Consider the following 59,017-nt stretch of genomic DNA (forward strand, 5'->3'; position numbering starts at 1 on the left):
CAACCCCGATTCATGGTGATCCTATCAATAAGACATCTCTGTGATCCCTTGTTCTCAACCTCTCTGCTCAGATTTTGCAGGTTCAGGCCTATTTCCTCATTATCGAGGCTGATTTTATGTAGATCCTCCATGGTAGTTATTTTTCTTTATGTTCAGCAGTAAGCCTGTCCTTGCACTTTCTTCCTTGGCCTTCATGAGTAATTGTTCCAAGTCTGTTATGTTTTCTGCTAGTAGTATGGTGTCATCTGCATATCTTAGGTTCATCTTCATTCCATGTGTCATTAATTTTTATTTCTCTTTTATATAGCTCTTCTATTGCTTCTGTCATTTTTTTAATTTCTTCTTGATCTTGTAGAATGCTCTTCTTCTGATTATATAGCATCCCCGCTTTTGGTTTGAACTTTCCTTTGAATTCATGGCTCTTGAGGAAGAGGTTCTTCATTCTTCCTTTTTTGTTGTTGTCTTCAGTTTCTCTATATTGGTTATTACAGTAGCTTTCTTTAACCTTGCACACTAAATATTGGACGTTGCATTCATGGTTCTGGTCTTCTTTCCTTTACTACTTGAAGCATTTCCTCTGTTATCCATTGTTTCTTCTCTTCTTTTTTTGGCCACTATTAGTGTCTTTCTGCATTCTTCCTTGACTGTGTGCTTGACTTCAAACCATAGTTCTTCAGGTTTGATTACACTTGATTATGCTTAATAGGGCAAATCTATTTCTTACATCAGTCAAAAATTCTATTGATATATTGTTCAGATCATATTTTTGTCAGCAACTCATCTGAGCCATATAGCCAATGCTGGCATATAGCAGAGTATAACTGGCAAATTCAGGTATGATGACTGCTTTTGTTTTCTTCCTTAGCTTTACTCTAATACATATATATCCATGCTTATCTTCACTGTTGTAATTCAATCAATCATGTAAGATGGACTGAATCCAGAATATGGAGACAAGTATTGGCAAAGGAGAAGAGACAAACAAATTAATACATTGCTAAGCCACTTTCTATTTTGTAAAATCTCATGCTTAGTCTGTCAAAAGTACAAGCGATCAAGACAATGTGTAATGTTGGCTATGCCTACAGACTCAGATACAGTGCATCCTTTAGTGCAATAAAATACTCCTTTAAACTGATTCTGCTCTTTCTCAGCTTTTAAATGGAACTGAAAAGTAATGCAGAGAATGAGTGAATGAAACTGAAGGTGCTATAGGTACACCTTTTGAAAGAAAGTTAGAATCATAGAGTTGGATGAGACCAACAGTCAGAGCATTCTGGACAAATGGCATCCAATCTTTGTTTAAAAATCTTCAAAGAAGGAGACTCCAGCACACTTGGAAGCAGCATATTCCACTGTCAATCAGTTCTTACCATCAGGAAGTTCTTCCTAATGTTTAGGTGGAATCTCTTTCCCTGTAGTTTTGAATCCATTGCTCCACATCCTAGTCTCCGGAGCAGCAGAAACAAGCTTGCTCCATCCTCAATATGACATCCCTTCAAGCATTTAAACATGGGTGTCATGCCCCTCTTGATCTTATCTTCCCCTGCCTAAACATACCCAACTGCTCTTCACGGCTTGTCATAAGTAAGAAATGACTTGGAAGGCATAGAGCACCCTCATCCTCTAAACTTCTGGAAGAGTGCTTGCTGAAGATGAGAACACTGACGTGGGTTTTCCAGAAAAGAGAAAATGGTTTTGTCTGATTTAACAGATTAAATGGTATATTCAAACACATTCAAAGTGTTTAGTGAAAATTATTTTACTGGAATATTTGTAATGTAGACAGTGTGGTGTAGTGGTTTGAGTGTTGGATTTGTACTTTTTGGTTCAAATCCACACTTGGGCATGGAAACCCACTGGGTGACCTTGAGCAATACTCAACCTCGGAAGAAGGCTATGTATGACTCCTCTGAACAAAGTATCCCAAGAAACAACAGCATCACTAGGCTTGGTGTTGTCCATTGCAATAACTCATAGTGTCACTCCAATGGACCTTCTGGGATTGGAGCACGGATAGGGAGAGTCTCACCCTGGGCATCCTGCCACCACTGTAACCCCCAACTGAGACAGCAAAGAAGCAATGCTCCCCTCCGCCCAACAAGAAGTTTTTGAATTGCAAATAGGAAGTTACAGAAAACAAACCCTGCCCCATTTTGCTTCCAGTTTTCACTTTGCAATCTTCATATAGTCTCCTTGCCCTGTTTCTTTCTGGAAAAGATAATATGCACACCCCCTCTGTGAACTGAAGGTTTGGAAGGAGAATGACCAAACAGACAGAAAGAGTAGAAATATCTGGCTTTGATAAACATATACATCAACAGAACAGTTACAGTTTAGTTTACTGCTTTTGCCCTGTATCTCTTGAGGAACTTAAAGAAAAATTGTGATGCAATATTGGGAAGGAAACAGGAGACCAAATGTGGATTGCAGTACATCTGTGGGTGTAATGAGGTTGGGCATATCCACATCTAAAACTGTAAGCCGTGTCATAAGCAACATTTTTCATCTTTCTATTTCAACATTTTATTTTAAAATGATGTCAAACTACATTAATTCTGAGGTGGCAGCAGCCTTAAACCTTTTTGTGCATGATCATGGTTTTAGGAAATTTGGTTGTAAATCACTCTAAGGAAGCCAATGTTAAAACTTATCCTCTTGCCCAATTTCCTTTAGGCAGTATTTCTAATATTTGCCCTCAGCCTATGTTAATGGATGCTATTATAAACCGGTTAGTCTTTAAGCTAACAGAGTAAAGAAATTGCTGTGGGGTTTTTTCTTAATTATATTTTAATATTTTTTTTCATAACAAAGTAAGCAAAGAGAAAAGAACAAACAAAGGAACAACAGGTTTGGGGTGCCAGTCAACACACTTCTATGGGTACTCATAGTCTGCAGTACATAAAGTGATCAAGAAGATATACTCATTTTTAATTAGTATTTTTTAACAAACTTTACCTTTGTATTGATACCTTCTGTATTGATCCCAAGGGCCAAGACTGCTCCTGCAGCAAAATGTGATAGTCATTGTGCTGTGGCCTGTGTTGGAATAGTTCTGGATTTTACTAAGGATTTCAATCAGTCTCTCTTTATTGCTTTTGACCAATGGCCATTGCAAAAAATCAAAGTAATAATACAAATATACATAAAACTTCTGTAAAAACAATGTACAACAAATTGTATCAAATAGCAAAAGTTTAACATTAACAATTGTGGATAACTCAGATAACATAAATATGTTAAAATTCACAGTTGGACCCTTTTAGATCAAATTATCCCCATTACAGGAAACAGCAATCTCTGCTATGTATTTCTAAGGATTTTATTATTGAAACTATTGTAATTAATATTTTCTCACAACTTGATTTCTCAGTAATAATTTCCTTTGATAGAAGAAGATTTGACTGGACCAAGCAGAAGACTCAGAATGTAAATAACGACGGCATATATTTCTCAATTGAAATGAGCACACCATAGTAGTTTTCATGCTACGTAGGTCAATACCTCCAGATGTGCATGCTTTCTTCTCCCTGGATTTTGTTCCTGAAAAATAAGAGCATTTGAGTTAGCTTAGCTGTATTATTCTAGTTTAGCAATATCGTTTGAAATGTTGCCTTTAACTTAATAAAACACTTGCGTATAAAGCTCTTTACACGATCTCTGTATATATAGTAATTGATCTCTTTTCACTGCAGAATGAAGTATCTTAATTGGAATGACACATCATGCTGTTCTGTTATACTGTCTTCTAGCCTCTTGTCCTTTACTGTTTCTTCCCATTGCTTTCACAGCTGACAAGCTGCTTCTCTGCCGTATGATTCACTTGGAAGTTAACTCAGGGCCTGGGACTCCGTCTAATTAACTAATCTTCTCCTTTGACCCTTAAAAGGCCATAAGCAGCTTTTCCCAGGAAAGCAGGTGAACCCTTGAGCAGTTACAGTTCCACTGTAAAATGTCTGTCTTTTTAGAACAGTGCACATATAATTCTTTATGGTGGTTGTACAGCGTCACATTTATTTTTAGCAAGGGTTGCTATGTATCTTTTTAATGTTTTGAGAAATTGTCATGTTACCGCATACTGTCTACTACATAAAAGGCAAGTGAGTACCTTCCCAAACTCAAGGACCTAATAAAACAAGAGGAATCCCATTCCAGGGAAAGTGCTTGTGGGCGTAGGAACTCTTCAGTCAACTGTAGTTCTGTATATTATAAACCTAATTGTGAATTCACAAATCTTATCTCCTAAAACGCCATGTACATTTGCGTTGTTTACAGACGTATTCATCCTAATTGTGAATTCACAAACCTTATCTTCTAAAACGCTATGTACATTTGCATTGTTTACAGATGTATTCATCCTGCAAACTCAGAAAAAAAACCAAGCCTCTTATTAACTATTCCTGGCTTTGTTTAAATAAAACTCAGTATTTGTAAGAATGTACAGCAGAGAAGAAAACAAATGGAAACAGGAACTACTGTATTTGAAAATTGCTCTTCATTGGGGACAGAGAAAGTATGATGCCTTGCATCCAGGGCAAAATTGCAAAAGGAGAGGGGCACTTCCAGGCATCTGTCACTGAGGAATGAAGAGAAAAGATGACCCCACAGTATATCCTGGGTCCCTAGCTGCTGTGGAAACATATCAGTACTGTTTTCCTGCATAATCTATGCCAGTTCAGAGCAAGGTAGCAAGCTTGCTGAATCTATTCTTTCTCCAGGCAGCAGGATGCATGCAAGGACCCAGGTTACTGAATGCTTTGCTTGTGGGCGAGGGTGATTTGAATGCAGTAGGGAAACTGTTTTCTTTGCTTTCTGCATCTGATAGCTTATACACTTACAGTTGGGGTTTCAATTTGAATTAATGTAACTTCAAAGCTCTTGCAATTAACTAGGGAGTGGATTGTTTTTGCTGTTCTCCCCCACCACCTTGAAGCAATGTGTGGGCATGGCATCTCAAGAACAGATGCATATGTAAGTTCCATAGATAGTATCAAAAAGTCGGGGGGGGGGGGGAACATATTTGGTAGAATCTGGGGGGGGGGAATATTGGCACAGATGAACCTTCGTTTTTAATAGTATATTGTTGCAGATCATTCTAGGAGGCAAACAGTCTAAAATAATTGGGTAAAATAATTAGTATTGAAAATCCGACAATAAGAATACATTTGTCTTTTCAGCTTGGGTTTAAACTAATTTAAAAATTGTTTCTCCCCATACTGACCTGCCAGAATTGGTGATCTTCAGGGGGAAGAGATCTTTCTCTGAATCCCACAGTCCTCACAGGGCATGAACTTCCTTCCATGAAATGCTAGGCTGTCCCCTCTCTTCCACTACCAAATAAGCGCCTTTTTATTCAAACAGATTATGGGTCATTGACTAGTTGCTGTGGAAAGGCTTTTTTTTAACATGGAGTGTTATACCTCCCCCCACCCACCAACTTCTCTATCTATTGTAAAATGCTTTTGATTAATGGTTTGATTTTAATGTAACCTTTTTTAATTGTTTTGTTGTTATTATTGGGGTTTAGCTCTACTCCATTTTAATTTGTGTTGTAAACTACCTTGGTCTTGTACTGAGAGAAGTACATAACCTAAATAAAACATGGATAAAAATGGTGGAATATGAGTTTCAGGAATTTAGTGGTCCCCTTTGTTAACAGTTGGAGCAAGGCCATGGGAGTTTATCACACTATGAAAAAAGACGGGAGCATAGCGGGATGTTCCCATCTGCACAATTTGGCAAAGATTTTCACATGATGTCGTGCAACGTTGCAAATATCCTGTGATTATCCTGTGAATAAAGAGGAGTAAAATCCTGTGAATAAAAAGTGCTGCTATAATTCTTCTTTATTCATGAGATAATCACAGGATAATTGCAGTATCGCATGACATCACGTGATAATCCTTGCCAAATCGTGCGATATTGACCTGAGCATCCAGCTATGCTCCCATCTTTTTTCCAAGTGTGATGATAATAATAATAATAATAATAATAATAATAATGGTATCTTTGTGAAGAATAAGACTAGACAAATAAAAGGAGACCTCATCAATAAAAATGCAGATGCAGGAAAAAAACAAAGATGCTACTAATTAAAGTTTTATGGGTCCACTGATGAATGAAGCAGACTTATGAATAAATGCTATGGTAGGATCTTGTCTAAGAGGATAGGCATAGTTTGGTAACATAGCCCTACATTAAGCACCACATGGAACCATAAGTTTAATTCTACTTCTAGCTGATTGGAATGCCTCAGAAGCAGTGAAGAGCTTTTATGTGCAAGCAAACAATGTGACAAATCCCAGCCAGAGCATCTGGTATTTATTAAAGCTTTCAAGCACGTGAGCACTCTGAACCTCTCCGTGAAACAGTCTTCTGTTGATATACAGAAAACTAAATGAAATAGCACACATGATATGGATCTTAAGTTGATAAGCATTGAGAATAAAATCCTAAAAAGGGTCACCAAAAATATCTTCTGTAAAATAGATTTTCCTCCCTATAGGGTGGGGAAATAATAACTTAATAAATGCATTAGTCCAAGAACTGCAATCAGGTCAAAGTATAACCGGACCCCTGGTTTTTGGAATTGTTAAAAAAAATTGTTTAATTATGTTATTTTTAACGTTCTACATTTGTCCTTAAATTTAAAAGAGATAACTATATTCAGTATATTTTTAGTGTGTGATCCAAAAAGCATAATCAAAGTAATGACTGAAACTGATTCCAAAATGATGGCTGGCTATCTGTAGTTAATTGGTTTTAAAAGTGAAAGAATAAACGTTGCTGCAGCCTGGTTGTAGTATGGACTGTTTGTGCCTGTTGTATAATTGTTACCCATAATTTGTGGACATATAGCATACATAGAGAACTCAAGTTTGATTTTGTTCATAGGAGAACATTTATCAAATACAGGAAACTTGGCATATATGGTGTTTCCCAACAGTCAGCATCGCTTTAGTATTTTGGGAGGGGGGGATTATTAGCTCAAAAAGAAGTGTGCAAGAGGTGGGTAACTTAAGTCCAGTACAGATGGGCCTTTTAACACGTAATGAATACATACTAGGGTTGCCTCGGGGCATCGCTTCCAGGCGCCCCGCAACCCTAGCACATATTTCGTACGTCAAAATGGCGGCGCCCTGTACAGATGGACACCGCCATTTTGATGCAATGGACGCTTACCGTCCACACGTCTCAGTGCCATTGTGACGTCACAAGTGTGCCAATGGCGCCGCAAAAATAACCTGCTTTTTGCGGATTCTTTTTGCTGCGCGAGGAAGCCGCGCAGCTTGTCCGCTGCAGTTTCCTTGCGCAGCAAAACAGGGCGCGGGCAGACTGCCCTGTTTAGGTAGTCTGTACCCCGCCTTAGAGGATCTTTTCACTTATGTATACCAGTACTAACTGCAGAGAGACTCTGGTTTCAGTGAGTATAAAGGTTTCATTTAAAAAATTGCAAAAGTGCATGTAAACAGACAAAACCACTGCAACCTTAAGAACCTCACAAAGCTAACAAGAAAGAGTGGTCGGTTGGATAGTGAGAAGTTGGGATTTAGAGGAGATGATAATTACCAGTCCTGAAGATAAGTCCACAGAAAATGGTCTCTGACCATATCTGACACTGACACGGGGAGTGAGAGGAACCCTTTGTGCACACATGAGGCTAGAATTGTAGCCAGAAGAACTCTGAACCAAAGCCACAAACATTGGAGGAATGCAAAAAGACACTGTAGCTAAAAAGAAAGAAGTCTCAATGGAAACTCCTAAAGTTGTTAAGTAATGATGGAGGGGGAAGGGAGACTGGAGTGTGGCTTCCGGCCTCTTAAGAGACAACATGCATCATTTAAACAGCATACCTCCAAAGTGACCTGAAGCAGCTTTATTTTGGCCTGTCTGTTCAGGCCCAGAGTGACATTTTTGTTACCCTTCCCATATAAGCCCTCAGCCAGGGATACCAAAGCTCATTTTATACTGAAATCACATGGAAACCAATCTAGAAAATCACCTGCATTCAGAACACATAGTAAGAATGCCTGGGACTGCATAGCAACCACCTGGATTCTTGGATACCTTGCCCAGGAGGAAATAATAGGACTGAAGTTGATGTTAGCTTTTTAAAGCTTTCCCTCCAGCAAAGTCTCTTGACTGCTCAGTTACCTAGTTCTTCATAGCCAGCTCTTTCTCCAGTTTCTTTCCATTTGAGATAAGGCTTCCAATAAGTACTAGAATATCATGTAATCTTCCTTAAGAGAAATATGATCATCTTATTTTGGTCCCTTTCATGGTGCTTTTACTTTGAATCTTGTTTGGCCATAAGCTCACCCAGAAATTGATGGTGGGTCTGAAGTATTCTAGCATTCGCAGTGTATTATAGCAATATTGATAGTGACCATGGTTGTGCTCATCGTTCAAAAGACACTTTATTGGGCTATTATAGCCTTTTAACAGGAAATAGAGAAATTAATACAGTATATAAAATCTCAGCACAGTATAGGTGTTTTGAATCTACAAGATTAATTTTGGGACACTTCTTAAGAGCTGATGTGGAAATGTCAGTACGACATTGAAGAAAGCTTGATGTATCCATCTCCCAATGGTTTTTTTCAGCAGCCAGATGAGACTGTGGAAACCTGAGCTCAACTACATTTACATCTTGTTGCCTTTGGCTGCATTTACATAATAACCTCTAGATTGGACTTCTGCAATGCGCTCTACATGGGGCAACCCTTGTATCATACTCGGAAGCTACAGCTGGTACAGAATATGGCGGCCAGGCTGGTCACTAGTACTTCCAGGACCAGCCATATTACACCGGTGCTTAAAGATCTGCACTGGCTGCCTATTCGCTTCCGGGCACAGTACAAGGTGTTGGTGATTACCTATAAAGCCCTACATGGCTTGGGCCCAGGATACCTGAAGGACCGCCTCTCCCCATACATTCCTCCCCGCACCCTCAGAACTTCTGGGCAGCAATTACTCAGGGTTCCAGGGGCCAAACTCTCCTCTACAATGAGGAGGACGTACTCCATCGTTGCCCCGACCCTTTGGAACACGCTGCCCACAGAGCTCCGCTCGGCCACCTCCCTGGCCCAGTTTAGAAGGGATTTAAAAACCCTTCTATTTCAAACTGCATTCCCCGAGTGAAGTCCTAGACGGCCTCCCTCTCTCTGCTGACGGCAAGACGGATGGCTGACCGGGGGTTTTTATATTGTTTTTAACCTGTTTTTATGTATGTATTGTTTTCATTATGTTGTTCACCGCCCTGATCGATGGAAGGGCGGTATATAAATAAAAGTTTTATTATTATTATTATTAATGCAGTTTGCCACTGCTTTAACTGCAGTGTTCCCACCCTGTGGACCTCTGGGATTTGTAATTTTTGTGGCACTAGAGCTCTCTGACAGAGAAGGCTAAATACCTCACAAAACTAGAAATCCCAGAACTCATTATTATTATTATTATTATTATTATTAATATCCCACCCTTCTCCCAAGACTGGGACTCAGGGTAGCTTACAACATTAAAAAAACAATACAGTTAAAGCCACACAAAATAGTACATTAAAATAGAATTAAATTACTTACAATAACTAAAACAAATTACACATTAAAATATCCTATACTTTAAAAAGATAAAAATGTTTAAAATACCTTAAAGCAATATAGCATCCCAGGCCATTCTTTAAAAGCTTTCTGTTTTGAAAGCCTGTCTGAAGAGGAAGGCCAGTTTGTAGAAGGCCATCAAGGAAGGGGCCATTCTGATCTCCTTGGGCAGGGAGTTCCAGAGTCTAAGGACAGCCGCAGAAAAGGCCCTTTCGCATGTCCCAACCGATCATCCTTGTGATGGTGGTGGGATAGAGAGAAGAGCCTCCCCTGAGGATCTCCAAGGCCAGACCAGCTCATAGAAGGAGATATGGTCTGCCAAATAGCCTGGGTCTGAGCCATATTGGGCTTTATTGGTCATCACAAGCACTTTGAATTGTGCTTGGAAACAAACTGGCAGCCAGTGGAGCTGTTTCAACAGGGGCATTGTATGATCTTTATAACCTGCCCCCGTTAGCAGCCTGCAGCTCTTTGGACCGGCTGAAGTTTCTGAACACTCTTCAAAGGCAGTCCCAAGTAGAGCACGTTACAGATTTAAATTAAATTCAAATGCAAACAAAACTTGCAAATTCGGAGAGTTTATCACACCGAATTGCTTCCAAAACGAAATAACGTAGAATCATAGAATAATAGAGTTGGAAGAGACCACAAGGGCCATCCAGTCCAACCCCCTGCCATGCAGGAAATCCAGATCAAAGCATCCCCGACAGATGGCCATCCAGCTTCCGTTTGAAGACCTCCAAGGAGGGAGACTCCACTACACTCTGAGGGAGTGTGTTCCACTGTCGAACAGCCCTTACTGTCAGGAAGTTCCTCCTAATGTTAAGCTGGAATCTCTTTTCCTGCAGCTTGCATCCATTGCTAACGTGAAGTTAAACTGGAGTTAAAGCGGAGAAAACCGGCAGCTTTTTATTTTCGGGATGTTCTGAAAGTTTAACTTCGGTTTAACTTCACGTTATTTCACGTTAACTGAGACGCCGTGTGTTAAACATTGGGCATTTCCAGGGTTTCTTAGCATTAAATCGTGTTTAAAGCCCATTTGCCCACGGGATCTCGCTAGTGTGGTCCAAAATTATAGCTGGAAATTGGACTTGATCTTCTACAAGCCTGATGTTACACATATATAATGGCTGACCGGCCACAAGGATCACAGTCCAGTGTCAGTCATGCTTAGGCCCAATGGCTTGCAGTGAATTGTCTCTTAAACCTGTAATTTAGTGTGAATAGATTGCATTGAATAACATGGGACATACATTCAATGGACGTTACATAATTAGACTGGAGGAGTCCTAACACTGAAAGAGTTCTGCAAATTTTACTTCTTTATTTTTTAAAGTTGTATCTGCTTGTTTCTACAGGTGCATATATTAACAGAAGTTGAGCAGAAATGGCAGCTTAATGTTCCTTTTAAATCATCTGTTAATTAACCATTAGCTTTGGGCACTTAAATTAATTGCTAGGTTGGGTTCTTAAAATCTACACTGGAACACAAAGTCCTCCCTTACTACAAAATTTTATGGGTTCATCAGGTTATTATGTTTCCTTGATTACATTTCCTTGCTACCATTCTTTCAATTTGTGTGAAGTGCTTCTAGTTCAGGTCAATGCCTCTTCAGTGACTTTGTAGGATGGATGTTTTTGGCATCTCTGATTTCTCATCATTACATGGGTAAGACAGAACTGCATATCTCTGCCAGCCATATGATTATGGATATAGGAGACCAAAGATAAACACTTGAAGCAGAGCCCTTCTGGCTGAACAGTGACTTAAGAAGGGGAAATATCCTGCTCTAAACCCCCGAGTAATGAAATATTTTCAATCTCTGCAACAAGAGTGACAAGTCAGTGTGAAGGATAAATTGGACAACCAAACAATACACAGCTGTTTCTACTCCCTCTGGGGCCCATTAAATGCTACACAAACAAGCTACCTCATCTAGGTTTCTACATCTTGACTAGTATGCTTTCCTTGTCCCATGTTCTTACCTTTGTTTTGTTTTTACACCTTTTCAGAAGTTCATAAATGGTTTTCAGTTCCTGTAGTGTCTTGTGACACTAAACTGTGGAGGATAGAGAAATTCTTGATCATTACCTCAATTATTCTTTGTTCGCATTTCTTGTAAGTGTATATCTACCTTCAAAATGGGTTCTAAATAAATCTTTCACTGTTTCATGTTTTTCATCATATGAAACACACATACCGGTATTTCCAGACACTGTAAAAAAAGCATGTTGGAAATGTCTTAAAAATCAGAATTTGGTTTTCTCTCCATTGTCATGAGCTTTATTGCTCACTCCACATTTTTGCATGGATGTATTGCTGTGCTGCCTTGACTTCTGCATACTGCAGGCAATTAACCCAGCTAGTACGTTTTCTGGAGTCTGGTTCCAATTCTTCATGTGTGAATCTGAGGCATTCACACAATGATTACTTAAATGAAATAAAATTGTGTTTGATGGTACTTCTGTCAGCTAGTATACTTTTCCCTGTGAAGCAGTAAAGCATAACAGTCTTTGTACTAGATGCCACTCTGCTGCAGTTAGTTCTAGTGTATCAGCTAAATCACTGGATTCAGTTGATGAATGCTATTCAGGAGTGGCATCATGATTTGAACTATGGCCAACAAAGTAATTGCAACATTGTTTTTATGGGGGAGGGAGTTGTATATAAAAACCAAAATAGACAGGAAAGGGAAACTATAGGCCCGAACGGACAGGCCAAAATAAAGCTGCTTCAGGTCACTTTGGAGATATCCTGTTTAAATAACACACACATCTTAAGAGGCCAGAAGTTGCAACAAAGCTGTGCTCCAGTCCTTAGGAATGGAGTGTGGCTTTGGCATGGCTTCAGGCCTCTTAGGACGCATGCATCATTTAAACAGCATACCTCCAAAGTGATTTGAAGCAGCTTTATTTTGGCCTCCTTCTCAGGCCCTATGTTTCTTCTTCACATAAATAAGGGGCTGGAAGCCTAGGGTGGTACCCAGTTACGTTTTCTTATTAGTGTCACAGCTTCTGTCAGTAGAATGGAAAGGAGACTGTTCTTCCTTGCTTCTGCAGCGCCTTGGATGGCCTCAAAATCTGTTCCAGAAGGTTAGGAAACCCACAAAGCAAACTGGGGCTGGAGCTGGGGGCTGCAGGAGCCGTGGAGAAGTCCTGTTGCATGAGGAGACTTCTGTTTGGTCACCATTGGTGGTCACCGCTAGTATGAGATGTATCTGAAGCAACAGATCATGCTGAAGAAGGATTTGGCTTCCTTTCCCCTTTTCCCCTCTAGGTGCATTAAAAATCATGCCTGCCTTTACCATTGCCTTTTACGCTGTGTGCAGTTAATTCTTGGGAATTCATTTTATTAGACAGACTAGGTTGCTTTGCAAGAACCAGTTCTCAATGTTTAATAATTAATATTTATGTATTAACCTTACAAGTACAGTTTCTTTGGAACTCCATTTTCTGACATCAGAAGAGCAAACTGTTCTTTGTGGTAAATATATTAGTGCTCACAGTACTTCTGAATTAATTGCTCCTTTCTAATTCATAGCTTTATAACTCACAACAAAACATGTTTTTCTTTTAATGGACGAGGACACAATCCCACACATGCTTGTGTGTGCTTGTCTACAGAGGAGCTAATTCTCTGGAATAATGAATGCTGCTGTGTGCCTTTCAGTCATTTCTGATTTATGGCGACCCTAAGGTGAACCTATTGCAGGGTTTTCTGGGGCTGGGTGCCTGTGACTCCCCCAAGATCACCCAGTGGGTTTCTATGGCTGAGCAGAGAATAAAACTCTTATCTCCAGAGTCATAGTCCAATGCTCAAACCGCTATCCCATGTTCGCTCTCTGGTATAATGAATATCTCATGCAAAATATGTTTACTAGGGTGCTGTATCGTTATTGCTGCTTGAAATCCCAGGTGTGTAGCTTCCCAGTTGTGCAATTCCCATTACTAAGAGTTTAACCAGAACTATCAAGAGAAGTACATAATAGAAACCATACCAAAGGGAATGTGTAAGGCTCCAGTTAATAGATGATTAGAACAATGGAGCTCAACCTGAATTCTCCCTGGGCTACACAGCACTGAGATCTGAGATACAAAGAGAAAGAGCGGTTCACGGCCAGGGACAGCACTCAAAGCAGCTACTATGGATATTTCTACACCAGAGGTTTATTAGTATTCCAATTAAGCAAATGGTAGGATTGGCAACTGCACTTCCAGCTGAGCTTGCATATACAACAGTTTTCTCGGTCTTAAAGCTGAGCTCTATTTAAAGTGACGCTGGCAATTACATAATGAAAGGAAGCTTTCTTTTCGGGTGCGCTAGAAGGTAGGCAATCTGCAGCCAAAGATTTCACTGGTTAGTTTAAATTAATACAGGGAAATACAATGTGAACTTTTGAAGCCTCCCTTTTCTCAACTGCAGTTAATTGTCTGTAATCTAATGATTACAATAATGATTTGTATTCTATTGTTTCTTGCAAAATCATAACTGTCTATTCAGAGTTATGTTATTTTCTCCCACTGAGACACATGCTAATACATTTCAAGACTCAATCCATGTTTTTTCCACCATTTCAGTAAAACTTGGCTATTTCCTAATTTGAGGTGTTTGCTAGATTCTCACAACCTGCAATTCCACGATTTTACCGAAGGATGAAAACCCGGCCAATAAAATGAGCTGGTATTGCAGGGTCTGAAAATGATAATGAGTATATTTACTAGATCCCAGTTTAAGGGAAGCCCACATGGTAAGAACAGTATAAATTGTATAAAAGATGTGCATAAAAGATGCTCATTAAGGGCACTAGCAACCCGCAAAGCACATAGTGGGTTTTCTTGACATGTTTATTCAGAGTAGGGTTGCCACTGCAATCCTTTGAGGATGAGAGACTGTGACTCACTCAAGGTCACCTAGTGGGTTTCCAAGGCTGAGTGGGATTCAAACTCAGCTCTCCAGAGTCATAATCCAATGCTCAAACCACTTCACCACACTGGCTCTCTGTTTGTTTGATATTTACAGTAAATGGACTGACAATTGCAATTGGGCTACATCATAACATCTTTTGGCTGTTTGTGCAACAGAACACTTTTCTGGCGACCTTCTTGTTTGCTTGGGATTGTCCTCCCCTTCCTCCATACTGTGATCTGATTGTATTGCTTTTAATTTGCGATACAAATTATGTCTATTACTTAAAAGTTAAATCCATTGGTTTCAGTTGGTCTTACCTTCCAGTGAATATGCTTAGTATAGTACTATGGCTTAAATGTTATATCAATTATTTTCAAGCAAATCTTTCCACATACAGCAGCTGCGTTGATATGACGGCTAATCAAATCTCTTTCAATGATCAGCGTGTCCAAATGTATGCTGACTCTTCCACTGTAATGAAGGTGGTTGTCACCAGAGGGCCATCCTAATTATCACCAAGAAGCCTTTCCAGATAATACAGATGAATGGAATAAGGAAAAGGTACCCAGCCATTTCAGCTTAGTTCAGGTAAGGTGGGCTAGGTCTGTCAAAAACTGAGAGTTTGGATTTTTTTTCATCATTCTTACAGTTAGGGTGAAGCAGAAAAAAATTGAAAGGGAGATCTGTTTTCTTCCTCAGCAGGGGTTTTGAGAGTTAGGCTTCTTTTCTCTCTCACCATTAAGGTGCCACAGAAAGCTGACTCTTATTTGCAGTTAGAGGAGCTGAAATACTGAAGGCTCTGGTTTGGTTTTTATTCCCCAAAGCTGCATCTGACAAATATTCAGTGGCATAGGCCTTTGTTATTTTATATAGAAGGGCAGGTGCATAACTGTGTCTAGGGGGATTTCTCAGATGATTCCTTTAATGTCCTACATGATGCTCACTTCTGAGGAAACCAGAAATCATAGAATCATAGAGTTGGAAGAGACTGCAAGGGCCATCCAGTCCAACCCCCTGCCATGCAGGAAATCTAAATCAAAGCATCCCCAACAGATGGCCATCCAGCCTCTGTTTAAAGACCTCCAAGGAAGGAGACTCCTCTACACTCCGAGGGTGTTTGTTCCACTGTCTTAACAGCTCTTACTGTCAGGAAGTTCCTCCTAATGTTGAGGTGGAATCTCTTTTCCTGGATCTTGCTTCTATTGTTCTGCGTTCTTGTCTCTGGAGCAGCAGAAAACAAGCTTGCTCCTTCCTCAATATGACATCCCTTCCAGTATTTAAACAGGGCTATCATAACACCTCTTAACCTCCTCTTCTCCAGGCTAAACATCCCAGCTCCCTGAGTCATTTCTCATAGGGCATGGTTTCCAGACTCTTCACCATTTTAGTTGCCCTCCTTTGGACACGCTCCAGTTTCTCAATGTCCTTTTTTAATGTGGACACAATACTCAAGGTGGGGCCTGACCAGAGCAGAATACAGTGGCACAATTACTTCCCTTGATCTTCTTTTTTCTTAAAGGAGAATGGAGTTACTTCATTTTTTTCTAACAATGAGACTTTCGGTTTTATTGTTGATGTGTGAAATTTTTAAAAATTGCAATCTTGCACACACTATACAGGGGAGTAAGCATCTGATGGTAGAAGATCAGGTAAAGGATTCTCTTCTTGAAAGAAGCTTGTAAGTGATTTCTCTCCTCTTACCACCATCTAGTGGAGAAAGGGAACAGGGATTTGTCAGGCATACTGCGGAAAATAACCTGAATAAAGTGCGTAATAAAATACTCTCAGAAGGGGAGGGCACAATTTGCAAATAGAAGCTTACCTCATAGGATGCCCCTAGATAGAAAATAATCCTTCTGCATAGAAACTAGATATGGAAAGTAAAGTGAGGTGGAGAAATTAATTTTTTCCTTTATTTGGTGACCATCCCCCCTTTATGCTGTTCCTTCAAGGGCGTGAAAATGTTGTTACAAAGTTTGGGGACACCAGAACCAGTATGAAGGGCTAGAGTAGACAGAAGAGATGATCAGAAATAGGGTGTCCAATGCTGTGGGAGTGTTAGGTGCTTTGCACTGGTGCATGGCTACTACTGGATGCAACCCTTGCTGTTGTCGTTGGTAGTAGTAGTATGCTATTTTGTTGTTATTTGGTGTTTTTGATTTGCTGGTGATTTATGGCTGGCATCTTATTTGTGACATACACTTGTCCCTTTTTGGTCATTGGAGGAGGTGGTATTCACCATTGTATATAATGAGACTTAAGCATCCATGGATTTTGGTATCAATGGGGTATCCTAGAACCAAGCCCCAGTGGATACCAAGGGCCCACCATATAACTTTTAAATAAAAAAGTAAAATAAGAGCTAGAGAAATGTTGAAATGCACAAGAATGGACAAATAACCTGTTACAGTCAGCACACCACATTCCCAATATGCGTAGCTCATTGATGATTTCTGCATAGTATGTGCTGTTTTTTGTGTCTTTTGAAAGCGTATCATACTGTATTTGTAAAATTGCTCTCTGATTCCAAATTGCAAAAGAGTCTGTTTGCCTGCTGCAATATTTAACAGTACTGTAGGCCCCACTCTATTTTATAAACTCTATATTTCAGAATGGATGAGTCAGCTTTAGAGATGTGCTTTCATTAGCTGCTCCTCCTATTTTGTTCTTGTGCTTCTTTTCTTGTGTCTTGTCTTTTCAGTAAACTGTGAGGTTCATGATTAATCTAGAAAATGATGACTAAAATTACCTCCTTGGACAATGAATTAATAAATCCTTGCCATCTATATGGAACCAGCTAGATGGAATCTCCTATTCCTGACTAAAGTTTGACTCTTATATCCAAAATCAAAAGCTCTACTGTTTTCTGTTTTGTTTGAGCCAAGAAAGTTGTTCTCTTCTCTACCTGCACAGGTGCTTCGCAATGTTTCAGGCTGTAGCAACGGGTGTGTGTATGTACCTTCAAATCACCTGTTAGCTTACGGTGACCCCATTAATTTAATAGGTTTCTTAGGCAAGGAATACTCAGATGTGATTTTTCCAGTTCCTTCCTCTGAAATATAGCCTACAGCACCCGATGTTCATTTGACAGGCTCCCATCCAAGTACTAATCAGGACTGCCCCTGCTTGGCTTCCAAGATCAGATGGAATCTGGTGTCTTTAGGATATTTAGGATCCTCTGCAGCCATGTCCCTTATTTATATCAATTGCATACTGTATGAAGCACAATCTCTGCTATCCATTGCCTTAAGAAGAACAGCTCCCCTGGAGCTGAATACCTGGCAGGTTGGCAGAAGAGAAGGGAGTTTGTTGCATAAGTGTAGAGCAGATAATGCACTTAAGTGTGAATAATTCCCTGCCATGTTGTAAAACAATTCAGTGGAGGGTGGAGGTCCTTTAACACACGAGAATTGTGGCTTAACACACAGAAAGCAGAAATCACCCTCAAGCACTAAGCATGCTTTACTTCACTGCTTTTAAATTAACAAAGCATGTTCCTTATGTTTAGTGAGCTGTTTTTTGAAATAGATATTTCTGTAATGAACAAAGAACATCTCGAGCAAGAACAAGACTGAAAACGCAAAATATCCATCCTACAAAACATGACAGAAAAGCTAAACAATATAAAACAGAGTGGGTAATATTCTGAATTTTAATGGATTTGGATATCCATTTTGCATATGGTCTGTGACTATATAATAAAGATGAATTGATTGAAGATTTGAAAAAGAAGATAAGCAAACTGTAATGAATTGTATACTGGGTATCTGTGTTGGCCATTTAACAAATACAAACAAAAATCCATCAGTGTCACCTTTATTGGCCAACCAAAATGCACAATACACTTGTTGCAAGTTTTCGGGGCTTGTTCATCAGGCAAGATGTTACAAACCAAACAGGTGGGGGAAAAAACCAGTTGGAGATGTTAGATGTCTGCATGTTGTTTCAGTCTTTAGTAAAGGTGGTGTTGGGGAGGATATCTTTTGCAGGCAGGCTCCTCTTCCTTCTGGCCGTGCAGCAATAGGGAGATTTTCAAAGTCCAAAAAATTTAAAGTCCATTTGCATCTCAACAGGGAACCCTTTTTTGCAGTCCAATATGTCTTCATTCTAGTGAGGTCACAAACCGCTTTGTAGGAAGAGAACAATGGATTCATCAAGAAGTTTCCATGTTTTTGCATCAGGAACATTTTGGTGGTGTAGAGGTAAAACATGCAAATTCAGTCCAAATTTAAGAAGAAGAAAAATGTTTTACCTTGATTGAATTCCCAGTCCACAGGCTACTCTTCATGGGTCCCCTATTGCAGCTACAATGCAGAATGTCACAATACAGAAAACATTCAGGGGTGGCTGTGTTGGCCATTTAACAAATACAAACAAAAATCCATCAGTGATACCTTTATTGGTTAATGGAAATGCACAATATACCTGTTGCAAGCTACCCCTGCATGTTCTCTGTATTGTGACATACTGCATCATGATGCACAACCGACGCTGCGCCCAGATGATGCAGCGCCAAAGGGGCACCATATAGCTGTGCTGTCATGGCTATGGTGCTCTTTTGAGGGTACAAATAGGAGCCACTTTTTGTGCCCTCGGAAGGCCGGATCCAGGCCACAGCATGAGGGTGCCACAGACCCAATCCAGTGTGAAAAGGGGTGGCTGCAGGCTACCCTTTTGGGGTGGTCTGTATAGCCCCAAAGTCTCTGATTCCTCTACTGTGATCTACCTGTGGATATCTGACCCTGGTTCTCCCATCCCTGTCATCAATCTGATTCTTCCAGGGCAGGATCCAGTATGCATTTGGTGTCCTCCCATCTTTGAGCAGAGGCACTGATTGTTTCTCATCTGAACATGCAAACCAGTATCTCTGTATCATAGTTTATCCACAAAATGCATGGGCCAATTTTTGTCCCAATATTTTACGATGTGTGAGATAAAACAAAACATCACAGTGGCAAGTGCCATATATTTGTTCTGACAAGTTTCTTGATCGGACTATTTTGTCCATTTTTTTAAAAAAAGAATACACCTGACAGGTGGCTGAAACTCAAAGACATGATTTTCAGCTGATAAGATAATGTAGTACAATGTCTGCCTACATTCCCCATCTGCTAGAATGAAGGTTAAAATAATTAGACTTGCAGTCAAATGCTTGTTTCTTTTTTTCTTATAGTATTTTATGAATTATGTTAGCAGGTATGCTTGTATATAGAATGGCAGTATGCTTCTTTCTGGAAGTATTACATTTAAATGTCAACCTTGAATGTTGTTGTTGCTGGATTGTGTGATATTAATAAAATTTAATATATATTTTTTTAAAAGTTAGACTTGAATATCCAGAGAAAAGTGTGTCAAATGCAGTTTAAGCTAAGGTTCCCAATCACTTCTTCTTTCTCACTTCAAAATAGTCTTTGCATCTTTAGCATTTCACCACTCATGTTGGATGGTTCTACAAGGGACAGTTATTTCATCTCTGAGGTACTTTACACACTCACACACCCTAAACAGCTAAATAAATGGTCTAGGATATGTCTCCTAAGGATGTATGTCACTTATGGGTATGAATGTTGGTTAAATTAAACGGGATAAAACTGTTAGGGAAAACACTGGTTGTCCACTTCTTTATTACAAAGGTCAAGAGTTATAACATTTTATTGACTGTGCACATGAAGGACACAAGTACAGCTGATATGCATAGTAATGCAGACACATGACCATCTTAATCTAGTAGTGCAGGAGAGAAGCAACATTCCACCAATTTCATTTTCTTGGAGAGATACAAAATGTGCTTCTCATTTGCCAGAATTGTAAACAGGTTTACATAGGTCATAGCACCAGAGTTCAGATTCCTGTGCAAGCATAAGCAAAAATCACTTTCCTTTTTTTCTCTCAGAAAGAATCCTCATGTTTGATCTGAAAAGCTGCTGATTAGTGCAACAGAATTGTTGTAGCTCCAAAGCTGCTAACAGCCAAGTTTATTTCACTTTACATATAAAAATACCACTGAAACAGGTAATCTGAGAACTCAATGGGCTTGATGTGCAATTATACTTAATTACTGCGTGTTCAGGTAGCAGCAATATCCATAAATAGCTTAAAACCACAAATGGTATTGCCTCACCACTCTCTTACACATTTGTCAAAAATTCCACCACTAACCTCACATGACAGGAAAGTCAGAACAGTATACACAATTCAACAATCCTCTGCCCACCACACACACACACACACACACACCTGAGAGGAAAAAAAGCAAACTAAGCTTGAACAGGGCTTTGGCTATTTTTTTTTTAACCCGGAATAGAATCACCCAGAATTTGCACTGTTACTACTTACTATGGTACATGTATTTGGAGGAGAATGAATGAAGGTAAGGTTTGTTGAAGCATATGGCACAATGGGAGCGAAGTCACGCTGCACCACGGATTCACAAGGAGTCTTAAGATTTAACACCAACAAAAATACCGAAGCTGACGGCACCAGGTCGCAGCTGAATTTTAAAAACAAGGATTCAGGGCATGTCACAATGAGCATTGCATCCCAAAGATCACTGCATAGTGGAATGCTTCCAGGCCCCAATGGGCAGTGCAGTTTCAGGATCTAGCAAGCTCGCTATCATGAAGATGCGGCACACTTCAGATTTGGGTGTGGGATAAATAAATATCAAATCTCAACAATATCTCCTTTTAAATATATATATGTACACACACATACATGATCTTGAGCACATTCACTTGGAAGCAAGTCCCATCCATTTGAAAAGAAACTTTGTCCCAAGTAAGTGTGCTTTGGATTGTAGTCTCATTTGTTCAACAAAAGCATCTGTTAGAAACTGCCTTTGTTAAGGCTTTGTACTGGATTGAAGACAGATTCTTTTTCCAAGAGATTGTCCCACCACAGCTGTCTCATTTTGATTCAATAAAAGGTTTCTTTGTTTATCCACATGAGGCTGCGTGTCTCATTGGGTTTGCATTCATACTCAATGCATCCAAAGCTGTTTCCCCATTGGCAATGGTCTCGCTTGTGGTAGTTGTAGAATTTGACTTGCCAGACTGTTTCAAAAGCTCCAATGTCAGTGACCTGCAGGCAATAAACACATTCAAGATGGATAGACAGACAACTTGTAAAATGTAATAGCCGTATTTGTGACAGTAAATGCAGAGCTCCCATGAGAATCCTGTATCCTGATATTCTGTGACAAGAGCAGGCAGCCTGTATCAAAAACAAAGCTTTCTCTCACTGAAGAAAAAAGTTATTGTGGCATAAAACGTTTTGTGGGACCCCATCCATTTAAAATTGTGGCATAATGATACATGCTCAATATGTCTGCTCAGACAGGTGTTTTCAGTGGGGCCTCTTCCGTAATCAATGTGCTTTGGATTGTAATCTAACCTCCACTAAACACAACTTACTTTGGGGCAGAGCTTGGACTTAAATTGGGTAAGATCCTTAGTCAGTACTTGACTACAAGATCATTACACAGAAGGATCTAAACTTAGTTTCTAGTATATCCAAGCTAAATGGGATCAGTGGCACCAAGTGATGAGAAGCCACATCCAGGAGATGCTGCAAGTGCAGTTGATACTGATATTTGATACTTGAGGGAGCACCTCTCCCCATATGTGCTTGCCTGAGGATTAAGCCCTCCTCCATGTCTCACCACAGTCAATACACTGTGTTGGGACAGGGGAGAGGGCTTTCTCAGCCATGGCACTCAACTGTGGAACGTCCTTTTCTTGGAGGCCCAATTGGTGCCAATGCTAATTTCACTGAAGCACCAGGTTAAAACTTGGCTGTTCATCAAGGCCTTTGGGCCACATTAATTCATCCCAAATACTGTTATATATAGTTTTAAAACCCTTTAAATTTGTTTTAGTTCATTATGTTGTTTAATGTGTTTAGCTTAAATTATTTTACTTTTTATACTGTTTAACCTATTTTAATGCTATTTGCAAGCTGCTCCAAGATCTTTGTTATAGAATCATAGACTTGTAGTGCTGAAAGAGGTCCCATGGGACAAGATGTCCAGCTAAAGCATCCCTAGCAGGTAGCTGTTCAACCTCTTTTTGAAGGTGTCCAGAGAAGAAGACCACCTCAACGCTCTGGGTAATGGGTCCCATTGCCAATGCTCTTAACTGTCAAGAGGTTCCTTCCAATGTTCAGTTAAAAAGCTACCCTCCTGTAACTTCAAACCATTAGACCCAGGTCTACCTTCTGTGGCAGCAGAGAACAAGCCAGTGCCTTCCTCTTTTTGGTCACACTTGGTATTTAAAGAATGTGATCATGTCACCTCTTAATCTTCTCTTCAGCAAGCTGAACAATTCCAGGGCCTTCAGCCTCTCTATACATGTTTTGTTCTCCATACCTCTTATTATCCTTGTTGCCCTTCTCTAAATTTTCTCCAACTTTTCTATATCCTTCTTAAAATGAGGTGCCCAGAACTCAACCCCAGATGAGGCCTGATCTCTTGACTTGGAAACTATACTTATGTTGTTGTTCTGTACCTTCAATTTGTTTCCAACTTATGGCAACCCTATAACTTAGTTTCTTGGCAAGATCTGTTCAGAGGAGATTTGCCATGCCTTCCCCTGAGGCAGAGAGCACATGACTTGCTTAAGGTTACCCAGTGGGTTTCATAACGACTAGGAATCAAAGCCCAGTATCCAGAGTCGTAGCACAACACTCCAACCATGACACCACACTGGCTCTCTATTAATACATGCTAAAATAGTGTTTACCTTCTTTGCTGCAACATCACACTACTGGCTCATATTCAACTTATGATTAACAATTACCCCAAGATCATTTTCATATGTAGAACTGGTGAGTCAAGTAACCCCCATCCTATACCTGTGCATTTGATTTTTGTAGCCTAAATGTAGAATTCTTTTGCATTTGTCTTTGTTGAATTTCATTTCAGGCCAGTTTTCTAGTTTATCAAGGTCCTTTTGAATTCTGTTCCTATTGTTCAATGTGTTAGCTACCCCTCCTAATTTTGTATCGTCTGGAAATTTGATGATACCTTCCACCCCATCATCTGAATCACTGAGAAAAATATTTTAAGGGGGGCATTATGTATATATGGCTGTATTTTAACCTGTTTTATGCCGCTTTGATTGCCTGGCAAAAAGCGGGATAGAAATAAAATTATTATTATTATTATTATTATTATTATTATTATTATTATTAAGAGTTTTGGCTCCGGAACAGAACTCTGTGGTAATCCATTTGAGACATCATTCACATTTGAAGCACATCCACTGATGACAACTCTTAGAGGACGGTTTTCTAACCAATTGTGGATCCCTCTGATAGGGTTTCCATCTATTCCGTATTTAGTCAGTTTGGTAATCAAAATATCATAGAAGACCTTATTCAGCTTTGCTGAAACCTAGATGAATGCCATCCACACCACTCCCACCATCTACTAAATTAGTGACCCAATAAAAAAAGATATAAGATTAGTTTGGTAGGATTTATTCTTCACAAACTCATGGTGGCTCTTCTAATCACTGCATTGTCATCAAGATATTTGCAGTTGGAATTCTGTAAAATCTTTTTCCCCCCTGGTATTGAAAGTAGGCTAACTACTGGTATTGGCCTGTAGCTTCCTGGATCTTTTTTGTCTATTTTGAAGGGAGGGACAATGCCAGTCATCTGGGACCTCACCTGTTTTCCAAGCTTTCTCAAAAACATTGGCAAGTGAGTTCTGAAAGTATGTAGGTACATTCTTTCAGTACTCTGGCATGCAGTTCATTTGGCCCTGTAGATTTCAACTCATTTAGGTTAATTAGGTGATTCCTGACAAACTACTTATCAGTCTAGATCGATGCCATGGTCTCTCCTGATGCATGGAAGCACACAGTCCTCCTTTTGGGGAAATTCAAACAAAATAGGCATTGAGCAGTTCTGCCTTTTCATTGTGATCATTTTGAGTTTTAACTTTCCTTAACACCATTCCTGCAAGCTTGGGCTGTTCATCTGTAGGCCAGGGGAAGATGGTAATGATGATGTCCTAGATTCATCAAAAATCTGACCCTGGTATAAACAGGTTGCTATGTCTGTAGAACAGGTCACAATAGGTTTAAATCTGCCTCCATGCCCTCTTTATTCCACTAGAATGTTATTGGCTTTTAAGTGGCTGCTACATACTTTGTTTCAGAAAAATACTGAAACATCATGCCCCTGTAACATCTGACATCCTGGATTAGCCGAACCTGTGACCAAGTTAAATTGCCACATTATCCATTATATGGGTTGACCATGTCCCAGCGGTGGGCAATGGGTAGCCCTGCAGATTGGACTGACTGGAGAGAATGGACTGCAACTCCCAGTATTCACTAGCTATGCTGGCTGGGTTGATAATAGTTGTAGTCCAGTAAGGTTTGGTAGGCCACACTTGGCCCAAGCCTTGTGATTCTATGATTTCAAGCTCAAGATTATATATTTCAAGTTCTCTTTCTCCTTACCCAAAAAAGCCGACTTCTGCAACCTGTACAGTATAAGTTATACCTAGCAAGCAATTATATTTTGGTTCTGGTTAGGAAGCAGGGACTGGTGTTGAGCATAGAAAATCACGCACTTCCAACTTATTGCTGAAGATACATATGCTAGAAGCTTGTTGTTTTTTTAAAAACAAACAAACCCAAAAACCCATGGGAAAGATAGAAATCCACCACCAGTACCTCAAAGTAGTTCAAGAAAGATTGAGCATATTCAGTATTCATGGGATACTACCTGATATGGGGGACTAGATGTGAGCATGAATGGGAGGGTGGCTGGAATTCTAAACAGAAGTAACCCGTTGCCACAGATCTGCTCATCCTACTTAATTGATATGTGAATTTCCATCCTTTGCCAGTGTTGGCTGATAGTTTCCATGCAGTTATACAGTGAATCCATTTCAGGTGTTAATGTCAACTTCAAAGGTGCTGTCCAAGTGCTGAACCCTTTTTCCAAAATAGATGTAGGGGCTTGGATATTCTTATCACTTACTGCCCTTTCCCTCTTAATGTTTCTGCATACATTATCTTCTGTTAGCATTCAGAGTATAACTGTTTATCACTTGGCAATGCCAAGGCCAGGCATAACTGTGCATTAAAAATGTTTCTAATAAATACAGCATGAGAGGGAAGGGAAATATCAGATCACAAATTCACTTGCTTCAGAAATACACTGAGGGAGTGATTTTAGTATCATCAGCATAGATTTGAACTGACTTCACATTATGAACTGAAATCTTAAGGCCAAAGTTTATGGCAAGAATATGTTGCAGACTTAGACTTGCTCCAAACATATATCCAATCTGCATTTGAAGGCAGAGGTCTCAATAAACACTGAATTTTTTAAAAATGGAAAAGCTGTTGGTCATGTTAATACTGACAGCTAATCTATGTCAGTTTTCATCTCAGTGCTCAGGAGATGACCTCTGTTTATCTACATACATCTAAGATTTTCCACAGCAAGCAAGGATTGTAATATTTCTTTCCAGGGTGATTTTTTAGCCTAGTCAGAATCAGAAGCTTCAGTGTCTCATCTACAGTGTCTCAGCTTCCAGTGAATTTGTATACTGTCACCAATGTACATGCAATTTTGAAGAATAACATTAAAGAGAGAAAAGGGATCTCTTCCTCAAGAAATGGCAACAGTAGGCAGAGACACAAAAAGGAAAAAGGAGGCCAGTGTAACAATGGAGGGACACATATCTCATCCCCACTTCCAACACCTAAGAGCCAAACTAGGCTTGAATGAGCAATGCCATGTTATTCGTATATTCTTTCCATTCTAATATATCTACAGCAAAGTCTTTCTTGGGACCATTTTTGTGGTCCTTGAATTTTTTAGATAACCTGGCCAGTCCCTTTTTGGCAAATAGGGGCAGGGGATTCTCCAAGAGAAGCACCCCACCTTTCAAGTGGGTTGCCCAGCTTTTTCAAAATGAGAGTTCTTTTCTGCTTGTTGGAATTTTTGGCTATCCCCAGAAGAAATGAGACCCAAACCACCAGATTTCCCCCTCCTCTCAATCTACAGTATTTCACCACCCCAGAGGTTGTTGGATAACAGCAATCATCATCTATGACCCTTCACTAGTTAGGGGAAATGGGAGCTGCAGTCCAGCAATCCTGGGATGACCACATGTTCTTCATTCTTTATTTACAGTAACAGATAAGTGAGGGCCATACCTCTTCCTGCTTGATCACTTCAGCTATTTTCTCCCCTGCCCAGGTCACTTCCCAGTGTTGGAGATGGTAAAGAAAAGAGGTCTTGAAATAACCAAATACTGTGAAGTGATAGTTCAGCCTGCACAATCCTTTTGATGTAAAATAAAATACAATAAAAATAAGACCACACATGAGTGCTCCTGGCTTTCATCTTGTTTAACTCCAACCAATTAAAGGCATACTTCAGATAAGAGTGTCTTCAGATGAATCTACAGTTTCAGAAGCCAGGTGGATGGTGACTGGGCTTAGGGCAATAAAGGTGGATCAAATGGTGACCACTGTTGAATCAGTGAGCCTATTGCAACTGTGCCTGGAAGTTGTTGCACCACTGGGGAGGCATTTGTATGTAATTTCACATTACATAATTATAGTACCATGATTCCACTTTAACTGCCATGGTTCACACAGTTCCAACTTATTGCTGAAGATACATGGGAGCACGTCTTCATTGATTACAATGGGGCTCTAATATTGGCAATTTTTCGGATTCACTGGGGTATGTGTCTGGAACGGATCCCCCATGAATTGGAAGAGATGACTGTATACCTATACCTTTCTATGAGAGTGAAAGAGAGAGAGAGAGAGATGATGTCAGTGATCATAGCTGTGATGTTTTTCTTCTGCACAGTTCTCTCACTTGAGCTGTGAGTTTGTCTAGTCAGAGCTGACCGTTTGCAGCTCTTGAGTGAACCAGAGCACTGGATGGAGCAACTGAGGTCATAATCTCGGCACAGTAATGGTCCGTCAACCTTGGAGCTTTAAGCTGTTACTGATACTTAAGAGGTAAAAGTCCATGGCCACAGGATATAAAAACAGAAAACATGCTCTCACACACTGAACAATACATACTGTAGTTATATATACCTCACAGTTCAGAGACAGTATAATTTTGGGGTGGAAAAGCAATTCTTTTCTCCTTTAGCAAATTGCTGATTTAGAAATAATTGAAGAACATGAATTGACCACAAGTCTATTTCATGTGCTGCTCTGCTTTATTCTGTTGTACCACCAATATAAATTTCACTCCTCTGCTCATTCACATCATATCAGGACATGCTCATTTCAACAGCTCATGCCATTTACTCCCTTCCCACTACCAGAAATAGATACACTACCTGGATGTTGACTTGTAAAGGCTGCCTCTCTCCGCTTTTCGTATGAGCAACACCTTCTGTGTCGTAGATTCCAGTGTAAGTAACAAGCTGGGCTTCTCTGGATGTCTCTTCCAGGGGGACAGTTACTCCTCCTATACCCATAGTCCTGTAAGGGGATTTAGTATACTTAATATCTAGCAGTTTGTTTCCACCCTGGCTTTCTAATGGTGGGTTCACAAGGATGCCCCCTCTGTGATGCCAATCCATCCCCTTAACCTCCTGTCATTCCAAATGCAATGGAAGGGGAGGGAGGATGTCCAACAGGCATTTCAGCCAGAGAGGGACACACATAGTGACATAAATGCCATTGGATTGGGAAGGACACTGCCTCCTGGCCTCTGCCTAATGGGAGCTTCTTGCTGCTGTCCATTACCTCCTCAAAGACAAGAGTGAGGGACAAAATGGTGGTATTGACTGTATCTGAAGTGTGGTGGTGGTGGTGGTGGTGGTATTTGAACTTCTTGCCCCTGGGCAAAGCACAAAGCTTGCCTCTGTGAAACACACATACACACAAGTGACTGGTGCATTGATAAACAAGTATGCCCTTCCTTTTGAGAGAGAGATGTGTGTTGCATACCTCTCCCCTGAACACAGACAATTTTAAAATGTCATTCTGCATTAAAAAAAACCAAAGCCATCTGGCTACACAGAGCATCTGGCTGCAATTCAAAATGTTTTCATCCTCACTAAACTATCCCCCTCCCATCTAAATTAATCTGCCCTGCTGACCGGAAAAAGAGAAGTGGCTCTAAAGGGAAGTGACAAACTGAAATGTGAGGGATTTATTCCAAAGGAGCCTTCCATTCTTACAACTCAGAAAAGGCAGATGGAAGTCACTCATGCTTACCCAGAAGATGGGTGCGCACTCTTGCACACATGCTAGAACAACGAAGCACCTGCCTTATAGGACATGAGACCACTGGTCCATCCAGTTGGTCTCCACTGGGAGGGGTTTTTGCAAACACCATTCAAAGATGATGGTGGTGGTGGAGATGGCAAAACCTGGGCTTAGACATGCCACCAAGGTACTCTACCTCTCAGCACCAGCCCCTCTCCTAAAGACAGCCAGCACCACCATCTCAAAAGAGACAAGTACTGGTGTCCTCTGTAGTTTATCAGCTGCTTTTAAGATTCTCCTCCACCTAGAAAATCTTAGATAAACTTATATTTTCCAAGCAACCAACTGCAAAATGTTGGAGAGGTTGTAACTGCAAAGGAACATATGTCCATATGTGGTTTGACTGTGATAAAGTTAGCCAATTTTGGTTAAATAGACTGTCTTTTATTTCTGAGATCGCTCTACAAAGAATAAGCTCCTTGTCCTTGTCTTTTATTACTCTCATTGTTTCTGGGAGAGAACAAAGACTCAAAACATAAATCATTGATTTGTTTTCTCCTGGCTATCATAAGAATTGAAATAGCCAAGAACTGGAAGACAGGCAGCTTAACAATGGATAACTGGTGGCATAGGTTATGGGCATAGGTTACTAATGGAAAAATAGTTGGACAGGTTAAATAACCTCTATTGTACTTCTTCTGAAGAGAAACAGTGTCCTTTTTAAATATGCATTAACAATCATTCTTGTCAGCTGACAGCACCAGACCAGTGTTTAAATCTCCGCAAAAGAGCTCTTATGGAGGACTAATAGCAGCGATGACTTATATGGTTGAGTTTGAATTCAAAGATATGGTCATGTTAGTCTGTAGACTCAGTATGTAGAGAGATTTTGAAGCACCTTTGAGACTAAGTGAAAGAAAGAAGTTGGCACCATGAGCTTTTGTCAACTTAAGTCTACTCCTAAGTCTGTGGAGTTTATCACACTGGGGCTAATTTGGCATTAAAGTGAGATTAAAGTGCATTTAAAGCATCCTGCAAATAAAGTGAAAATGGTGAGTAACTGTGTGAATGATTATCACATGCAATTGCACAAATAAAGTGAAATCAGAAATGCATTGTTGCTGAAATCATGAAAGTAAAAAGATGCGCGTTAATGCTTCTTTCTGACCACTTTAATAGCAGGTTTTGTGCGACACCATGTGAAATTGTTAGGTAGTCTCAAAGGTGCTACAAGATCTCTCTAAAGTGGCAGTTCTCAACCTTTCTAATGCTGCGACCCTTTAATACAGTTCCCCATGTTGTGGCGACCCCTGATGGATAGAGGAGCAGTGTCTCGTTTCCTAAGACCATTGGAAGTATATGTGTTTTCTGATGGCCTTAGGAGACTCCTGTGAAAGGGTCGTTCAACCCCCAAAGAGATCATGACCCACAGGTTGAGAACCGCTGTGCTACAGGACGGTTGTATTTGTCAGACACCCTCACATATCCCTCCTTAGTAGTATTTTGCCGGCACCTTATCTTTGTGTGCTCTAGGATGATTTGTGGTACATTATAATACAGAACAGTAAAACCAGCCTTGGTCCAGGTGGTGCCCTTCCTAAAGTAGTACCATGCTTTAGGCTTAGAAGTGTGTGAGCCTGAGATATGTGTGTGTGAGTATGTCTGGCAGATCGAGACAGGCAGAGAGACAGAGGGCCTGGGAGAGCTGGCATTTTGCCAAAGCAGCAGAGTTTGGGGGAGCAGCCACTTGGAGCTGGAGCCTCCTAGTGCCAGTCTCCTTTCCTTGGTGGGTCTCTCAGAAGCTAGAGTCTGAGGGGAGGGAGGCATAGGGGCCACAAGGGGCGCATGCGCACTGCTGGCAGAAGCCCCTTGGCATGGGAGAGCCAGCAGAAGAGGATGAAGGCAGCAGGGAAGGATGGACAGTTATATAACCAGAGCCTCTTTCTCCCTCACTGGCGCCAAGAGGGGCAGGGCGGCTGCAGAGTCTTAATTCTCTCACACACAAAGAAAGAAAGAAAGAGAGAAAGAGAGAGAGAAGGAGAGAGAAAGGCCCCCACACAAAATGTCTTCCACACCCAAAAGTGCCAAGGCTGGAGGGGGGGCTCTTTCTTTCTCCCCCTGGCTCTTCCCCTCCCTCCTTCCTGCCTTTTCCTTTTAGAGATGCGACTTCCCCCAAATGGCAGAAAGGAAAGGATTAAAGGGGGCTTTTTGTGGGGAAGGGGGCTGACAAGGGTTATGGCGGACCAGGGAGAGGCCTTGGCTGGGGCTGGGGTCCAAAAAAGGAAAATAATAATAATAATAAAACCCTGGAGGCCATAAAAGGCGGAGGGGCCGAAGTTACAAATCTCTGCTGTTGAGGGAAAAGAAGGGAAGGGAAAAAGAGGGAAGCTATTTGGAAAGGAAACGAAAGGGACGGAGGCTATTTGGGGCAACCATGGGGAGAGGACTCGGTGCCCTGCCCTCCTCCAAGGAGGACCAGGCCCCAGAAAATGGAGGGCAGTGGAGGGGGGGGGGAAGCCAAAGGGAAGAAGACATGACCAAATCAGAACTCCCGACTTGGGAGTGGGGCTCAAAATGGAGGGTGTTTCGGAGGGTGGGGTGGGCATGGAGGACGTGTCCGGGAAAAGGAGGACCCCTGGTTCCCCTTATGATGGTCGGGGTGGGGGCTGGACTTACGTGGCCTGGACGGTGCCCGGCTTGATGGCCACCTCCACCTTGTACTTGGCGCCGGTGAGGAGCTTGATGGTGCGGTTCTGGCCGAAGCGCTGGCCGTCCACCTTGAAGTAAACGGGGCCGTCGTTGGGCTGGATCTTGAGGGAGACCTTGATCCGGACCACGGTGGGCACCTCGGCCATGGCTCTGGCCAGAAGGAGGGAGGGAGGGAAGGAAGGAGGGAGGGATGGAGGGATGAGCGCAGGGAGGAAGAGGGAGGACCCTTCTCTTTCTCTTTCTCTCTCTCCTTCTCCCCTTCTCTCCTTCTCTCTTTCTCTCTCTTTCTTTCCCTCTCTCCCTCTTAAGCCAAGGCCCAGGTCCAGTCCAGAGTCCAGACTCAAAAGGATCCCCCCTCCTTGGCGGGAATTATTAATCCGCCCTCTTTACGCCGCCTTGGCCTCTTTCCAGCCCAAGGAGGAGGAGGAGGAGAAGCCCCAAGCAGAAGAGGGATCCATAAAAAGATGATATTTGAGACTATAATCCCTAAGCACCAAGGCAGAAGGGGGCCAAAGGGGGGGACCACAGCAAAATGGAGGGCCTTCCGGGGGGGGGGGATAAATAAAGATGGAGGGACACGACCAAATGTTCCCTTGCTCTTCTGTGAGTCAGGCTCGAAATGGAGGATGCTTTGGGGATTGCTCTTGGGCAGGAGGCGAAAATGGAGGACACATCTAAAGGAAAGAGGACCCCTGGACGCCCTGGACTGCGCTAAAATAATAATAATAATAATAATAATAATAATAATAATAATAAATTATGCTTTGATTGAGAGTTCCTGCATGGCAGGGGTTTTGATTGGATGGCCCTTGTGGTCTCTTCCAACTCTATGATTCTATGATAATATTGTGAAGCTAGTCCCAGTTCTGGGGAAAGAGCAGGATACAAATAATAATAATAATAATAATTATTATTATTATTATTTGTATCCTGCTCTTTCCCCAGAACTGGGACTAGCTTCACAATATTATCATATTGTGAATAATTATGTATTATTGTTATTATTATTATTATTTGTATCGTGCTCATTTCCCAGAACTGGGACTGTCTTCACAATATTAAAAAGAACAATACAATTAAAAACATAGAAAACAGCCGCATTGAAAAGGAATTCAAAACGATGACAGTGTTAAAATAGAGAGCTATTAGAATAAAATGCATACACTTCAAGGTGAAGCAACAGCCCAGTGGAAATGCATGCTCTTTAGTCATGCTCAGAATGGAGGACGCTTTGGCATTGCTCCTGGACAGAAGGTGGGAATAGAGGACGTGTCCGGGAAAAGGAGGACTTCAGCACCCTGGAGAAGTGCAACCCGATGTACCCAAATAACTGCAAAGGAGGACTAGGCACCACGAAGTGGAGGATATTCAAGGAAAAGGGAGGACATGGCAAAAGGAAACCAAAAACCACACCTAGAAATGGGATTTCGTGCTCCTTAGTCATGCTCAGAATGGAGGATGTTTTGAAATGCCTCCTGGGGAAGAGGTTGAAATTTGGGACCAAGGTGACCAGATGCCCTATAAGAGCAAAGAAGGACAAGGCGCCATGAAAATGTAGGACATTTAAGACAAAAGGAGGACATGATCAAAGAAAAGCTCAATACATTCCTAGAAATATAAATCCGTGCTTCTTGGTCATGCTCAAAATGGAGGACATTTTGGACAGAAGGTTGAAAGGGAGGACAGGCCCTGGACAAGGAGGACCTCTGGGCATTCTGGGCGATGGTGACCAGATATCATATAACCACAAAGGAGGGCAAGGGACCACAAAATGGAGGACATTCAAGAAAAAATAAAGACCAAAGAAAAACTCAAAACACTCACAGAAATAGAAATCTGTGCTTCTTAGTCTCCAAATGGAGGACCTTTTGGAATTCAGCCTGGACTTCTGGGGAAATGGAAGACAGGCCCTGGAAAAGGAGGATGGCTGGTCAACCACCCTCTTTGGCCTTGAGTTTGTGACCACACAAGTCCCACTCCCTGACTATAAAGAGGGAAGATTTGAGGCTTGAAACCCCTCCATGGCACCCCCAAAGTGCGGCTGGAAGCAGCCCTCTCTCTGGCAAATGGGGAGACCCCCCCTTGGCCTCAGCTTGCTCACTGACCAAGTGCTGCAGGTGGTGAGCGCCACCTCCACTCATGGTGGTTACATGCCTCTGAGTCATTTTTGACTTATGGTGACCCTAAGGTGAGCCTATCACAGGGTGTTCCTGGCAAGTTTCTTCAGACAGGATTTGCCATAGCCATCTTCTGAGGCTGAGTGAGTGTTACGTGCCCAAGCTCACCCAGTGGGTTTGGACTGGGCCATCATCACCTGCAGCCTGCTCTCTTGCACACCTTCTCTCGCCAGGCCATGTGGCGTTGAGACCTCAGGGATCCCACTCCCAAGACTGCCCACCCAGAAGGAACCTGCAGGTCAACAAGGCAAGATGGCACCTCAGGATCAGCTTGGTTTCTCTCCTCTCACCTACCCAGGGAAAGGGCAGGATAGCATGGCAAGAGGGACAGTGGTCCTTCTGGCAGCATCTCAGACCCAGTCCTCCTGGTCAAGAGGCCTTCTGCACCCTCCCACCCAAGAGAGTTATTCCCAGGACCAAAGCTGAAGGTGGGAGATCTTAACTCAGATGTGGAGGGCCTCCTCCTCACCTCCAGCCATTGGCATCACTAGGGTTGGCATTACTCACTGCAGTAACTCATGAGGTCATTCTCCCATACAGAATTTGTTATTTTTTGCTAATGTTACTCATAAATCATAATTCCTGTATATCACAGCAACAGTCGTGACATAAGCAACTAGTAAATTATACCTTTAAATTATACCTTTAAATTACAATATTATATGCACTGCTTAAATGTATTTATGTGTATATTACTTCATGTGGTTAAAGTGAAAAATTTGGTAAGGTGTGATGCTTTTAAAGATTTTTTAATTTTTTTTTAAAAAAATTAACACTTCTTTAAAAACCTGGGGCCGCTCCTTTCTCCTCCCACTGAGCTTCATCCCACTCACACCATCTCTTCAGTGTTTTAAATGGGCACAGGTAAATATTGCCACTTATTTCTGCCCAAAGGCAAATGTTTGGGGAGAAGTGGTATCACTCCTCTTTAGGATGTCACTTGTTGTGGTCCTCACCCACTGCACTCCTCTAGTGATGCCCCGGCCTCCAGGACAAACTGGGAGAAGCCACATCTCCTTCAAAATAAGTGATGGGAAGATTTCTGTTGACCAATGCAATTGGTAAATCCCATTGAATTCCATGATGCTTTCAGAATAAAAATGGTGCCCTTGGTCAGGAATTGTTCTCAGCACACTCTCCCCTCTCTCTTTACATAGCTGTTTTGTTTTTAATTATAGTGCTTCGAAATGTTGCCGTGAAGTAATGCCAGGTTTGGATGCTTTCTGTCTCTACTGAATATATTATAATGGAAGGGGTGTGTGTGTGTGTGTGTGTGTGAGAATGGAAGTTCATTGAAGTAACTGGTACCCAGGTTTTTCAAAAAACCAAAACCAGGAGACAGTATTACTTAACTAACACTAACCTCAAGGCCAGATCGGTGCGCTCTTCTCCTATTGCCCAGGGTGGGTCCTCACTCATCTCGATCATCCCTAAGGCCAGCCTTTCTCACTTCTCACTTTCTCCTCACCCACTTTTCTTCTGAGCAAATCTGCTTGCAGGCCTCTGTCATCAGGTTGAATTTATCCTATTTAATAAATAAATGAGTATGTTGTCATTGTATGTCGACACTACGCTGATGACACAAAAATATAAATCCCCCCATCTCCCTAGATCCCAAAAACATAGTGAGGTCATTGAAGAGAAAGAATACCTTTCCCCAGCTCTTCCTAATACATTATGGAGATACATGCTACAGTATCAACCTCAACACTGGATCACTACAAGTCCTTCTGACATCTTAATTGTACTTCAAAAATATTCAGACCTCCACACTGATGGCCAGATATTGTCTATCACAATTTAAAGTCCTGTTTTTGACATTTAAAGCTCTAAGTTGTCTAAGACCAGGTTACTCCAAGGAGCGTCTCTTCCTACATAGTCCCCTACTTTCATGGAAATTATCTGATGCAGCACTCAGGGTTTTCTTCCTCTGGATTAGCTCACTCTCTTTGAGATTCCTTCCATAGAAGGCTGCATTTACCTGATATTTCTGGTGTGTAGTCAAGGATTTCAGTTTTAGGAAAACATCCAGATTATTTGATTAGCTGATGCAGTCTGGGGTTTATTTTAACTTATTTGTATTTAGCTGTTTATGATGGATACGTTTCCCCCCCACTTTTTGATTTTGTATGTACAATGTAGCATATCAGGTGCTGCAAAAATTCTGATGGAGTATGCAGAATATAAACATCCAAATAAGCAAATAAATGTCTTAAAATATGGCTCACACCATACACAAATGAAACTGAATGCCGAATCTTTTGATTTGTCAAAACAATGTGATATTTTGGTGTGACATGTGGAGTTATAAAATACCGATCATGTAACACAAAAATAAATACAAATACAAAATCACTTAATCTGTCAAAACAATGTCGTTTTTCTGAGTGACATATAGACTTGGATGGAAGGAAGGAATGCTGTCTTGGGTTTGACAGACTTTTTCAGTAGATTGTGTAGTTTGTTTGGTTGGTCCTTTCATGGCACGGATGAGGTGAGTTTCATTTGGATGATCATTGCTTCCTTCTGTATGATCATCCATGATCCTTTCAATTTTCAACTATTCCACCAGATTATTAATCTCTAAAATCCCACTGCCAATGAATACCAGGAGGAAGGAACTGGCAAACCACCTCTGAATATTCCTTGCTTAAGGAAAGTTTATGAAATTCATGGAGTCATGAATTTCATGGAGATGGGGGGGATTGAAGGCACACATAGAATTTGGGCAGGAAAGGTTCAAACTTACTTTCTCTAAAACCCCACTTTCTTTCTCACCTGCAACACAGCCATCCCATGCTGCTGCCCTGTACCAAAATTGGGCTTTTAACACACCTCCTCTTGAAGCCAATAGAGGTCTCCTTTCTACCGAATTATATATAAATTAACTACTATTGCTGTTACCTAATTACAGCTGGTGGATATTGGGGAGGGTAATCTTGCCCAACTGTGATTCCCCTGAAAACCTCAGCCTGAGTTTCACTTAGATTTAACTTTCCATTGGCACCAAGGAAAGCCTGACAACAACAGCAACAACTTAACTGCTCTGTATGGACAGGGATGGGGGAAAGAGCTTTGGCCAGTATTTGGTCTGGGCACCGTTTCCCTCTCCATGATCTAGAGCAGAGGTGGGAAATGCACAGCTACCTGGATGTTGTTGAACTACAGTTCCCAACTGGCTAGGGCTGGGTGGCAATTGCTGTCCAAGAACAGGGTTGTGTGATTCTCACACGTGATCTATATTAAGGAGACCTCAGTATTTGAAGTTTTGTGAAACAAGGCATTGATTCACACACACACAGATAGCAACCCACATTGGATTATGTATGTGAACTATATATGAGAATAGAATGTGTGTTGCTGGGGAAAGGAAGAGGAGGCGGGAGAGGTGTGAGCCATTTCAAAGGCAGAGATTGTATTCAGGATGAATTATTTATTTTTCTGCTTGCTTGAATTCCCAGTTGCTGGCCATAGGCAAAGCATACACCAAACAGTTTCTACGGTGTGATATTTTACATCCTGTTATTCTAACCTGATTTCTGACAATAAGCAGAATGGTTATGATGAGCTGATGCACACTGCTGGAGATCACTTGCTGGGGATGATCAGGGCTGTGTAGAATATAGTATTCCTGTATTTGGAGGTTGTTCCAAATCCCAGCCAAGATTCTACGTTAGCAGTCAATGTTCACTATGTTATTTAAGTTTCGCTATGTTATTGAAGTGTAGTGCCTTTACTGAATGATTTGTGCTTCCAATTTAAATCCAAGAAAACAAGGCAGTTTTTAAGGAAACAAGCAGCTATATTTCAGAAAAAGGAATGAGCAAAAAGCACCTCTGAGTATTTCTTGTCTAAGAAAACCCAATGAAAAATTCAAGGGGTAACCATAAATTGACCAGCAACTTGAAGTAGGAAAACCTATTCTACCATTCTGATTGTACAGGCAATTAATGAGTAATAAATGCTTCTTTTGCACCTGCAGTTAAGAGGCAGACACTTTGTGTCAAATGACCCAGATAACAGTGTGGTAGAATGGTTAAATTCTGAATTTTACTTATGCTTAGGAGCTGAAGATTATAGTGCTGAAAATGAACTAAGAGCAAAAGTTGTTATTTAGGTCATGTCAAATGCTCTGTTTAGGAATGTAAACAACTCTGAATGGCTCCAGATTTTAAGTTGCTAGCCCAAATAAAACTGCATAAACAGTTTGAGGACCGTGAAACAAAACATATAGATAATGGTTTGACTGATGGGTACTACAAGAGATCGAGATGTATGTTAAATGTAATATTTGAACATCCACTGAATATACTGGGCTGTACATGTTTAATTCAATGTAACCAATGAAATGTGATTTCCAGTTTTGTTTATTCAAAATACTATAAAAACTTGGTTCATTTTAGAATTGTGGCCCCAGAAATTTTGATGTATTTCCTTTTGAGGACAGAGGCGGCAGCTAAAAATAAAAATGTTTCCTTTCCAATTGAGCTCCTGGTCTCCCTGCTGATTTCTGGTTAAAATTCTGGTTTTAAAATAATCAATAATCAATAATCTATAACATTAGAGACCCATCCACACAAGAAGAGGGCACCTTGTTATGCTGGAGTCATAGGAACATAGACTCCTCACTGTATCAGCGATGGTTAACAAAGAAGTTACTCATTTGCAAAATCTATCTGGAGGGCCAAAGACACAGGGCGCAGAGGTGAAAAAGCTTGTCTAGGTAAACCACAAAGCAAATCCTTGTATCGGCACAGTTAATAAGTGTGTGGGAAGGGGACTAAAAAAATCAACTCTTGGCATCTTTACAGTGTTGCAATATTTAACAAAGATCAAAGCTTGCCCTAGCTGGAGTAAATTATTACCATGAGAACAAATGTGCTCATCCAGATGCAAAGAATTCTTTCAGCACCATCAGCATGGACAGTTCCCAAGCAAGGAGCTGTTTTACCAGCCACAAATCAGTTAACTCCCACAGAGCCAAGGCCTGTGAGGGCCGGCTAACCTTGCTTTTCATAATCCAACTAAGAATCAATTCAGACAGAATGTTGCTGCAAATGGACAGAAAATGGAAAGAAAAAGATACACATACAAATTCACAGGGGAACAATGTTTGCAGGCTGGTACTATGAGTTTAGGGGTGCATTTATACTGCAGAAATAATGCAGTTTGACACCACTTTAAGTGCTGTAGCTCCATCCTATGGAATCTCAGGATTTGTGGTTTTCCAAGGTCTTTAGCCTTTCTCTGCAAAAGCTGGTCCCTCACAAAACTACAAAAGCCAGGATTCTGTAGGATGGAGCTATGGCAGTTAAACTGGGGTCAAACGGCATTATTTCTACAGTACAGATGCACCCTAGGAATCATAGGCCCGTTACAAACGGGCGTAAAGTACGTCCCCAGGATGTACTAGGGTTAGGAAAGGGTGTGCTTTACGCACGCCCCTAACCCTAGTACGTCCTGGGGACCTACAAAATGGCGGCACCCGTTCTACATGGGCTCCGCTATCTTGATGTAGCGGACGCGTAACGTCTGCATGTCGCGCAGCACTAATGATGTTGCGAGTGTGGCATTGGCGCCTTGCTGCATCATTAGCGCACAACAAGAAGAAGCACCATTTTGGGGCTTCTTTTTTGCGGCATCGAGGAGCCTCGCGGTTTGGCCGCTGGAGCTCCTCGCCACCGCAAATGACGGTGCCGGCAGACCGCCCGTTTTTGGCGGTCTGTAACACACCATAGAAAGAACTTCTGAAAAAATGTGTATGTGCTCATGTATGTGCTCCCATTGTTTCTCTTCCCCCCCCCCCCCCTTCTTCTTTTGAATATACTAGAACACGGCAAAAGTCAAGAAACTAACTGGGCAATGCAAAAACAAGATTTACCACATAATATGTGAATTTGTGGGATCATTCAGTTTTGTGATACATTAAAATCAAGAGATTATAGGGCTTGGGTCCAGGCTATCTGATGAAGAGGATTCTCTCCCATCAGCCTGCCTGGGACCTGAAATCCTTGAGTGGAGATATTCTGTTAGCCTTGCCACTCCCAACAGGCATATCTGTTGGGAAAGTAAGTGAGGGCTTCTTGGTAGCTTCTCCTAGGCTGTGAAACTTCTTTCCTGGGAAGGCAAAGCCAGCCTCATCCTTATTATCCTTCCATCAGCAGGCCAAGACTTTTCTGTTCTGTCAACCTTTCAAGAATTTATTGGCTTAAAGAAAGGGCTTTAGCAGAATGCTGCACTTTTAAAATTATTCTTTTTAAATGTATGGTTTAAATACTTTTTAAATGTATGGTTTAAATACTTTTTAATGTCACTGATAGTTAATTATATTTTAGTGAACCGTGAAGAGTAGTCCGTGGACTGAGACTTCAACCAAGGTAAAACAATTTTCTTCTTCTTAAATTTGGACTGAATTCAAATTCACATGTTCTACCTCTCCATCCCCAAATGTTCCTGATACAAAAACATTGAGACTTCTTGAGGAATCCATTCTTCTCTGCCTACAAAGAGGCCTGTGACCTCACTGGAATGGGAACATGTTTTTCTCTGATCATTGAATGCCATTGGCATCTGTTGAAAAGCATCAGGGCACCAAAATGTGACAGAAGTTCCAGCTGAAATATTCATATGGAAAATATAGTTAAGCCCCACAAATCCATCTTTACCAGGACATGATATAGCAGAAGGCAGAGTGCCTACATAATGTCTAGCATCAGCAGTCAATTAGGACTCTCACTCGGGTGAGGCATATCATGTCCTGATAAATTGCGTGAAGCTGAAGGTATTGATTTTAATTGGCTTTCCTCCTAAATGTTAGGTCAGATCTATAATGAGTTCAGTGCAGTGCCAGCCTTTTGTATTTATTCCATTTCAGTGAACAGTTTTATGGACAGAAAGAAAGAACAGTGATTCTATTTGACTGTCTACCTATATACCTGCAAGTTGAGTCTCCCTTATCCAAAACTTTTTTTCATGGGCGACTGAGACAGTGATGCCTTTGATTTCTGATGATTTAGTGAACACACTTTGCTTCATGCATAGCAATATTATGTATAAAATTATCTTCAGGCTATATGTATATGGTATATATGAAACATAAAAAAAGTATTCTAAAATCCCCACAGAAACAAAACCTGAAACACTTCTGGTCCCAAGCATTTTGGATAAGGGAGACTTAACCTGTATCTGCCTGCCTACCTACCTATTGTGGGAGTTTTACAAGTCTGTGCATTTACTCAGACTCGTAGCTGTTGAGTGTTGGACTAGGACTTTGGGAGACCAGGGTTTCATTTCCTACTCAGCCATGGAAACCCACTGGGTGGCAAAGGCAAAGGCAAACCCTCTCTAAAAATACCATGTGATAGATTTGCCTTAGGGATGCTATAAATTGAAAATAACTTGAAAGCACACAAGGCCGCACTATGTCCAAGAAGGCTTGTTCCCATGTATGTGTAAGATTACAACCATTTTATTGTTAGTCCTAACTTCTTCTTGTTGTTACTAACTGCCTTTGAGTCGATTCCAACTCATGGCAACCTTGTGGATGAGGCATCACCAAGACTCTTTATCCTCCACTACTCTGTTTAGGCCCTGCAAATTCATATCTATGACCTCCTTAATACAGTCCACCCATATGACTTAGGTCCAGACTATTTGAAGAACCGTATCTCTTCATACGAACCTGCTAGAACACTAAGACCTTCAGGGGAAGGCTTTCTTTCTGTCCTGCCCCCATCACAGTCTTGCTTGGTGAGGACATGAGAGAGAACCTTCTAGGTGGTTGTGACCACCATCTGGAACTCTCTTCTAGGCTGGCCACCTCCCTGCTTGCCTTTTGGTGGCAAGCAAAAACAGATTTATTCAGGCAGACTTTTAATATATAATTATGGGATGGTTTTTATATGGAGTGTTTGTTATATGGGGTGGGTACTGCAGTATGTAATTTTATTTTGTTTTTATTTGAAGTTTTAATTGTTTTTACTGTAATGTGTTTTTAAAGTGTTTTTATTTGTGATCTGCCTTGGGTCCCTATCTGGGAGAAAGGCAGCATAAAAATGAAAAATAAATAAATAAGTAAACAAGTCTAGCATGTGATCTTCCTTTCTTTCTCCAGCCCTACACCTTTACTAGCATTATTTTCTTTTCCAGTGAGTTATGCTTACTCATGATGTGGCCCAAATATGATAACTTCAACTTTATCATCTTGGCTTCTAGGCCTAACTAGAGTACATCAGTTGAAGAAATGGGACTATGAAAACAAACAAACAAACAACTCCCACTGACATTCTATTGATTCAATGGGTCTTCTCTACTTGAGAGAGCCAGTGTGGTGCAGTGGTTTAAGGATTGTACTATATGACTCTGGTGACCAGGGTTTGCATCCCAGCTCATTCATGGAAACCCACCAAGAGGCCTTAGGCAAGTTTGTCATGCTAAAATAGAATACCATGGGCCCAAAGCTCACAAGGGCAACAAGAGGTATCTGATCTGAAAAGGTTCCAAGTCAGCAGCCATAAAATAGAACAGAGTCTGAACAGGTGAAGTGTCAGAGTCAGTGAACAGTCCCAGGACCATAAATCAAGCCAGGTCAGGTTATAAGAGGTGAACTAAACACTTGCTTCCAGCATCTCATGTGGAAGAGGTCTCCACTTTTAAAGACAACCAGCTCAACCAACGCTCACATACTAACCAGATAACATTTAAGGAGCAGGAGTCACAGCTGTGAGCAAGTATCCTTTCACTGTGTTGGCAGCAGGAGGGTCTGTGACAAACATTGGAGTCATTGCTTCTCTGGCCAGGGTCTTGCAGGGAGAGGGATGTCTTTCTTCCAGGTGCTCTTCTTGTTAGACTAAAAGAGGACCTGCTCACCCATCAAGCCTCTGCTCCAACTGTGTTGCTTCATCTTCCATGGATGATGGGCTCTTAAGGGACAAGGCATGACAAAGTCACTCTCTCTTAGCCTCAGAGAGAGACAAATGCAGAAATTAAGAAATATTGCAACCCCCCTTAAAAAAAACACGATTGGTTCACCTTAGGGGCACCATAAGTCAGAAGAAACTTGGAAGCATTAAACAAGCTGTATTTGGGAATAGTGATTGGTTGTAGGCACCAGTAATTCTGCCATTAGGGTTTTTCTTCTCCTCTGATAAAGAACCTGTCCAAGTATTAGGAGCTCATCAAACTAAAAGCATGAATTCATACTCACAAGACTTTTATCCTCCATCTACTTGATTAAATGCAGGTCCTGTTGTGTCAGTGCAAATGAGACTTAAGTGGTTTTCTCACAGACCTTTACTGGAGTGTTTACTTGCCATTTAGAGTTTCGCTGCCTAGCTGCTTACACTGAGGGGAGATGAATGTGAGTACATACATTCACATGTCTGTGTGATGCCATGTGTGCACATACACAGGTACCTGGTTTCCAGAAATAAATGGTCTGACTTGATTTTTTTCCGCTCTCAATTATCTAGGACTTGCCTCCCTAATCTGTCTGAGAATGATGGTTGCTGTGATCCAACACATCTGAAAGGTATTGTCTTAGGGAAGGCTGTTACAGACATGGCCTTAAGGCACGCTGAAGCAGCCACTTCAGGAAGCATATTTTGGGTATTCTGGATAACTAGGGTTGGTGCAGGAGGAGACATCTGTGGACTTTTGTGCCAGAATAACCTGCCTGGCCAAGCACAGTGTGTACCTTGGTTCGGCTGGGGGAAAGCATGACTTCGGCAGGCAGCAAAATGTTCTGGGCCAGCCCTGCCCATATCAATTGATTTCTATGGAGTTTATCACATGGGGGAAATCCCATGCAAAAATGGGTTTTAAAAGCTGGAAAAAACCTGCAAAAGCGGGTTGATTTTCACACACATCATTATTAAACTGGTGTTAATCTGAATGGAAAGTAGACAAAAGCCACTCCTTTTTACTTTCGGGATTTTCCAAAAGTAAAAAGGAGCGGCTTTTGTCTACTTTTTGTCTACTTTCTGTTTGGGTTAATACCATTTTAACAACAATGTCATGTGAAAATCAACTCACTTTTGTGGTTTATTTCTGATTTAAACCCCCCTTCTGCACGGGCTTTCCCCCTTGTGATAAATTCCTATGATATTTTACCAAAAGGACACTGTTTTTTTCTTGGGATAAATTCTGAGTTAACCAGACACTGGACCTTATCACATGGGGCCAGTAAAGGGACAGGATAATAGTGTGTTTGATTCCCCCCCCCCACCCACATGATGCCAGTGCTGTTCCATTAGTATAGCATAAGAGACCATTGTAAATGTGGTTCTTTTTGATTTAACAGAAATAATCCAATAATGACCTCCTTTAATGCTTCTGTCACATGATTTCCAGTACAAACGTTCAATAGTGCTTTTCTGCTTAATTTGATTGGTCAGTGGGCATGGTTTGGTCGAGGAAATGGTACTGGTCAGGGGAGGAAATGGTACCGATCCAGTCCCTTTCCAAAGTCTCTGTTGCTGCAATGGTACTATGAAGTGTACTCTCCCTCTCTCTCTCACACACACATCTCTCTTCTCCAGTGGAGCCCTGTTCTCATTAATTTGGTTGAAAGCTGAGTGAGCCACTTCCTTCCTTTGCCTTCTTCCCAAAGCTTCATTCATTTTGCCTTCCTTTCACAAGCAGCATTCTCAATTATATGACTTTCCCAGGGAAGGGGAGAGAAGGGGAAGAGAAGCAACAAAGGCAATATTTACTCCCTGTGAGTGTGGGGTTGTTCCCACTAGGTGAAACCCCGCGTTCTGAATCGAATCCAAGGAGTGGCATTCCTATTAGGATCCGATTTAAACCTAGAACGGTTCTAGAGCAACCCGCAATCGTCCCCACTACAAATCGAATCGTAGAGTGGGATAGAAATTTAAATCGAGCTTTCCTCATTTAACGCGTGTTAAAAAAACACTAGGGTCTGACCTACGTTTTTCCCTTGATTCGAGTTAGGAACCGGAGTATTTAAATAGGAACGACAGCCTTTGAATCATGTTAGATGGATGGGAGGAGCGGACTGCGATGGGGCTGGCCTTGGGGGAGTTGCCCTTTCTGTCCCCATCTGTCATGGCTGTCGCCATTTTTGCTTCCCTCACCCCTCTGTGTGGGGAGAGCCCATTTCTAACGGAGGAGAGGCAGGAAGGGAAGGCTTCTCTCCAAGAGGCATTCCCTGCCTCTGATCTCGCCCAGACAGGGAAGGGAAGGGAAGGCTCCTCGCGAGGAGGCATCTGATCTCGCCCAGGCAAGGAAGGGCTCTGATCAATGGGCGGGGGGGGATAGAGCCTTTCTCCCTCCATTTCTCAAACGGAATCTGCCTTCTCCTCCAACCCTGGAAAGAGAATCTTTGGGAAGAGTGCTCCCTCCCTGCTTTTCCAGCAGCCTCCTTCATTGATCTCTGTGCTCTCTGAAGGGATTCTCCCTGGCTGTCTTTTGGGAGACATGAAGAGGGGATGCTGTCATGCAAAACCTATCCCATAGTTCCTCTGGAAAGAGCTTGGGTTTCTTAAATTCGCTTTGCCAGAAGCCTCCCCCATTGATCTCTGTGCTCTCTGAAGGGATTCTCCCTGGCTGTCTTTTGGGAGACATGAAGAGGGGATGCTGTCATGCAAAACCTATCCCATAGTTCCTCTGGAAAGAGCTTGGGTTTCCTAAATTCGCTTTCCTAAATTCGCTAAATTCACAAACAGTCAATGAAATGGAAACGATGCCAAAAGATAAATCGCTTCCAAATATTCCGGATTAACGTTACGTCATTCTGACGTACTATTGATTGACAGCTCCAAATAAGGTATGGAGGAGAAGAATCGCTTTATTTAAACACCGATTTCATGCCAAGTAGGAACGCTTGCAGGTAAAAACTTCGATTTAAATAACCAGATGGGAACGATGAACAAAGCGATTTGGATAGCGGGATAAGAACAGTGTTATTTTGAATCGATTTTATTAAAAACGTTGTATTTTAAATCGTTTCAAATCTTAAGTGGGAACAACCCCTGTGTTATAGTTTTGGCACTAACAGGCACTCTAATCCTGGACTGGGTCTGAAGGTGCAGGAGATAAGGCTGCAATCTCAATTACAAGGCATTTTTAGAGGAAATGCAATTGTGGCAGGAGACGGGCTCATGCAATAAGGCCCTCCAGACGAAAGGAAATGTACCAAGAGGTTGCAGTGTTTGTTGCTGTTGTATTTGGGTTTTTTAAAAACCTAAATGATGTTTCTCTTTTCCCTTTTTTATTTTTGCCATTCCTAGTACCAGCTGCAAAGTTTTATTCCCATGCTCAAATTGCTTTAATTCCAAGACATACCAGAATAATGTGTTCTCTTTTCCTTTCCTCCTCTTTTTTTTGCTTTTTAAAAATAGTGCTAAAGTGCATCAGTGAAATGGCACTTTTCCACTATAATTCTATAACATTAAAAAAAAAAAAAAATAAGTGAGGAGAAAAAATGCCCTTCAGACCACAAGATGACCTCCTATGCTCCAGGCTTTTTTTTAAAAGGTTGTGAAATGGTGGAGCCAACTAGTGCAAGGGAGGCCTACTTTTCCCCATGTGACAAAGTCCTAAAATTAGGAGTTTAAACAGTGAAACTAGCTTGACAATCATGCAATCGTGATTAACATTTCCACATGATGTTGTGATTAAAGAGCCATTATCCCAGACATAAACAGGCAATAAACAGCAACAAATCATTCATGGGGAAATCCTACAAATGATTTGTTGCTGTTTATTGCCTATTTATTCCCAGGATAATGGCTCTTTAATTGCAATGTGTGTGTAAATGTTAATCACAATTGTGCAATTTTCATTGTTTAAACCCCTAATTTTCCCTGTGTGATAAAGTCCTTGGATATATCAGACAATGATTTTGAAAAAGTGTCTGCATATTGTCATATTTCATGCTTAAAACTTGAGAAATCTGTGTGCTCTTGTGAAATAGCCACAACTGGTTTAAGGATCAGCATCTTGACAGCTTTGCAACCTCCTCTAAATGTGCTTTTACTTGTGTTAGAAAATAAAGGAGCTGGGAAAAACTACAGGCATTAATGAATGGACAAAAACAAAAAAACAGGGCAGGATAGGAAACGAAAAAATGAAATCATATTAGGCTGAGAAAGTCTTATGCTTTGGAGTTCCTGTCTTTCTCTTTGTGCTATCTAGGTTAGACAACTGATGTAAGAACAAATGCTTCAAAGGGCAGGCTGACTCTAGGCAGTTTACCACATGGGAAAGAAAGCACCCAGAACCCGTGAATAAATGGGAATTAAATCCGGGAACATCCTGCAAAAGTGGGATTGTTTTCAGATGACATCCCCTGACATTGCCATTATCCTGCATTTAACCTGTGAATAAAGTAGGCAAAACATGCTGCTTTTTTTCTTTCAGGATGTTCCCAAAAAGAAAAATTGGCCAAAAGGAGCCAAATCCTGCACTTTAATTAACGGGTTAAATGCGGGACAATGGTGATGTCAGTGGATGTCATCTGAAAACAATCCTGCTTTTGTGGGATATTCCTAGATTTAACTCACAGTTATCCATGGGATTTGGGCACCCACCCTCCCACCCCGTGATACACTCCTAGGTTTGCATGAGCCCTTGGCAGGACAGCTATGGGATGTCCTTGACCAGTAGCGGCTGGTGACATTCATGTCAGTGGACTGATTAATCTTCTCCAGGCTTTAATTTATCATAGGGCTGGAACAGACATCCCTTTAAAGCTGCTGTCTAGGTGGCTTTGGAGCATGCCGTTTATACATTACACTTTCCAAAGCTGCCCTGAAGCTGCATGAAAGTCGTGCAGCTGACCAGACATGGGTGGCTTCAAGACACTCTTGAGGAGCAGTATTTACACACTGCACGCCACCAGAGTCTCTTCAGGCTTTGGCAGGGCCAAGAAAGCTGTCTTTTTTCCAGTCCAAAAAGAAGTGAATCGTTTCTGCTCCTTTTTGGGCCAGCTTCAAGGTGGATTGGGGCCACAGCATGTGGTTGCCATGGTCCCAATCCATTTTTAGTGGGGGTGGCTTCAAGCTGCCCCTTCTTGCCAGACTATTCCCAGTCTCAGTTTTCTAAGGTGCCAGGCCTGTTTTGGAAACCTGGACAGCTGCTTTCAAGTTTTTACTAAAACCGAGAGTGGAGTCACTGTCTCATATATTTGTAAGACACCATGTTTCATGGGCCTTGCTTCTCCCTGCCTTCTCCTGTAATGCTTCCTTTCTTCCTCCTCCTCATAACTAACTAGCAAATGGTTCCCTTGTTTCTGTTTCTTGGTAGGAACTGTGGTGAAGAGGAGGAAGACTCCAAAGTTGCAGTGAGAAAGGATAATGGCAGAGTTGGAGTCACCTCCCCCCTTCCTTGCTCTACACTTGCCATAGCCCAGCCTCCTCAATCTGCCCAAGGATCATGGGTGCTGCAATCTAACACCTTTAGGGAAAGCTGCCATAAGCTTTCAAGGCCTTCTACCTTGCCGTTGATGCAATGATTAACTAATTTTAGCTTTCCTGGGAAGAAACAGATGTGGAGAACAGAGGAAAGGATAGGAGGAGGAAAGGAAGGGAGGGAAAGAAAGGGAGAAAGACTGAAATTGAAACAATAATGTTGCCTCTTCTGCACCCAGCTGAAATTTAAATGAAAGAAGGTGCAGAGGAAGGAGAAGCAAGCTTTGTGAAACATTCTTCCCTTTGATTGTCAGACTTGCTCTGACAACTCTTGTTTTTAGATGCATTTTCAAGATATACCTGTTTTAATAAGACTTCCCAGTGCAGTTCAGTGCACCATGTATTTTAACTAACATATGATGTTGACAGTGTATGCTCCTTGCGTGTATTGCTGTATATTATACATTTTGTTATTTTTGCTCACCACTTTGTAATCTTTAAATGTCAGTGGTTTGTAAAGACTTATTGTTAAATAAAGAAATGTTCACCTCGCTAAGACTTCTTCTTTTTACACTTACAGTGCTATAGAAATAAACTATAATAATAATAATACTTTTGCATATAGTGAGTTTCTACCCTCTTGTTTCCACTTTTTGTGTCTGAACTCCTTATTTGACTAGCTGCCTAAGTGGGTTTTGGTGGTGCCCATCCCCACTGGTGCATGGGCTCTAGGAGGTGTCTGAAAAATGACCAAGGACTAGTTATGGATATCCCTTTCAAAGAAAATCAGCAATGACTATTTGATCGGGGGGCTGTGATGCCTAGTAGTCATGCTCATGACCATGATATGAGGAGGTCATAGGTATGGGGATTCAACTGAGCACTCTAAACCAGTTCGCCAGCCCTGGACTAAGCTGTGTCTTGACTTAAGCTGTGAAAAACAATTCAACATTCACAATTTCCAAATTTATATTAGTTGTATACCATGACCACATTTTGAATTTTCTTCTGTGTGTGTATATGTGTGTGCGAGCATGAGCATATGCTATTGGGAATCTGAGACTTTTAGAAATATTTTTATTAACTTGCATACTGACTTTTGTGGTAGAAAGTAGAAAAATGAACTATGCCCCAGAGTTTGATTAAAAAAACAAAAAACCTTAGCTTGCATGATGCCGGCCTGCCTGCCCACCTGTGCAGCCTAAAGCACATAGAAGCTTTCGCTTGGTTTCAAGTTATAGACTTTCTTTCTCCCTGTTTTTCTGCCTTCTGCAGCTCTGTCACTGCAAGAATGGCTTCAATCATGGGAGAAAACAGGGAAATGTTCCATGTCTTGGGGACTAGTTTAGAAGCAATAGGCATGGAAGATTCTGATGTTGTAATTGGAAGGCTCTGAACTAGTGAGAAGGGAACTGAAAATCTTGTCTTTTCTAAAAATAGCACCATCTGAAAATTTATGCTACAGGCTGTGATCTCTGCTGTGAAACACATTTGCCAGTCTCTCTCTCTTTCCTCTCTGTGATTTAGCTTAATGCATATCACTGGATGCTTCTGCTTCTAAATGAAGGGTAGTTGTTTGTTGCTGTGCGCCTTCAAGTTCTTTCTGACTTATGGTGACCCTATCATGGGGTTTTCTTGTCAAGATTTGTTCAGAGAGGTTTTGCCTTTGCTTTCCTCTGAGGCTAAGAGTGTGAGATTTGCCCAAAGTCACCTAGTAGGTTTCCATGGCTGAACAAGGTTTCAAACCCTGGTTTCCTGGGTTATAATCCAATGCTCAAACCATTATACCATGCTGTTTCTTGAATCCTCAATATAATTATCTGCTACTAATTTGTTTCAGTCTATATAAATACTTGGGTACATTTGTTATAGTCTCTCTCCCCTCCAAATGAAGTACAGCTAGTTTGTGCTGCAGGTGTCTAAAAGACACTGTCATGCCCCCAGAGCATCTTTGATGCTCCTGAGACATATATTTAGTTGAGATTATATTAGACTTTCTATGTATTAGTTTAGGAGGGGAAATAGAGTTCTACAGCTTTCAGAAAGTCAAGGATTGTGGGAAATCCCAGGGTCTTATACTGTCTCCCTCTAGCTAGTTTCAGTTGTGTAGTAAGATTTCAGCCAAGTCAGACCTGGAGAGAGTATTTTCCTTTGACAAAGATAAGTCCACAAAAGAAGAAAGATAGTCCTCAAAAGAAGAAAGATAGAATCCACCAAGAAGAGAGAGCAAGGTATTTAGGAAGGACTATTGAGAAAGAAGAAATCAGTTTCATGTTATTTGTGTTTATAACCAGTAAAACCTTTAAAACTTAAGAAATTTGTGGACAAGTCTTGTTCAGGCTGTGTTCCTGAGAGCCAGAGGCCTTACTACACCCAGAGTCCATAGCATCACTCTTGGGACAAAACAGACACCTTCAGTTGTGCAACACATGGTATAATCCCATTCATTTTTGTTTAGAAATAAACTCTCCCAAGTAAGTAAATATAAAGTCTGAGGATCATTTAGGTCTATGATTCACAACAGGGCTAAGGAACAGTCCTTGCAGAACTTGTTGGATTGAGGCTCCCATTACCCTTGGTTTTGGCTATGCTGTCTAGAGCTGATGGGAGTTGCAGTTCAACAACATTGGCTGGCCACACATTTCCCATTTCAGATTTATGCTAGTGTGATATTAGACCTTGCAAAGGTAGACAGTGCTATCTTGCAGTACTGAACGACCAGCTACAGCTACTTCTTTTAGCAAGACAGCACACTGGGAGATAAAATGATGGATGCACTTGGTTGAAAGAAGAAATGAAGGCTTGTCTGGCAAGAAATTGTTGGGAGATCCGTCGTTATGGGTTGTACCTAGAAGATAAATACACAAGATATGTGTATAGTTGTTGCTGTACCAGTACCATGCCACAATTTGTGGTGCTGTGTCAACATTACCAGCTGGCTCAAATAATGTAGCAAAAGCTATATGGGTCAATCGTGGCACATGTATAAAAAGTCACCATCATTAGATGGCAGTCCCTCAGCTGTGACTCTGCCCTTCTGGCCTCAGCGTATGTGCCAGTGGTTACTGACCAGAGGTTTAAGAAGCACAACAACCCCACATCTTGGGGTTCATAGCTGTGATATAGCCAACTATATTCGTGACATAATTGGATAAACAACTGTTTGCAGAATTGGTGGGACAGGGACAAGGGCAACACACAATGGAATAAACAAACATCAACATGGGACGTAGGGTAAAATCATGAGTAGCTATTGCAGTCTATGAAAGGAGTCTCCACTTCCTACCTACATTTAAAGGGGACAAATATTTTCTGTTTGTAGACTGCTAGATATAAAGGACAGCTTACCTTTTATTGGGATATTCTGAAGAATAGGGCAGTAGGAAATTGAGGAAATTAAGTGGCAACTCTATCACTGTTCTACTATATGATATGATGGTTTGTCAGTATCCACAGTGTGTTGGAGGCTTGGGCCTAACCCATCATATAGCATATCATTTCTTCCTTTTTTCACAGTATGAGATCCATTCAATACCATGCTGGATGGAAGTCTTACATTGCAATCCCAAATATTCAGCTGTACGCCAAGAGACTACATACTCTCATCTAATCACTTTAGAATTTATCAAACTAGTGCATGCTGTTTTTTGCTTTTAGTGTATTTGGCCGCCGTTCCAAAAATAGCCATAGATTGCTCAAATACATTGACACGGTTGTTTTTGACAGAATTAACTCCCACATTGTTGAAGAACACCAGAGACATGAAGTGACAGAAAGTGGGATTTTTCACAGTTGGCATTGGCCACAGTTTACACTTTAATATTTCCTGGTTAATTGCCATTCAAATGCCAGAGGGAAAAATAGCCCTCCAAAACAGAAAGCAGAACCAGATTACAGGGAAATTTTTTGAAGGAGGATGAAGAGAAGGGAAACAAAGAACATCATTTAGATTTTTAGCAACTAAAATTACTTCCTAGACAGATTTTACATATAAATAAATAATATTTATTCCTGTCCATTCTTAAAGGACAGGAACTCAACTGATTAAAAGTTTTAGGCTGTAACAGGATATTTATATTTGGGAGTGTTGTCCAACATGTTTCTTAACTCTTTGGAGAATACAGTGGTACCTCGGGATACGAATTACCCAGGTTACGAAATTTTCAGGATACGAAAAAAATTAATTTAAAAAAACTGTTTCGGGTTAAGAAAGTTTTTTCGGGATACGAAAAAACTTTTGGTGCTTTTCGGTGCGATTTCGCACCAAAAAGCGGCTTTTCCCCATTAGCGCCTATGGGGATTCGGCTTGCGAAAGCCTTTCGGGTTACGAAATTGACAGCGGAACGAATCAATTTCGTAACCCGAGGCACCACTGTATAAACAAATAACCATATTCATATTGCTCTTCTATTGAGTATGAAAACCAACAGTCTTATGCTTCCCTTTATCCAGGGTTGCAATAGAGATCTAAAGCAGGGATGGGGGGGGGGACCTTCCACTGTTCCACAATACTCCATCTCCCAGCTTGCTTGGCTATTTGCTACAACTACAAATATTGTAGATCCCACATCATTAGAGGGCCATTCATTCTTCATTCCTATTCACACATGCAGATATATGAACCAATTGCTGTGAATTTATAGTCTTACTCACTTGTCTCATGCTGAGGAAATATTCACACAGTCAACAGCAGCAAAACCTAATGGTGGCCAGGTGAGGTACATACATCCCAGGCCCTGGGACTGAAACTGGAGAGTGTAAATTCCCTCTGAGTTTTGCAATGGTTCCCTTTCCTTTAACCCAGTTATATGTTATACAATGATCTCTTTTTTCTTGACCATCTGTTGTTGACTTTAAAAAAGGCTTCCAGCCTTTGTTCATATGTTTTTGCCTTTTTGTACAGGAAATGGTGAGAGTTTCAGCTCCAGTTATTTCTGAAGCTACATTATGGAGTGTGGTGGAGTCTCCTTCCTTAGAGGTCTTCAAACAGAAGCTGGATGGCCATCTGTTGCGGATGCTTTGATTTAGATTTCCTGCATGGCAGGGGGTTGGACTGGATGACCCTTGCGGTCTCTTCTGACTCTATGATTCTACGATTGCAAATAGGTATGCACAGGCCATAGGCAGTGTACACATGTAATAGCGATTTCATACAGTGTAATATTGTGTATTGTTTTATTTATGCATTTCTGTGTTATCTCTTTTTATGATTTTATATAACCCCTGAAGAAGGCCTTGAAAGCATATACCGGCTGAGATGTGTTGGGTTTTGTTTTACCAAGAAAACATCTATCAATTGAGCTCCTTGAGACATGTCTCACTTTCTTCTGCACAAGGAATGTCCAGAACATTTCCCCCTCTTCCTGCACAGCTGGAAACTTGAATAGGAGCTCATATTAAAGCAACAGTAGAAACAGGACGCACACTGAACTCCATAACTAGATGAGAACTAAAAAAAGATCTCATAGGGCCTGAACAGACAGGCCAAAATAAAGCTGCTTCGGTCACTTTGGAAGTATGCTGTTTAAATGATGCATGCATCCTAAGAAGCCGAAAGCTGTGCCAAAGCCACGCTCTAGTCCTAAGGACTAGAGTGCAGCTTTGGTGTAGCATCTGGTCTTGGGCAAGTCACTTGCTCTCAGCTTCAATTCCAACTCCTAGGTATTCCTTCATGGTAGGTTTTATCCATGGCAGAATTCCTGCCATCGCACCCCACTACGCTCCTTCTTGAGGATTCCTGCTTGTCAGAAGAGCATTGCCACTTGGCACCCCACCCCTCCCCTTCTCATCTGTGAGGGTCACACTGTCTCAGCGTCAGGGGCATCCCATGGCAAAACTCCCCTTTATACCAAGAAAACCCTCGGTTTGTCCCATCTTCCAGTGCCATCCTGATGTTGAACAGGGGTCAGACTACATGTCCTCTAGGATCCCATGTATTCCTATGTATTACTTCATAGCAGAAGGGGGTTGGACTGGATGGTCCTTGAGGGTCCTCCAACTCTAGCATTTCTTGTTTATTTGTTGAGATTTTTTTCTTTTGTGTGTGTGTGTGTGTGTGCCTTCTGTTTTTTTCAGCAGAGGAATGTTCTTTAAACATCTGCCAAACTTTCTTTTGTCAGCCCCACCTCCTTCTTCTCTTTTGTGAGAATTTGAATGTCAGAGCATGATGTAAAGGGGAGAAGGTCCAATTCGCAATTAAGAACCCACCGATGGGATGGCTTACTTTGCACAGAATCTGGGTCACGTTCGGGGAGGCCATTACAGCAAATTTAAGGTGTGATAAGTAATCACATAATTGCATGAATTTTTGAATTGACCTCGCTATCTTCTTTTTCAAAATTGAAAGCCTCCCGTCCCGTTTGATAAACTCCAAATGACAGCCATAGCAAGGATATTATTGGCACAAAAATGGAAATTGAAAGATATTCCAAGTAAAGATGATTGGATAATGAAATTAGAAATAATAGAAACGGATAAATTAACACAAATCTTAAGAAATAAGACATCGGATAAAATTAAAGCAGATTGGTATCAAGTATATGAACACATGAAGGAACAATGGGGTTATATATTCATAGCAGAGGAAGACTAAGCTAATATAATAAGAGATTCTTAAGATCAATATGTGATGGTACATTTTTTTCTTCTTTTAAAATGGTATAAAGATATTATATCTAATGTCTTTATACCATTAAAAAAAGGAAAGGTGATGTATTCGCAATGGGGACAAAGATTATAAATGGGTTTTAAAATGTGACCATCAAAATATAAAAGGCATGTATACTAAATATAAAATATAAAATAAGCAATGGAATATTTAAGGACTGTTATAAAAGGCATATTTTAAAGTAAGCAGATAACTCAGAGAGGATGGAAGTTGGATGTTTATGTTATTAGAGTGATATGTATGTAAGATGTATGTAAGACGGAATAGAAAGTAGATTAGATCAAGGTAGCTAATAAGGAGTAAAGAATTAAAGAGTGGAGGAGACGAATGAAGAAAACAGATTTAATGACTGAAAGATGATTAGTAAATGTAATAGGTGATGGGTTTGGTTTATAAGCAGGTTTTAAGAGACGATTTGTTATGTCTCAGTTGTGTTGGATGATTTGTTTGTGATTGTTTTTGGGTAATTTTGTTATTAATAAAGTATTTTAAAAGAAGAAGAAGAAGAAGAGAATTGACCATTGGCTTCAGAAAGCCTCCTTTAATCATAGGGCCAAATTTTACTTTCACTTGATTCAGAAAATTGGTTATGTCGACCTTGTATTGGTCTTCTGACAGGTTTCTTATGTGGTGGAGCAATTTCACAACCTCCTCTCCTCCACTTCGCCTGTGATCACTTGCCAAGAAGGTGGCAAATAAACTCCCAGAATTAGAGGATTGCAGAGCCCCATGGACTATTCCCCGGTCTCCCATAGATCTAAAGAGAAATTTTCCTTTTGGCAGAAATGGGCTGTGGCGTTTGCTCAATTTTTAATTCAAATTCCGTTTTTTCTGGGCACAAATCCCCACCTGAAACACACAGTCCCCAACCCAAGAATAGGAATGCATAGCCATCCCCATAGTTTCTGGACTGCTATTCCCATCATTCTTCAATCAGGGCCTGGGCAGATTGGTGAGAGCAGTCCAGCAACATCTTCAAAAGCCATGCACTCCCGATCCTTGCCCCCAACCTTTCTTCCTTTGGGCTTTGGGGGAACTACCAGGCCAGCAGCAAGACAGCCACAATGACTGCTTCTCTATTGCTGTGTTCATGTCTCCTCTTTGCCTTGATGGCATGTTTGAAAGAGGCCTTTGGGACTGTTTCAGGGAGAAAGAGGAATATGCCTTTAAATCCTGACCTCTGAGGTCATGAATGACGCTTACTCAACAGTGCTCTGGAAGCTCCAACTGACCTTTCCTTGGTGGGCATTCTAGTTGGCAGTTGGGCATGAGGAGGACTTCAGAGACAGAGATGGCTCTTCTGGAAATCTTTACCCGTTGGTTTGATCTGGGTTTGGTTTTAAATCCGACCGCTGCTTAGGTTCAGAGGTCACCTCTAGGTCTGTTTTTCTTGATCTCTCCATTTGGCTGACTAGCATTTCCAACTGAAGAGTCCTCCTGATTTCAAGAGAGAAGGAAGATAGGGAGGCTGCTGTCTTACATCTTTTTATCTTCCTTCCTTCAAGCAAAGGTCTTGGTCCCAAAGGAGACCCTCTGTGAGTAGATTGGACTGTGGTCTTCAGGGCTTCCCCACTTCCCCTGGCCCATGCCAGCTCCTAGCTCCCTCTGGCCTTTGGGTCTGCCATTTTCTTCCCGGGGCATTCTTCTTGATTCCTGGGCCCCCATCCTCACCCCATAGAGCCCCACTGCCTAGGAGAGAGGGATCACTATGTCTGTCCTGTTCAACCAGGATAAGAGCCCCCTTTGGGATCTGGAGGGGAGAAAAGCCTTTCTTCAGTGGATGGAGGATGCCCAGCCCAAACCATGATCTGAATTCAAAACCAGTCTCAAATTTGATATCTGTAAGATGTCCAGGGGTTACTGAGATTAAGTGGTCCAGAAACAAGAAAGTGTTGCTGATTTTAACCATCTAAGTTTCTAGTCAATATAGCTATCTATGGCCTGTTACAGACTGCCAAAATAAAGCTGCTTCGGGTCTCTTTGGAGGTATGCTATTTAAATGATGCATGGGTCCTAAGAGTCCAGAGGTTGCGCCAAAGCCACACTCCATTCCTAAGCACTGGGGTGCAGCTTTGGTGCAGCTTCCGGATTCTTAGGATGCATGCATCATTTAAACAGCATACCTCCAAAGAGACCTGAAGCAGCTTTATTTTGGCAGTCTGTAACAGGCCTGTATAGTATAGTATTAAAATTTCTATTCAATTATATCCTGGGTGTGTATATTCCCAGGGTTACTTAGTTTGGCTGCATTTTCTTTGACTGTGTTCCTTCATACAAGCAAAGCCATCTACCAGGTATGAAATAGCCAAGAATCATATTTGTATGTTAGGATTTCCCCCTAAATGATAACTTAATGCATTTTGGGGAAGGAGTACTTGGTCAGATCAACAGAGAAAGAGAGAGAATTAAGTTTGGTGAGGTTAGAATTGCCTCCTAGGTATTAGAAAAGCACAGTATTCAAAACACAGAGCTACCCTGGTCTCAGCACCAACAACCATTTTACAGAAAACACATGTGGCCTAGAGACATACAGTGGACCCTTGTTATACGCTGTCTACATGGGTACCGCCATTTTGACGTAACGGTCGCAGCGTGGCCATTACATACTAGCGCCGCTGAAGGGTGCTTGTAGCACCCTTTCAGCGACGGTGAAAGGAGCTTTTGCGTTGCGTATTGCCGGCGCAGCCTTTACATGACCGCGCCAGCAATACTGAAGAGAAAGGGGCCAAGTGGACAAGTCAAGACAGCTTACAACAGGTTTTTAAAACACAGTATAGTTTAAAATTTGCCAAATGCAAAAGTTCAAAAGTAATTAAACTAGTTTAAAAAACTGGTTAAAACCATAAATCATAACAAGTACAAGAAAATTCAGCACATGATAGAAGAGATACGACAGCTGAAAACATGGACAGCATTTAAAACAACATTATAGACATTATCGCTTCTGGCAGGCCTAGCCAGTCAATTTTAAATCATGACCTTTTAATTTGTATATTTTAAGAATGTATTTAACTACTGGTGGCGTAGTGGTTAAATGCCGGAAGTATAACCAAATTGTTGTGAGTTTGATCCTGAGGGCTCCTTGAAATGAGTACTCAGCTTGTTGTGAGCAATAGGCTAACACATTGTAAACTGCTTAGAGATGATTTAGTTCAGTATGAAGCATAATAGAAATGTAAGTGCTATTGCTATTGCACTCATATGAGTGTACTATACTTTAATGGTTTTATAGTATTGTATTTTAACAGTTGTTGCTATCTGTTTTCTTTTTACCATATATACGTACTTGACGATGAGTCAACCTCATGTATAAGTTGAGGGCAGGTTTTCGGGCTAAAATTATGAATTTTGATGTGATCCGTGTATAAGTCAAGGGTAAAACCTAGAGGCATGCAACAAAGGAGGTAAAGAAAAGGAAAATGATGCCAAAAATGCTACTATTTTCCTGTCCAAGCATTCTAAAAGGCCAGAAGTGGCACCACAGTGGAGAGAATAGAGGGGGTTGGTGCTTCTTTTAGGTTCTCCAGGGATGGACTAAGCTCTTGCCTTTTGCTACCCTAATCAGAGCAGGAGATGGTTCTTAATAATAATAATAATAATAATAATAATAATAATAATGCTTTATTTATATACCCCTTTTCTGATGATCAAAGCGGTTTACATCAATTTACAAAATATAAAATCTTCATATATCAATAGCATAATAAAAAGTACAACCATAAAATCTATCAGTCAGTAAAATGAACTTCTATCAGGAATGATATCTACAAGGAGTCAGATGGGTATGCTAGCCTAAATAAATTTGTCTTCAAAGCCTTCTTGAAGGCATCCAAGGTGGGGCAGACCCAGATTTCATCAGGGACATTGTTCCAGAGAGTCGGTGCTGTTGTCGCAAATGATCTTTTGTGAGTTGTTGTCAATCTCACTCTCAGGCACTCTAACAGATGTTTCCCTGTTGTTCTGAGAGTGTGGGGCAGATTGTGTGGGAGGAGGCGCTCCTTCAAGTAGCTCGGGCCCAAGCCATATAGGGCTTTATAGGTAATGACCAACACTTTGTATTGAGCCCAGAAGCTAATGGGCAGCCAGTGAAGAGATTTTAATACTGATGTTATATGGTCTGCCCTAGATGTTCCAGCGACCAACCTGACTGCAGCATTTTGGACTAACTGAAGCTTCCAAACTTGGTACAAAGGTAGCCCCATGTAGAGCGCATTACAGAAATCTAAACGAGAGGTTACCAGTGCATGTACTACTGTTTCAAGGTCCTTTTGGTCCAAACAGGGACGCAGCTGGCGTATCAGCTGAAGCTGGTACCAAACATTCTTGGCCATCGCATCCACCTGTGATGACAATTGTAAGGATGAATCCAAG

At 41.2% G+C, this 59,017-nt stretch overlaps 1 protein-coding gene across 1 annotated transcript; it reads right to left on the minus strand.

The window, feature by feature from the left end:
- Window positions 1–18,290: 18,290 nt before the first annotated feature.
- CNRIP1 (cannabinoid receptor interacting protein 1) lies at window positions 18,291–31,662 on the minus strand. Its single transcript, XM_089519216.1, has 3 exons — window positions 31,398–31,662; window positions 27,845–27,989; window positions 18,291–21,588 (listed from the first exon to the last, which is right to left on the minus strand). The coding sequence occupies exons 1-3, from the start codon at window positions 31,574–31,576 to the stop codon at window positions 21,424–21,426; spliced, it is 489 nt and encodes a 162-aa protein (XP_089375342.1). The 5' UTR covers window positions 31,577–31,662; the 3' UTR covers window positions 18,291–21,423.
- Window positions 31,663–59,017: the final 27,355 nt, after the last annotated feature.

Source organism: Sceloporus occidentalis, unplaced genomic scaffold (genome assembly GCF_023333645.1).
Source record: "Sceloporus occidentalis isolate IW3139 unplaced genomic scaffold, rSceOcc1.0.p SCAF_4, whole genome shotgun sequence".
Lineage (NCBI taxonomy): Eukaryota > Metazoa > Chordata > Lepidosauria > Squamata > Phrynosomatidae > Sceloporus > Sceloporus occidentalis.

What these genes read in the sequence shown, in the direction of transcription:
- CNRIP1 (XM_089519216.1), bottom strand. Translation starts at nt 31,576, where the DNA reads ATGGCCGAGGTGCCCACCGTGGTCCGGATCAAGGTCTCCCTCAAGATC. An exon ending in CCGGGCACCGTCCAGGCCAC is followed by an intron (nt 27,990 to 31,397) that starts GTAAGTCCAGCC and finishes ATCCCCTTACAG; the next exon opens with GACTATGGGTATAGGAGGAG. An exon ending in CTTTACAAGTCAACATCCAG is followed by an intron (nt 21,589 to 27,844) that starts GTAGTGTATCTA and finishes TATTGCCTGCAG; the next exon opens with GTCACTGACATTGGAGCTTT.